Source organism: Metopolophium dirhodum, chromosome 1 (genome assembly GCF_019925205.1).
Source record: "Metopolophium dirhodum isolate CAU chromosome 1, ASM1992520v1, whole genome shotgun sequence".
NCBI lineage: Eukaryota > Metazoa > Arthropoda > Insecta > Hemiptera > Aphididae > Metopolophium > Metopolophium dirhodum.
The window spans coordinates 76630958-76703046 of NC_083560.1; the positions used below are offsets into that span (position 1 = coordinate 76630958).

Below are 72089 nucleotides of genomic sequence, written 5' to 3' on the forward strand. Positions count from 1 at the left end.
CCAATGGGAACAATTAAGAAATAAAAATAAAATTTACAATGTAAACTTCAATGTTCCTGTTTCAGCACCTCTTTAAAATGCCTCTCTAAAAATTAGTCAATGGTTGGCGATAGCGATTACTGCTACTCTCCGGTGCCTCCTTTTAATCACTTTTTAAGATAAGCGGCATTTACTATGGTTCTATTCTAACTACAAACCACACAGGTATATACGAGTATTTTTGACTATTACGTATTCGTAAAGATTGTAAAAACAATACCAGACTTTGTACCTAATATAACGACCATTATTTTTTATTTAAATTATTAAACTACCTGCCTAATAAAGATATTGTAATTTTGGAATAGGTAATTATCAAAAATAGCTTTATTAAATTATACATGATGTTAACACGTGTAACTAAATTACACGGTGTGTATACAATCAATTGGTATCTACATTAATTAAAACTCTGTTGTAATTTTGGGCAAATGTAAGTTCCTGCACGAGAGTACCAGGTAAAAAAAATACATATATTAGTTCCTCTATGATAGATAAAGGTACATATGTAAGTTCCTACACGGCGGAAAATGTTAAATATGTATATACGAATTAAAAATATAAATATTTGACGAATAAACAATATAATAATAAAAATCTTATAGCGTATTGTCACAAATAAATATAATATGATATTATGATAGTTAAAATATATAATAAAAATCACATAATACGAAATTTTATATTTTATGAGGTTTATTTCTATAACTTAAAAACTTAACAAAATTGAATTGATTAATTTTGTTCGTTGTATAATCTGAAATATTTTCATTTATGAAATCTTATTTTCATTCATTTATTTTTTCTATTACCCATAAAATCATTAAACATTGACAATTGTTATCTTATGATTATCGTTTACCCATACAATTTATCAGATCATATCGTGATTATGTTTTAATACTAACCAAGACGAACGTATTTATACGTATATTTTTGCAATAACAATTCAAATATTATTCATTGAATTATTTTCGTGTTTTGTGTTTACTGTTTTTCGTTCGTCGTTCAATTCAGTGCTTAGTCATATTTCTTATTAATTTATATTTTATTTAAATACAAGGCTCCACGTAAATAGGTTATATATAAATTACTTTATTCACAATAATATCATCAAATATACTTGGTAAAATCATAGGCTGACTGACCGTTTTCGCTCAGAATCGTTTTTCTTATACAATGATATTATATCATTGAATTCAAATTTAACACCATCTATTACAGTGACCCACTTGTAACCTACTGTACAGCAGAGCGATATCCACTTATCCACCTTTTTATTTTTATTTTTGTGTCTGTCATCACGTTTTAGGACAGTAAAAGTGCTTGGATTTTCTTCAATAGTAACTTTTCTGATAGGAAAGTAAATCTAGTTGGTACTGTGGGGGGTAAAAAGTAAAAATTTCCCAGTAGTTTTCACAAGCGACGTGAAAAACAAAAGAAAAATTAAGGAAAAACGGGAATTTTTACGCAAAATTTTCGAGAAAATCGATTTTGGTTTTTGGTGTAACTCTAATACAAATGACCGTAGAGACATGAAATTTTGACTGAATTTTTATATTAGCATTTTCTATACACCATAAAATTTACAAAATATTTTGACTCTTTTTGAGCTGTTTACGGCCATTGTCAGTTTTCAATTTTTTTAGTTTTTTTTTTTCTATAAATATCAATAACATTTTATCTGCTGTGTAAAAAAGCGTGAAAATTTAATAGAAGGCTCCTATAGGTTATTGTTTCAAAGGCAGATGAAAAAAATTAAAAATCCTTAGTCACAGTTTTTATTTATAAGCATTTAAAGTTCAAATTTTGACAAAATACGGACAAATCACGAAAAATAGCAAATTATTTTGAGTTGAGAATTCATAAAAATTTTTCTTTTTAAATCTAAGATTTGAAAATGTAATATAAGATTACTCATAAGTTTGTCTACCTTTATCAAAAAAAAAAAATGTCTAGAAGAAACTTAAATTAAATTTTTATGAGCGTCTGAAATTTATATTTTTACAACATTTGATATTTACTCGATTTCTCAAGTAACAATTTTCTTATTTTATTGTAATTAAAAAACGAATGACTGTAGATACTTGAAAATTTCACTGAATGTTTATATTAGCATTTTCTATACACCATAAAATGTTGAAAATATTTTGACTCTTTTTGAGTGGTTTACGGACATATATTTAATCAATGGTTTTACTGTACACCTACTACTACTATTACTATTACTAATAATAATAGCTGGTCAATATAAGTATATTAATTCTAGCGAAACCACAGCCAAGGAGGTGGGGCCTGTGTGTTTCGCTGGGCGCCGCGGGGTTGACGGACCACGTCCACGTCGCCGGCGGATGGATACTGACTTATAAAGTTTGCTAACACCGAGCCAATCGTCCCATTTACGGTCGATTACGTGAATCAACCGGTGACACGAGATCCAATCATGGCGTCTCCGACGAGCGACTCGCTGGAGTGCGTGAGATGAGAATCACAGAAGGCGGACGCTAGCTCCTATATGCTTAAGGCGTCGCGTCGGGTGATTACTTCTCCGAACATCCCTCATGAGTACCTTGACCGATGGATGGTTCGCATTAGCTATGAGCAAAGATGCGTCCCTGGCGGAAGAGATCAAACCGAGCGGATGGGAAAGCGCACTGGCGACACGCTGGAGTGCGTGAGATGAGAACCACAGAAGGCCGACGCTAGCTCCTATATGCTTAAGGCGGCGCGTCGGGTGATTACTTCTCCGAACATCCCTCATGAGTACCTTGACCGATAGATGGTTCGCATTAGCTATGAGCAAAGATGCGTCCCTGGCGGAAGAGATCAAACCGAGTGGATGGGAAAGCGCACCGGCGACTCGGTCGGCGGATGGGCGGTGATCTGGATTCAGTCAATCGTTTACAAATGACCCAGCCCGGGAGGGTGGACTCCGGGGTTGTGCGCCGGAACCAACCTCGACGGCTGGGTGCCACCAGTGGCAAAACCTTGAACGCACCAGCCTTTGGGCTGGCAAACTCAGTTTGTCGTCAAAATAAGCACAATTTGTTACCGTAAGACTGAAATCACCGAAGAGTGGGCGGAGTCAGGATCCACATGCCTGACCTACGGGCAGGTAACATCTTAGTAACGTTATGCGGAAGCGAGGAAGCGGGGGCTAAGGTCCATCGCTGCCGTAAGAACTGCTAAAGAAACTGCGGTGACGACGGCGACGGGGGGCTCGGATCCCCCTCTGCTGAGCGGAAACCGACCGCTACAGACAACTCGAGGCCACCAGAACTCTGAAGGCGGCAGAGCGAGGACGGATCTGGGGGGCTGCTGGTTACACCGGGCCGGTGTTCCCGCGCCTGCAATGGTGAAGCGCCCGCCGGTTCGGGGAGTGGCTGGCGGGCCCCCCGGGGCGGTCTGACCTAGGTTGCTGAAAGGGCATCGAGGTAACCCCGTGAAGACTTACTGGCGCTCACCCGCCTGGCAAGGACGGCCCAACCAGGTCACGACGAGTCAGGCGGATAGAACGACCTGTACAAGTACACACCTGCTACCGACCGCGCCAAGACGAGTCACGTTGAGAAACTGGCTGACTAATCTGGTCCGGGAAAGGGGCAGGCGGGGTACGGTCTTAACGAAGCTAGCCCTAGAGCTTCGGGTTAACTGAACTGTAATCACAAGGGCCCGGGGCAGGTCAGGCTTGGTGCTAGCGAAATGACCAAGGACCTCCGAGTTCCCTGGGCCACCTGTACCTTCCAAGGTGGCAACCTGGTGGTTTAGAATGCGCTAAGCCATAAAAGGTTTGAAATGGGTAGGAAGGCGGGGGGCGCTCGAACAAGGCTACACCCTCGAGCGCCCTCACGAAAAGCTCACTCATGATTGTGCGGAATCGTGAGGAGCAAAAAGAGCCGCGGAATTGAGGCCGCGGCTGACGATGTCCTGCCCGGGTACAGGACTGGGCGGATGACGAACGGCCGGAAGGCGTCTTCGCACCCCCGGGCCACCTGAGGGCCCCGTCCCGATCTCAACGCCAGTGGAGGGCGCATCTCCAAACCGAGCTACCCGGGGTAATAGGAAGCACCTGGAGGTGGTCTCAGAGACTTACCGGTGGCAACGGGGAAGGGTCATCAATGAAGGAAAAGAGGACTGGCTAGGCAGCTTTCAGCAGACCAGCCATTCCGACAGTAACCCCAGAGATGGGCAGCTTGCCAAATGCAGGTCCTCAAGGATCGCAGAGCATCTGCTTACACATACGACTGCCCGACCGTCAGCTACGAAAAAGATCCACGCTCAAGGTGCAAGCGATCGGAGCGGACCGAAACGCTGAGCGCGGACTCACGGGAAAAACCAATAACCGTGTTCCAGGCGTATCAACGCACTGAGGATAGGGAGACCTGATAGGCACGTCAAAAGACCCCGACGTGGGTCCTCGTATAACGATGACCGAGGTGATGGAGGGCACCTTCCTTTTCCGCACGGGAACCATCTACCCAAGTGGGGGAATTATATCTCCTGCGACAAACCAGTGGGTTTGGGCGAGAGGTGCCAGAGCACGACGAGGGAAGCAGACGCGGACCTCCGTCGGCGCGCTGGCGCTTCTAGCACGAACCCGACTGAGAGCACACGGGCCCGACCAACTCGTGTGCGAACACGTGCAAGGTGGAAGTCCGGCTGGGGGACACCCTCCGTCAAGCACTCAAAACCCGAGCATTCGGTACGGACACGGCACCCGGCAAAAGAAAACCGTACCACTCATAAAAGGTCGCGTCGCGACAGCGTAAACAACTGCCCCGACGCCGATGCTAGTGGGAAAAGAGTCGTTGTGAGTACTCTGGATAACGGATCCTTCAATCTCATCTCGCGGGCGACGAGGATAGCCCCACTGGAAACCCGACTTAGCTAACGCCCGAACGGTAACAGTGCCCGTCGAGTTGTGTGGCGCGCGTCCGGCCGACGCGCGCGGGTACCTCGCGTGCTCGCGCTCGCCGGCCGCGTGTCCGCGACATATGTGGATGGCCTCGCGGGGGCTGTCGGGAGTAGCACCTTAGTAGAAGGGGAGGAATTTGACTGGGTCGAATCCAGCGCTCGCCGACGCGGATCAGCGAGACCCAACCATCTACCTCGGACGAGAGTAGCCGGTGGGGGAACGTCAGTCTGGCGCCAGGGCGCCCTGAACTTAACCCGTCGGAGGGATGCGACCGCGTCACAAAGGCGTGAAGTAGCCGCCCTCGAGAAATATGGCTAAAGGTGTAAAAACCCCCGGGAGAATGGTCTTATACTCCCCGTCACACAGTGGTTTACAATAAGTATATTAATATGTACCTACATTATAATATATTTTTTTGGATATTATATACAATTTAAATATAATAAAAGGAGAAATTACCTTCATTAGAAATGTACATATTTATACGACCATTTTTATTACTGGAAATTCCCTATGTAGACATTTTCATACGTTTATGCTATTATTTGAGTGAACAAAATTTAGTCTGTTGACAGTCACCGAAGTATCAAATACGTGTTTTTAATAATATAAAAATTTGAAATGGACATTTTTAAATCCAACAAATATATTATAATGTACATATTAACATGACAAATTAAATTTTAAATTGTCATGCCCGTTAATATAAACGGACGTGACAATTTATTTTGTTCTTATCAAAAATCTGTTAAAAGTTACGTTGTAGCGCTACTGCGCTAGCTAGTTGCTCACATAACATCATGATCAATATTGTATTCTTACGGGAATATAAAATTATAATATTGTAATTCCAATTAACAACCGCGGGGAGCGTTAGTAGCAGTTCACTTTTTCGTATTTTAGATAAGAACTCTCGTACACCGCGGTCTAAGGTCTAGCTCTAAGTGAAACTCTGGGAGAGTTGGACTCGCTGAGAGTGGGTACCAATTTTGGAGACAATGTCGTTGGAATTATAAAAGTCACAAAGGCTGTAGGACGAAGGTTTAGGATTTGTGATAAGGATTAGTGATATGGATTGGAGATAAGGCTTGGCGCTTTGGCGGGAATGTTTAAAAGTTTGAGCGTCTAGCAATCCGTCACGAATGTTGTAAATGAATAGGCTGGATACGATCTCCAGGATCATCTCCCGTTTCTCCGCTGCTTTTGGTTGTTAAAATTGTTAAAAAGTGTAGAGTCGATAGGTTTATTTGATTGTCTAGCTATCAGTCATAAAATCACATAGGTAGGCGATCCGACTGCGTCGGATCGCGGACTATATGCGAAGCGTATATCACCAGGTATGAAATCCACCTGCGGTGGATTGCGGACCCCGTTAGTTGCGTAGATAGGTGAATAATCGAAAAAATAGTTGGACCCCTTGACCGTGTTAGTTGTAAGTGAGTACCGATTTTGGAGACACATTCGAATTATAAATGTCGCACTTATACATTAGAAGGTGATAAGAATTTCTGATATGGCCTGGCTCTTCGGCGGTCTCGTTTCGAAGGTGGGAACGTTTGACAGTCAAGATTCAGTGTCTAGAAATCTCCCATGGCCTATGAAAACTGGCAATTCAATGATAATACTATCCCCCAGCGTATGTCTGGTGCTTTTTTTGTACGTGTAAGAAAATGTTAATTCGAAAATCTGCATGTTAGAGTGTCCAGCAAATCAGTCATTACCCATCTAAGACAAAACAAAAATAAGCAATCCACCTGCGGCGGATATAGAGTGGTATGTGCCGTCGCATGTCCGGTGCTCTTTCTTATGTAAAAAGTGTAAAGTCAAAACCCGAGTTGGATTGTCTAGCAAGTCAGTCATCTCAAGTCAAAATCGATTAACATCCAATTAGCCACCTAGGTAGGCAATCCGAATTCGTCGGATCGCGGACAATGTGCTACAGCATATCAAGTAGGCAATCCACCTGCGGTGGATTCCAGACCCGACGTTGGGCGGCTATAAGTGAAAACCCTATCACACAACTTACGAAATAATTTACGAAAAATACAAACTATAACTATACAATATAAAATACAAACAAATATAATATATTGTACCTATTTATTATAATTCATAAAAAAAATAACATATAGATACATAATATTATATTAAAAGAATTGTTTGAGTGTACAATTTTATAATTTACGAATTAAATTTACACGAAAGTGCAGCACTAGTTGTAGATGAGTGTTTAATATTTTGGAAAAAAAGTTCGTATACCTACCATCTAAAGTTATAAAAAAATTGAAAAATTATATGAAGACCTAAGAACTTTAGAAAAAAGTAAAACAAGGAATAGTAATTTATGCAGAAAAAGAGAGCGAGATTTTGTAGATAAATTAAACAACTTATTCGATATTGCTCATGCTAACGCTCTTAATCTAATGAAAATACAAGAAGATAAAGATTTTTTTACAACTTCAACGAAAATCCGGTCGTCTTGGTTGTATCTCGATGGGTGTTGATATGAAGTTAGCTGGAGTAAAACAAAGGAAACTTATAAGATACGAAATAAATAATTAAAAAGTAGAGCTGTTTCAGAAACAGTATTAACGGGTATTTTATATTAGCTAATTAATTGAAAAAATATATATTCATAATTTATTTTTAACGTAATTTAGAACAATATTCATTTTCTTCGTCTACGTCAAGTTCTGAAGGAATGGAAGAAGAATATGAAGCAGTTCCACAGTTATCTCCAGCTAGAACTTGTAACATCTAGATTATCGGCTACCCTTGATAGATGTAAAATAGGTGGTAGGGGCGCTGTTCATTTGTTAACTGCGTGTGTAGAAGCCTTGTCATTAGATCCGAGTGTTTTTGCTATAATTTCGGAAAATATTAATTCTAAATTTCACGAAAAAACAGAATTATGTCGTGATCCACTGGGATTCAAAAATACTTCCAGCCCAGTCCAGTAAAAATAAGGTTGATCGTTTGCCTATTATTGCAACAGCCAATATGGATGTTGAACAACTTCTTGGAGTCCCTCAAATGCTTTCTGGGACAGTATATGTAATATCTTCAGCTGTTTTTGATACCTTGCAAGCGTGAGCTTTAATAGAAAAAGTTCAAGCCTTCGTGTTTAAAACTACAGCTTCTAACACGGGAAGATTAAACGGGGCATGCATATTGTTAGAACAAAGTCTAGAAAGAGAAATTCTATTTTTGGCATGTCGACATCACATTTTTTAACTTGTCTTACAAGGTGTATTTTTAGAAGTAAAATTATGTCCTATGACTGGACCAGATATATTATTATTTAAAAGATTCCAACATGCTTGGGAAAATATTGATAAAAGTAAATTATCCAAGTGGATTTCTGATTCCTACATTCACGATAATTTTAAAACATGATGCCGATGAAATTATATTATAAGCAAAAAAAAATTACTGAAGAGCTTCTTCGTGATGGTTATCAAGAATTTTCAGACCTCGTTATCATATTTTTAGGTGGATTTCAACCTCGAGGAATTTCTTTTAGACAGTCTGGTCCATATCATTTAGCCAGATGAATGTCTAAGTCCATATATTCTTTGAAACTATTTATCTTTAAAGAACAATTTAAATTAAATATCAAAGAGGCAAATGCATTAAAAGAAATTTGTTGTTTCATAGTAAAATCTTATGTCCAAGCTTGGTTTTCATCTACTAATGAAATCGAAGCCCCGCTCAATGACATACTATTTTAAAAAAAAAATGGAAGCATATAAATCTTATAATAAAAGAATAGCAGAAGTAGCATTAAAAAAAGTAGGTCAGCGCATTTCGGTGGTGCATGTTTGTCCGTCGTCCCTTCGGGCCTCGGAAAGGATAGTGTAATTTTTTCTGTATTCGATTTGAATGCAATGAAACGATTCTTAGCGGCCGAGGGAATCTTTTTTATTTAATTTTATTCGTTTCTATGGTGATAAATAAAGCATTTTAAGAACAGCTTAAGAACGATTTATATAAATAGGTAATTTATATAATTATAATTTATAATTAGGAAATAACCTAAAAATGAAAAAAAATATAAAAGAAAAGAAAAAGCTCATAAGTCGCTCAAATGTTTTGAAAATTTAACCACGTCTAGGTAAGGCTAATATATAAATAAACAACCCAAAATTCAAGTTTTTACGAATGTTATTAACCGAATTACAACAAAAAAACTCTCAAAATTAAAATGTCTATAAATAGCTCAAAAATGGCTAAAATTTTCCGAATTTTAAACTTTAAAGAACAAAATCCAAAATACAACAAAAAATGTTGTCTTGTCATTTTTCATTTGAAGCAATATTTCTGGTAGAAAACGTCAAAAAATTATAAGCCATTTGAGGTATTTAAATCCAGAGTGTATAACATTTTAAATATTTGACAATCATGTAGGTAACCATACAAAACGCAAAATGGCTGAGAAAATTGTTAGCATAAATAATTCTACCATAAACGAAAACGAGGAAGAAATAGAATTGAAAAAAAAAATAACACTTAAATTAGAAGATGTTTCACATTTTATTCAAAAAGATCTCGTAATTGATTTAATAAACTCTAAATCATTTGGAATGTTCAAGAGGTTTAATATTTCTACAAAGTTTTTGACTATTGATCCGGCTCATTGGCATAACCAAGATGACAATAAAATTGGAAAAGAAATTATAAAATCATTAAAAATCGTAAATGACACAGCTGAGAGAGGAGTCAAGCTAATGGAAGAATACAATCACAAATTTACAAAAAACGAAGAACAAAAACAATTCGTATTGCAGGTAAATAATTTAACTATAATTTATTAACTTAAATCAAACCTAAAAATGTCATTATACTTTCTAGACTGTTCAAGACTATCAAAGTAATATCCACAAAGTGATAGAAAAACGCTCAAGAAACCATTTTAGGAGTCAATAATTTCATATTAGTAAAATTAAAAATAAGAAAAAAAAAATGAAAATTATTTCATTAATTTATTGTAATTTCACAAAATTTAGGTAAATAAAACCAAAACCTATAACAGTTGATCTCATGACATTTTTAGTGTTGACCTTTTTTTAGAATCTTAAATTATGTGTTATAATTATAAAAGGTTTATTCATTATATATCCAAACGGACGTAATATATTATGTTTAATTTACCGAAAAAAATCAATTTCAATAAATAAATACAATATTTTGATATTATCAATTTATCTTAAGAAATTATGGACTTATGACAATTTTTGTATTATGCTTTTTTATATTCGATATTAAAATACATAAATTAGGTGTTTAAATTTTTACGCTAAATAATAAGAAAACTACCCTCTTTTGTCATATTCAACCCTGATGCAGCACCAGAATGGGTTGAGTGAAACCTTCCAAACTGCACCCATATTATTTACTCATATAACTAAACAAATTAAGAAGGTACTGTGTTACCATTTCAAAATAAAATATTCCACCTATAATCTATATAAATAAGGACTACCCTAGGAACTACATTAATCATAATTGTGTTGTTATGTTGGGCGAATGTAAGTTCCTACACGAGAGTAGCAGGTACATAAAATACATACATTAGTTTCTATATGATAGAAAAAGGTACATATGTAAGTTCCTACATGGTAAAAACCAGGTGTACGTATGTTAGTTCCTACACGACGGAATAGGTTAAATATGTATATACGAATTTTAAAAAATTAATATATGATGAATAAAAAATATAATAAAAATCTCATATTACGAAATTTTATATTATATGAGGTTTATTTCTATAACTTAAAAATTAAAATAATTATATTGAATGATTTAGTTCGTTCTAGAAATCTGAAATTTTTTCATTTATGAATTCTTCTTTTTCGGTGGACTTTTTACTGATTTTGGTTTTTCGTTACTAATTGTGGTTACGATTGAGTAAATACGATTATGTTAAATTTGTAGGCTATAGAAATAAATCTCATAAAAAAAAAAAATTTTGCATTATGCAATTTTTATTATATTTTTTAATCATCATATTGTACTGTGTAGGAACTAACGTATGTAGTTGTTTACCTGCTACTCTCGTGTAGGAACTTCCTATTCCCCGTGATTTTTTCTACAAATAAATTGTGCCATTTATTTTATTTCACTCGTATAAAATCAGTATACTTACTTTCATCGTCTAAAAAATAACAATTATGATCATTTTAATATTGAAAAAAAAATAATATTTAAGACGTATCTATACAATTAATAATGGAACTATTACACGGTATGTAGTAGATACAATTAAATTCATAAATTGTATTAAAAGATGAAATAATATTATTAACATTGTGTAGTAAAACGTAATTTTCCCAAAATAGAAAAATCGATTATTTTACGTTAAAGTACATTTTAAAGTTCACTTTTAGATTTACACAAAAATATACATTTTATCTTTTAAATTCCGACTAAGTACTTGTATTCAAGTTAAGTAAACTTAGTATTTACATTTTGTTTTTGATACATTTATTTTACATTAAATAGGTCAATAGTAACATTAATAAATGGTTATTTTGTTGACAGTCACGTACCTTGGTGTAAAATTATATTATAATATTGATAATATGTGTCCTACTTAATATCAATTTTATATTTCAATATAAATACAAATATAATATTAATTATTACCTTCTACATTACCAGCTTTACAGCTTATTATAAATATAACAGTTAATGTCATAAAAACTTTATAAATAATCATGGTTTTTATTGTTAAGATCACTACACTAAACGAGCATAAACTTTATTTTGCAAAGAATATGATATGATTGTCTTCTGAATAGGTATTACATAGATGCAGTATGATATAATATGGTGTTTGTAATATTGAAAAACTAAATAAATATTTCAAACAAACAATATAGTCGTTTTAAGATGTATTTTAATTCAATATTTGTTGTTGGATTGTTGCTATTGTTCTGTAGGTACCTATTATGTAGAAAACACGATAACATACAAAATACAAACTGTGTTACACATCTGCAATTTATTTGATTCATATGACGTGTTTAATACAACCATATACTGCAACTTAAAATCATGGTTTTCGATATTTCATTTAACAATATATATTATTTGTAAAATAACAATAAAATGAAATCAATTCAGTGGATTGAAATCTAAACAATTAGGTAGACGTCGTGAGGAAGCGTTACGCAGTAGTTTTTCCGGTGTAAAACGCGTGTATTTCCCAAATATCCTGCTCATTCCTCAGAACGAGTTGAATATGGCCCGTGCGTCGATACCAAAGTTTGCCGGTAAGAAGGAGGAAGACCCAGTGCGGTTTTTGCTCCAGGCCGAGGCAATACTTGAAGAAACTGGTATCCACAAGGCTAGATGGGTGACCGTTTTGGCTTCTCAGCTGAAGGCACAGGCAGGAACATGGCGGGGAACCATGAGAGCGTTGGACTTACCATAGCAAGAGTTCAGGTCCGAACTATTGGAGAAGTTCAACGGGGACGAGTTGCAGTCGAGTCTGCAAACAGAATTGTTGAGCACCGCTCAGACCACGACCGAAACACTGGGGGAGTATGTCCTACAGAAGTACCAGTTGTATCGGAGGTTAAACCTTGGTCTGACAGAAGAGGTGGTGGTAATGACAGTGATTGGACTCACGCGTGATGAATTTAGAATTAATGCACGTATACAGTGACTGAAATCGTTCAGGGAGTTACGAGTGCTTGCCCATGTACTGGATAATAGCAAGGCTGTAATATTGGAAAAGGCGGGAGTGAGCACCAGCGTACCACCAAAGTTAAAATGGTTGGACAAACAAAAAGTTGAGAGTAGTAGTAATTTGGGGAGTCTGAGTTAATTTTTACGGGGAGATGAAAAAAGTTCAAGCGGGAAAGTCTCCCTTGCAGTACATTTGATCACCGTATACCTAAAAATTCTAATATGTATGGTTGGGGAGTCTGAGTTAATTTTTACGGGGAGATGAAAAATGTTCAAGGAGGAAAGTCCCCCTTACAGTACATTTGATCACCGTATACCTAAAAATTCTAATATGTATGGTTGGGGAGTCTGAGTTAATTTTTACGGGGAGATGAAAAATGTTCAAGGAGGAAAGTCCCCCTTACAGTACATTTGATCACCGTATACCTAAAAATTCTAATATGTATGGTTGGGGAGTCTGAGTTAATTTTTACGGGGAGATGAAAAAAGTTTAACCAGGAATGTATGCCTTACAGTGTAACCAATATCCCTATAATTTTCTTGGGAAAATTCAAAACAATTTTTAATATCATTTTCTGAAATAAATAAAAATATTTTTTTTCTAATAATCATTTTGTTTTATTTATTTTTTAATCAGTTAATAGTATTTTACAACAAATATTAAAATGTACAATTTTGATTTATTATTTAGACTAGTTTCCTTACTTCTCTAGTAAAAGGTACATATTCAACAATTCGATCATGAATTAATAAACAATAAGCAGTTACACCTGCAAGCGATTCTGATGCTTCAATTTCCAACTGAACATCTACTGTTGAAGCTGTGGCTGAATCGTTCTGTTTTGATGTGTCAATAACAATAATTGGAGCATTTACTAGAAAAGTAGAAGGACTCAATATAGGGTTCCGATTACTTTTTTCATAGTATGATTCTTGAAATGATGTATACATATCATATAATAAGGTGAAATTGTTTTTTGTAAAATCTAAATTCAAATTATCATATGGATAAGCTATCGAGTTCAACAATACTTTAACGTTTGTTAGATTACAATGATCAAATATACTGCAATCTTTTTCAAACAAATTTTTACGTCCTTTTTGTAAACCAATTATGATAAATCGTGGTTTTTCTAATTTTGAAGCAGTTTTCAAATTCTATACAACTTTTTTAGAGGTCCCGAGTTCGGGATATTCAAAAGTTTCAAAAGATCTAAAAGGAATAAACAAACTTTTTTCTTTTTCAACAAGTTTCAATAATTTTAACCGTTCTTTATCGTCAACAGTAATATGTGGTACCCTCCAGACTATTTTGTTTATAACGACTTTGGCTGTAGAAGCAGTTATACCACTTCTAAAGCTTAAAGCATTTAAATCAGAATGACTTCGAGTTAATATTAATTCTAATCTAGTGTTAACTAGTATTTTTTTAAAGTCTTCAAACAAACCTAGCCAATATTTCAATGGAATGCAAGCACTAAATTCACCTTTATCGTTTTCTGATTGTGTTTTGTTTTTAAAATTCCAGCCAGAATTTTCATAACAATTATAGTTGTCTGGTGTACCAGATAAGTAACCTTTCAACGAGCTAGTAATTCCAAGAACACGTGTGCTATCTACTTCTATCCCATTGATTTCTAATCGTATTTGATCGTAGAGGTAAGAGTAACCATTGTTAGTTAGTTTCACTTTTTCATGTTCTGTAATAGTTCCTTCCAAAAAAATAAAGCTTTCGTGTAGATATGGATAAACATCTGTCTGCTGGATTGATATACGTATTTCATCATTATTATTAAATGATGTTGTATACGGTGTGTAAGAATGATATTCAATTTTAGTAATTTTAGAATCCGTTTCGTAGCGTGAACATAAAATATCACTCTCAGGCATTCTGCTTTAATCTATAACCTAGAGCCTGCAAAATTTTTTTATTTTTCACTGTCAATTGTTTTTTTTTATTTGATGTTGCTGCTAGCACATTAGTCTTATGACTAGTTAAACTGATTCGAAGTAGCGGGTTTATATTGAATTTTAATCCCATCTCAAGACCCGTAACGTTTAATATGTAACACAATTGTCAATGTCTCACCAAAATTATCAATCCGATTATGATCTTGATCAACTAGCTGAACGGTTATCGTATCAATATTTGTTTTATTCAATTTGTAATATATTAAATTTGGTGGTGACTGTACTACTTTCGATCCTGACCTTTCACTCGGAAAAAACTCATAAATCGAATGACTTTGAAGATGGTTGCTGAATGATCCTTGAGCTATATTGCACATTACTTTTATAGAATTAATTGTGTTTAAATTGACAGCTTTTTCTGATCTATGAAATTCATACTCTAGCTTATATTCTCGTTTTTCAAAACCCAATACAGGTGCTATGCTATGTAAAATTTCGAAGTGAAGTATTCCATTACATTTTATATATGATCTGAAATCGTTTGGATCAACCGAAATGTCAAATGTTAACTTGGCTTTGAATTTTTCATTATAAATATTTATTTGATCCATAACCCGTTGCTTAATATCTTTAATTTCATAACATCCCTCTTCCAGTTTAATATAACACCACGCACGATCATTATTATTATGGTCAACTACTTGTATAGCAAATTTATTATTATCTTTGTTGATATTCGGGAATGAATTAAATGTCTGCAAACATAACAAAGCTATTTCTGAGTCTTCGTAAAGGTTTATAGACGGAAAATAATTCGCAGATTATATGGTTGTGTTCCCGGTTAAACTTAAAGTAACTGACTCGTACATTCCGAAATCTGAGATACAAATTTAATAATGAGACTCGTGACGTTTAATATGCAGAACAACTGTCAATGTCTCATTTAAGTTATCGATCGGATTATTATTTTGATCAACTAACTGTACAGTTATTGAATTAATATCTGTTTTGTTTAATTTGTAATATATAAGGTTTAACGGGGATTGAATAACCTTTGTTCCTGTTCTACCGCTTGGGAAAAACTCATATATCGAATGACTTTGTAGCTGGTTGCTGAATGATCCATGTGCTATATTACACATTACTTTTATAGAGTTAATTGTGTTTAAATTAGCAGCTTTTCCCGATCGATGTGCTTCATACATTGGTTTATAGGTTCTCTTTTCAAACCCAAAAACAGATGCTATACTGTTTGGAATATCCAACATTAGTATTCCATTACATTTAATGTATGTTCTAAAATCAACAGGATCAATAGATACGTTGAATGTTAGCTGTGTTCTAAATTCATTATTAAAGTGAAATAACTTTTTTTTAATTTTGTTGTTAATATCTTCAATTTCATAACACCCTTCTTCCAAAATGAAGATAAACGTTTTTAGAATAAATCTATTACTTGTTGAAGGAATTACCTCTATCTCCAGCCGGTTATTAGTAGAATTTATGTTTGGAAATAAATTACGTGTTTGTAAACATAACAAAGCTATTTCTGAATCCTCGTAAACATTTAGGGACGGAAAATAATTCGTTGATAATATAGTTGTATTTCCAGTCAAACTTAATGTAACAGATTCATACATTGTAAAAATTCAAGACATAAATGACCGCAGTTAAATGTATTGAAATCTTGATAGTTAGAATAGTTGTATACTATTTTAAACTCATGAAAATAATGTTGTAATTCAATTGGTGGTGGTAAATCACCAAAGCTATCGAAATAAACAACTTTGTCCTTATTTTTATAAAACGCTACCCAATGACTTCCGTCGCCTGAAGATATATCCAAGTTTAATACACCACATTCAATCGTATGCGTTTTTTTAGGTAAGTTATCACGTGAAAAGACTCCACGGAAATGATTGATTTTCAACTTTCCGACATATTTTATAATATCTTGAGACGAAAGCGGTCTGTTAGGTAGCGTGATCATCAGTTTTTTTTTCTTAACCTATTTTTGTTTGATTTCAAACCACTACCTTTTTTTCTTTTTGAATTTTGAACAGCATTATACACACTAGCACCTCCAGACATCAAACTACCAAGTGCCGACAATCCTGCAAATATAGGTATTAAGGGAATTACACCTCCTGACTGTCTCGGTGCTAAAATCAGCCTTTTACCACCATTCTTTTTCTTTGAGATTCTTTTTTTTTTCGCTGCTAGTATACCATTCATTTTTATAGCACGTTTCCGTTTACAGCCCATACCTATTTTTCTTTTAGCTTTCATTGCGTTTGTTACTGCGTACGCAACTAATTTCTCTTTTCTAGGTGTATCTTTTGATAAAAATCTCTCCCAAGCACGATTTTCTAGCACTTTATCAGCTTTATGTCTATCGTCTAAATTTTTACTCGTTGCATACACAATATCGTGATCACGACAAGCAGCATCCAATGGGTTTATTCCTTTATCACCACGATCTAGTCTCTTTTTTAATTTTGTACCAGGGCCGCAATACTGATAGCCTGAAACATGGGCTTCGAACGGGAGACTATTTATAAGAGAGTTTACTAATCCTTTTCCAGTCTTGTCTGACTTATACTTGCGAGTTGAACACGCCATCTATAACTGGCTATAAATTTAAAAAATCTAGAGTATTTATATGAAAATAATATGAATTTGATTGAGCAGAAAGATAAATTAGATGTTATAAATGTAGATGTTCAGGTAATAAAAAAACCATCAAGACATGGTTCGTTATTACCCGATACTATACGTGCTATACTAGTTGGCCCCAGTGGTTCAGGAAAAACAAATATAATGTATAATCTGATCACACATGCAAACGGGTTAAGATTTGAAAATATTTATATATACTCAAAAACCTCTAATCAGGAAAAATATGTTTTATTGAAAAAAATAATAGATGATATAAAGGGTGCTAATTTTTTCATATTTACAAGCGCTGATAAGGTTATAAAACCAAACTTAACCAAAAAAAATTCCATCATCATTTTTGACGATGTGATATGTGGTCCACAGTCCGTAATTAGAGAATACTTTAGTATGGGTAGACATTCGGGTGCTAGCTCTGTATTTTATTTAGCACAGACATATTCTAAAATAACCAAACAGCTAGTAAGAGATAACGCAAACTTCTTAATAATACTGAAACAAGATGATACAAATTTACGACATATATTCAACGATCATTCATCTACAGATATGGATTTCTCAGAATTTCGCAAAATTTCTCATTTATGTTGGAATCATAGTGATTATGGGTTTATGGTCATCGATAAAACTCGGGAAATGAATGAAGGAAGGTATAGATGTGGTTTTCATACGTTCATTAAAATAAGATAATTTTATATGCTTATACTCATATATAAATATACCGTCACAAAGTAATTATCTGCATAGTGTTATCGGTAGTCACACGATACAGGTATATTACATTTATTATTTACAATGAACAAAGAAAAAGTCTTGTTGGAAAATTTAATAACATCAAAAAAAAATATTAAACGAAAAATAATGGAAATGAAACGCGGTGTTATAGATTCTGAAAACTATTTCCGTGAAGCATTTAAGCTTATATTTACCAGTAAAATGACAGTGATCTCGAACTTTAATTAAATTATTTTTTTTAAAATGTTTTGAACATTTTTCACATCTTTTAATTCTTTGAAAACGTTTTTCTTCTTTTTCAGTTAATTTACCCATTGGTGTAGCAGTTTCGTAAATTGTTTTGATATTATTTCCGATATCAATCATATTTTCCATAAATTTTTTTGCTGCATTTTCACCTCTATAAATAACCACCTTTCTAGGAATCTTCAACTGTTTTACTAACTCTTTTGGTATAATATCATAGTCGACTTTTACATAAAACCCATAACTCATAATTTCATGTAAATGTGTAATATATGTTTTTTTTTTTTACAACTCTGAATGAATTCATCAGGTTTTTTAGGAGTTAAAATACATTCGAAGTCTGCATAAATAACAATTGGTATCCTTTGAGTTTTTTTATAACTTTTAAAATAAATAAAATCATCATCTCCCTCTTCAAACATTATAGGTTTCCCTAATTGGTTCTTTCTACAATTATGTTGATGTTCAATCAATCCTTTCATACCCCAAAGTTTGCTTTTACACGGTTTGTTCCCAAAAGTAGTAAAACATCTTTTACATATAATTAGCTTAGTACAATTTTTAGTTTTCTGACTTCTAACGAATCTTGAAAAATTTTTTATATAACAGTAATGTGATGTTTCATCATTATTGAACAGAAAAAGATCGAAATGTTTTTTTCTTTCAGTATTACAAATATACAAAGGAAAAATATGTTTTTTATCATTTATAAATATATATATAAATATTAATTGATACATCGTTTGTACGTTCAAATTTTTTCATCTGACTGATTGGTGTTGGAAAATCAATACATTTAAAATCTAAACCACTTTTTGTTTCTAACATTTTAAAATATTTCTTATTCAAATAAGTTTTATTCGATCGATTATCAAACTTAGATAGTATTGAATATTTAAAACATTTAGCATCGTTATTTTTTACATTTATAATTGCTCTTTTATCTTTTATATATTCAGGTAGATCTAGATACGTTCCTCCTCTGAGAGGATTCACTGTATTAATTCTCAATTGTAATACATCTATAGTTTTAAGGGACCACCCAGATCCTTTCGCTAAAAACTGGTCTTGTTCAGATAATAATTTATTGAACATTCCATTTAGTAATTTATTGAAATTGGATGAATTACATGCAAGTGTATTAGAAGTTTTGAAAGCTATGTCCCGAACTTCTTGAGTGAGTATTCTTTCGTATACGCTATCCACATGTAAATTAAATTTTATAGATGATTGTAAACATGATTCTTTTAACTTTAAAATTAATTTATCTCTAACATAGTTAAAAAAAAGCGTGTAGTCTATAAAATTTAAAGTATTCTTAATCAAAAATGTTTTTGAACATTTCTTAAATCTCTCGATTTCAAATAAACCTTCGTCAGAAGATGACATCCGCTCGTGTTTTGTAACCGTTTTTCTTTTCATTATGAAACTGAAAAAATAGATTAAATAAAAAAAAACATAGGTAAAAGCAATCATAATATTGTAAATTTATTATAACATCAACTTCTTTTTTTTTAAATCTTATGCAAGCAATTCAGAATATTGTTTTCAAAATATAATAAAAGTATTAATTCTAAATTATTACAAAGAAAAAAAGAATTGGTTAATATAATAAGAAATTACTCAGATTCTAATTCTCTTAACCGATTGTTTAGTTCTGTTAACCGGCACTGAAGATCTGCTTTACATTCACTTGAATATTTTTCGAAACTATTATGTTCATTTATCAATTTATTTTTAAAAACTGTTTTTTTCTTAATACAATCATTAATTTTTGTAAATACTTTTTGAAATGCTTTCCGTTTCTCGATACAATAGCGTTTATTGTCACGCACCTGCTGTTTACTTCTAGAATTCTGCTTTTAACCACGTTTATTTCTGAGTTCATGATTCTGAAAATTACATAGAATTTCAAAACTAACTGTTAATTGATACGTTTTTTTAAATCTAAACCACTTTTCCTAACATTTTTATTGCATTAGTTTTATTTGAACGATTATCAAACTTATCCAGAATTGATGATATAAAACATTTATTATTCTTCAACAGATATTATATACACAGGGATGATATATTTTATAATTTATGACAATATCATTCGATATATTTTTATAATATAAAATAATAAATAACAACAAAATAATTTATTTGTAAAAACAAATTTTATTTTTTGGAAAAACTGAATATTATCAATATTTGTCTAATTGTTCATACAACTCACTAAGACCTTTCTGTATATTTTTTTCACAAAGAAACGCTGTATAATTTGAATTTTTATAATTATCTATCATCGTTTGTTTTTCTTCTTCTAATATTGCTCTTGTCGTTTTCAATCTCGCTTTCAGAATCTTTATATTTATTTCTCTCAAGTTTTTTCTGAAAGTGACTTTGATTTCATCCATGCCGAGGTTGTTTTCGTCACGTTGTTGTAATATGGAGTTGATTTTTTCTAAGATAAGTGACGACTCCATTTTTTTTTTTGTTTTTTTGTTTTTTTTTATTCTAGAAAAATTGAATAGAAATAAAATAATGTACAATAATAATAATAATTTATTATTTTATTTTATATTTAACTCTTTTATATAAGAAAAAATTGTGTTAATCATAATTTACTAACATGTTTAACACTTAAAAGCTATGGTTCTCCTTGGGAAAATAATAATATTTCTGTTTTTACAACATATTTCCAAGTAAGGACTACTCTTTCTGCTAACAGATGCTATACTGTTTGAAATATTTAACTTTAGTCTTCCATTACATTTAATGTATGTTCTAAAATCGACGGGGTCAATAGATACGTGGAATTTTAGCTGTGTTTTAAATTCATTATTAAAATGAAATAACTCTTTCATAATTTTGTTGTTAATATCTTCAATTTCATAACATCCTTCTTTCAAAATAAATATAAACGTTTTTATGATAAATCTATTACTTATTGAAGGAATAACCTCTATCTCTAACCGATTATTAGCTGAATTTATATTTGGAAATAAATTGTATGTTTGCAAACATAACAAAGCTATTTCCGAATCCTCGTAAACGTTTAGAGATGGAAAATAATTTGTAGATAATATAGTTGAATTTCCAGTCAAACTTAATGTAACAGATTCATACATTGTAAAAATTCAAGACATAAATGACCACAGTTAAATGTATTTGGAATCATAGTGATTATGGTTTTATGGTTATCGATAAAACTCGAGAAATGAATGAAGGAAGATATAGATGTGGATTTCATACGTTTATTAAAATAAATTAGTGTTGTATGTGAACAATATAAGAAAATAATTTTTATAATATATATATATATATATATATATACACCATGACACTGATATTATCTACATAATGTTAACAGTAGTCGTACGATACAGTTATATTAAGTTTATTATTTACAATGAATACAGAGAAAGTTTTGTTACAAAATTTAATAGCGACAAAAAAAAATATTAAACGAAAAATAATGGAAATGAAACGTGGTGTTATAGATTCCGACAATTATTTTCGTGAAGCATTTAAACCAATAATTGAACCATTGAGTACACATACAAAACAAAATGCTATATGTAACACACAGTCGACTGAACTAAAAAATAAATCAGAAACCTCATACACTAGTGAAGAAGATGATAACGATGAATTAAATTCACCATACCAAAATTTTTTAAATAACCGTCCTAAATCAACACGTTATGACAAATCTTATGGTATGCATTATGATAAAGGTAGTGATTCATATAAAATAGGAAAGCATACTGTAACTTTTAACCACGGTAAATTACTGTTGCTTAATAAATACTATCAATTTACACCAGGACTATGGTCTTTATTATGTGAGAAGGAACCAAAAAATACAACTATAGAAGATATAGAATCTTATTACAATATTTTGAAAACTTCCGGAGTCCATTTAAAAGCAGACGGGAAGCCTAGAACCTCGAGATACCATAAATGGATGACCGTTGTAAAACCACTGTACGATCGGATGAAAATTGAGGAAAAACAGTTTAATGAAGAAATAGCTAAAATTAATGAGACTGCAACTCCTCGAATTAACTTGACATCATTTAACAATACTTTATCTTCTACCCCTTCTAGCTTATCTAGAGCTAAACGTAGAAAAATAACGAAAGAAAATGAACCATTTGATTTTAATCAAACAGCAAACAGTTCTTCGTCTACGGATCATATGACTGCAAAGATGTTTAATTTTACTTCATCACCTGAGTCTAAGATAGGTAATGGCTTATATAAAGATGTATTGCCACAAACAAAATTAGTTTATTATGATGATCCGAATGAACTAGTAACTAGATTAAATCTTTTGTCATCATCAAAAAGTGTTGGTAATACTGGTGTTAATAATGAAATTATATCTATTTTAGAGGAACTACGTGAGAGAAATATTATAATATAATGACAATTTTAGAAAGTATAGCTAACGAGTTACATCAACCAGCGAGAAAAATATTTCCTAGACGTAGTGTAATAACTCGATTTAAAGATGATCTTTGGCAAGCTGATTTAATTGATATGCAGACACATGCTAGGAAGAATAATGGTTTTAAATTCATTTTAATTGTTATTGATATTTATACAAAATATCTTTGGTTTGAAGCACTGAAAAATAAAACAGCAAAGGAATGTACAAAAGGAATAATAAAAATACTAAAAAAAAATCAACCAAAATTATTACAAACAGATAATGGTACAGAGTTTTATAATAGCGAATTTCAAAGTATTATGAAAAAATATAGTATTAGACATTATTCAACATACAGTAGTATTAAGGCAGGAATAGCCGAACGTGTAATAAAAACTATAAAAAATAAAATGTACAAACATTTTACATCAACAGGTTCATGGAATTGGTACAATTCAATTTCAAAATTAGTATATAATTATAATAACACAAAACATCAACAATAAAATGTACACCACACGAAGCTCGGACCAAGCCGATTACAATAAATAAAAAAAAAATACAAATTAGTACATCAAAAAAATTAAAATTTAAAATTAATGATAAAGTAAGAATATCAAAGTATAAACATAATTTTAGTAAAGGTTATACACCAAATTGGACAACAGAAGTTTTCACTATCTCTAAAGTTTTAAATACAGATCCATTAACGTATCAACTAAAAGACAGTTTAAATAATTTAATATTAGGAAATTTTTATGTACAAGAATTAAAAAAAAACATTTTTTCCCGATACCTTTCTCATTGAACGTGTAATAAAAAAACATAAAAACAAATTATATGTTAAATGGTTAGGTTTTGACAATAGCCATAATTCGTGGGTAAATGTAAACGACACTTTAAAATAGCTAATAAGTGGATTTGTAATTAAACGAAATATATCAATCAATCAATACCTATAGTTCAGATCTTATAAACCATCTCATCATTACAATGTACGGTATTGATCAAATTTTTATGATCGATTAATTTATTTTATTTTTAATAACTGTATACTAAATGCTGTATATACTTCATAATTGTATTAAATCTGATAGACGTTTAACCACCAAGCCTCTAGCAATTTTCCAATCCTTATACAACTTTACGTTACAGTTATCACGTTTTAAAATACAGCAACCTCTATCTAAATCAAAATACAGTTCCCTAAGATTTTCAATATCGATTTCCATCAGATTTGGTATTTTAGGTTTGGATCGAATATTTGGTTTTACATAAAGTATAGGTTTGTGCATTCTGAAAAAAAATATAATGTTATACAGCTTATGTCGTATAGTTAGTTGTTTAAATATGAATTTTGAAATGAGAATAAAAATTAATTAATGTTTTGTTGTATTATTTGTATGTTTTTTTTATTTGATCTATATTTAATTTACTTAGTATTAATTTTTACATTTTTTTTTTACATATTATTCAATTTTATTCGATTAAAAATAAAATACAATATGTACTATTTTTTTAAAAGATAGTGGCCATATGCAATAGTATTAATACCATCATGCATAATAATTCTTTTATCATCATTAGCACTAAGAGCAATTTTCTTTACAGATTTAGAATAAACAAAATGGTTTTTTGACTGTATAAAATTCATAGTTTTACATATTTTTTGATCAGATAAATTATTGGTATAAGCATTTAATATTTCCAAATATTCGTTGAATTTCATGTGTTTATCAATTACATACTTTTTTACACCTTTAGCTTTTTTTACTTCTTCGTTATTTATTTTATATGCATAAAGTTTAGGACGTAAAGCAATGAATTCTAATAATATTTCAGACTTCATTTCATCTTTAAATTTCCCTGGTTGATTTTTTCTAAGATCACTATAACAATAGTGATTTTTAGGATAGTTTGAAGTATCAAAGTAAAAAAACAATTTATGTTTTATGTCATCGAAAAAGTTTAAAGTTCTAATTTCATAAACTAGTGAATCAGTATCTGAATATACAATATCAATTTTATTTCCATACACGTTTTTCATTATATTATAATGAAAATGATACATTATCGTTTTTGAAATATCTAATATTGCAAATCCAACATAAATAGGTTTATCAAACTTAATTTTTTCTTTATTCATATGAATTGCCATTAATTTTTTTGAGTAAATTGTTTTATCTTTAAATGTTACTTTACACATTAAACGATGAGCTTTTTTCTCGTTAGAAACTAGTGTCATTAAGATCCGTTTTCTAACATTTTCCATACATTTTCCAAACACACTGTTAACCAATAACTTCCAAAATTGACGTTCAAACTCATTTCGTGACTTTACCCTCATATTTGTACATAACTCAATATATGGTGCCATCCATTTTGATTGCGAAAAACGAAGAATCCTATGAACTTTTTTTACTTTTAATCCATTGGCAATGGCTTGTTTTAAATTTCTATAATGAACTACATAATTAAATTTTGATTCTAAAGTTGTTAAAAGTTTTTTTACTTTAGAATTTGGTGGACATTTATTTTCTAGTAAAAATGGAAAATCGTTATGATTTTTATGTAATTGTTTAGGGTAAATAACATCTACTTCTAAAATATAACCATATTCAACATCATCTTCAATTTGTGTTATATCTATAGATAAATCGTCAAACCATTAAAAATTTTTATAAGGTAAAGCGGATAGCATAGACTTTCCATATAGATTTACACAGTCCAGGTAAGCTAACCACGTTACAGGCTTATTCGAATCATAATTAATATTTTCGATATTAGGAATGTTTGCTTTTACATGTCTTTTAACCGAATGACAAATGCCACCGCGTAATCCATTCTCCAGAAATAATTGGAAATCGTATTGTTTAAGTCGTTCTAGTCGGACATTAGTATGTTTCAACATGCAATCAAATGCAAATCCTGGGGCGGTCATGTAATGTGAAGCATCTAATTTAAGTGTTTGCAAACAAAGATCTCTAAAATTTTCAAAAACGTCAGCAAGTAAACATACATCAGTGGCTAAATATAAATCACTATATTCTCCTAATGTTTTTAAATTAAATGTTTTCCAAATCTTATGAGCATGGGTATAATCTACGTCACTAATTTCTTCGTCTCTTAACGAATTATAAAAGGATTTTTTTGGTGGCAAACATGTTTCATTTAATTTACTAGGATGATCAATATATTCATAAGGAAAAACACCTTTACGTGTAACTAAATTTAAAGTCGACAGAGAAAATATTTTTAAGGTTTCCCTAAATCTAGTTTTATCATCAGATAAATTATTGGCTAATGAACTAAGAGACTCTGACATAAAACGAAATGTGTCAATAAATTTTATACTAAATTTATCTTGAATTGATTTACTAAACGATATATATTTTTCTGATGAATTAGGTATTACATGAATATCATTTTCATTACAACCAAGTTCACGAACAATGAAATGACTGTCATAGGCTAAGTTATGAAAGTATATCGGTAGAAACGAAACGTTACACAATTCAAAGTTACAATTTAAACAAACAACTGATCTAAAACATCCTGTAAAATGATTATGATCTCTTAATTTAATTAATTTATTTTTTTTAAATGATTTGGAACAGCATTCACATATTTTTGCATTTTGAAATTTAAGCTCTTCGTCATTAGTTAATTTATTCATAGGTATATTTACTTGGTAAAGATTATAAACCTTTGTACCTATATCTATCATGGTCTTTAAGAAATGTTTTGCAGCATTTTGATTTCTGTAAACATGAAGTTTCGTAGGAATTTTATATTTTTTTATTAAATATTTAGGTATAATATTATAATCTATTTTCACGTAATATGCATAACTCATTGGTTTATGTTTATGTGTTATCAGTGTTTTAATTTTACAATTTTGTTTGGTGAATTTAGGTTTTAAATAACATTCAATGTCAGAATAAATTACTATCGGTATTCGTTGCGTTCTTTTAAAATTTTTAAAATAAATAAAATCATCATCATCGTCTTCAAACATTACAGGTCTTCCTAGTTTGTGCTTTCCACAATTTTTTTTATGTTTTTTTAATCCATTAACACCCCACAATTTATATTTACAAGGAGTATTACTAAAAACTGTAAAACATCTTTTACATATAATTAATTTAGATTTATTTTTTGTCTTTTGACTACGAATAAGTCTGTCGAAATTATTAATAAAACAATAATGCGATGTTTCACCACGAATAATCAAAAGCAGATCGAAATGATTTTTACTTTCTACATTATTCATATATAATGGGAAAACAACATTTGTATCATCTAAACTAAAAACATTAACTGACACATAATTTAAACGTTCAAATATTTTAATTTGTTTGACTGGTGTCGGATAATCGATACAGTGAAAATTTAAATCAATTTTCTTTTCAAGCATTTTAAAATATTGTTTGTTAAATTGACTTTTATTTGAATGATTATTAAACTTAGATAAAATTGCATATTTAAAACATTTTTCATCATTGTTTTTTACATTTATAACAGCTTTCTTATTACGTATTGAGTCAGGTAAAATTAAATAACTAGATCCATTTAACGGGTTTACAATATTAATTCTTAACTGTAAGACATCAATTGAGTCTAAACTCCAACCACTCGCTCTAGTGACAAAGTCAGATTCTTCCTTAATAAGTTTATTAAACATTTTTTTTAATAAATTTTCGAAATTTGAATTTGTAAACGCTAACATATTTTCGGTTTTAAATGAAATATCTCGGCGTTCCTGTGTTAACACATGCACGTAAACACAATCAAGATACAAGTTAAATTTAATACTTGATTGCTGCGTCATTTTTTTTAATTTACAAATTATCATATCAAAACCGTAGTCAAAAAATTTGATAAAGTCTATAAAATTATAATCATTTTTTAAGACATAAGTTTTTGAACATTTTTTAAACCGATCTAACTGAATGAGTCCGCTTCCAATTATGTTCATGCGTGTTTTTTTTGTTACTAAATTTCGCTGCATTTTACTGTAATTAAATAAGAAAAAATTACATATAAATATTTAAATTAAATATTAAATAGTATATGATTATCATTACAATAATTAGCATTAACCATTGAAAGATTAAGGTTTTTTATTAATTTTAAATTAATTTTTTCAGCATATTGCATGTTATTACAAGTCATAATCTAATTATAAATTATAATGTGATTTATGATAGTGATATTTATAATATATTCATGTTAAAATATTAAGTTAGGTATAACTCTATAGATAAAGGTTAATTTTCAATTTTAAAGTGCAATGCATACTTTACTTAAAATTTTCTGATAATTATTTTTTGAACATAAGTAATTGAAAATACATTTCGTTAATATTACATCATTAACTGCGTCGTGTATACAAGTAATATCATGGTTAAGATCACAAATTAAATCATGAGTTTCTTTCAATGATAAATATCTGCCATTTTTATTTATATAACCTAATTTATAGCTTAAAATAGTTTCATTACTTTGAAAATTAACTAATTTTAAATAAAATATTTTATTATTATCAGTATCGTATGCAGTCATATTCAACATTATATAGGTATTAAGATCTAATCTCAATAAAATATTTTTATCTGAACTACCATTCCATAATAAAATAATTGAATTTTGATTTTTAAAATTAAGATAGTTTTTTAAATAGTTTTTGGTTAAGTTCGAAGTTTTTGTTTCCATAGCAAAATTTAATTCATTCAGTATAGTTTGAAGTTGATCTGGTTTCTTTTCAAAAATGTTTAGTAACAAATTTCTAGTTTTCAAATAGGTATAATTATTCATTAATGTTATTCTTCCATCAGGCGATATTATCAAAGGTCGACCTCGCATACGTTCAATTTTTGATTTAATATGAGTCTGTGATATTGCTGCAGAAATAAGTATGAAATCAGTACGCCGATAATTTGTGAATTCAAAATCAATAATTATTATTTTATTTTTTGGTTTTTGTCTGAAAATATAAAACATTTATATTCAACATAAGTATTTTATATTTTCATCTATTTAATATACTATATAAAAAAGTAAAAACACAAACATAATATTTATTTTTTTATTTGTATTGATTAAAATACATTATAATAATTTAGTTTAGTTCAATTTATACTCGATTTTTATGAATGGTCTCATACCAGTTACAGTAGTTAACCTATAATATATTATTAAAAAATAAAATAATATGTTTTACAATAATTTTCACATTTTTTAAGTTTATTTTTTTTTATACTAATTTTATTTGAAATTGATCATGATATAGACACTGAATTATTAATATTTTTATTTTATTCAAATTTTATATTATTAAAAAAATTAATATTATGTTATTTTATATTTTATTAATCATTTAACATTTAACTTACATATTATTGTTGATATGATTCATTTGATTATGGTACAAATCTTCAATTGTTAATGTGTGTTCAGTTTGTCGACGTTGATTAGGCTGTAGTAAAAATAATGAATTGACACATACATATATATATATATATTTGAGAATTAGTTATATTTTATATTTCATTATTAATCTGATTTTTTATTTCACTGAAATTTAAAAATGATGCGTTAAACATATTTATTTTTATTTGATTCATAACTTACTTATAATAGTAGGTATTAATCTACTTGTTTGCTGAACAAATCTTGAATTGCACGTTCACGTTGAATAGGTAGTAGTTAAAAAATGAATTGATACATACACAGATTATTTAAGAATTAGTTATATAACTGTAATCATAGACCTAACAAACTCTAGAGTTCAATGAAAAATGAATCTATATTTATATATACTATCATATTTATTGAAAATATACAGAACATCATTGAACCACATTAGCACTAGTTAATAAATTTCTAATATTAGATGACATGCTGATACAGTTATTATACATAGGTCTTGATGTTTTTTTTATAAAAAATTGGAATTAATATGTAGATAAAAAGTTTACAAATATAAAAAATCATTACTAATTATTGAATAAAGTGGGTAATCTAATCAAATGATGACAATGTGCAACACAATTATGCATTGCATTTATTTTATTTATACCTAATTAATCAGACCAGTTTACCTGAAAATAAAATAACCATGCAATATTACACCACATCATAATATTAGACTGATTATAAATTGCAAACAGACATTTTTTCATTATATGTATATTTATGCAAAAGTTGTTTAAAATTATAAACTAACATAGGTAATCTGATAAAAGGACCTTTATGTTCAATTAAATGTGGAAAGCCTAAAAAAAAAAATGAGTACACTGCATTTATTTTATTTATACCTAATTAATCAGACCAGTTTACCTGAAAATAAAATAACCATGCAATATTAAACCACATCATAATATTAGACTGATTATAAATTGCAAACAGACATTTTTTCATTATATGTATATTTATGCAAAAGTTGTTTAAAATTATAAACTAACATAGGTAATCTGATAAAAGGACCTTTATGTTCAATTAAATGTGGAAAGCCTAAAAAAAAAATGAGTAGGTACACTACATTTATTTTATTTATACCTATAATTATCTGACAATAATACATAAACCGATGATAACTTTTACACACTCATACAACCTTATTAGATTGTATATAAGCAGTCGGCATGCATTGATTATAGACAGTGTTAAATCTCAACATCATTTACTAGACTTGATGCGTCGTCGCTTCACAACATTACAAAACCGCTACAAGACTACATAACAAGTAATATATTTTGATCTGGTACAAGTTTTAAAAACTAGTATATTAAAAATCTTAACTCGTAAATTTTTATTAAAGGTAAAAATACAATGTCTTCATATACCAATGTTACTGACGAAAGCTCATCAAATGAAGATGTAAGTATTCCCATTTGATTGTGTTTGTGTGTGTGTGTGTGTACATTTATTATAATAGATACAAAACATAATTTTATATTTATATTATTGATATTTTATTAAATAATAGCAGGAAAGTTCATATTCAGTAAAACCTGTTAAACCAAAAATCAGTAAAAGAAAAAATGTTGGCGAGTCAAAAACTGGTAGTAAAAAGACCAAGATCGGAAAGGTAATAATTAAAATTATTTCTAAAATATTACACACACACACACACACACACACACACACACACACACACACACACACACACACACACACATACACACACACACACACACACACACACACACACACACACACACACACACACACATACACACACACACACACATACACATTTTTAATATCAATTGAAATGTTACTTTATTTCATATATCAGCAATCGGAATCATACAAGGATATTTTTATGGATTTGATATCAAAAGGGAATGTTGAAAATGATGTATTGAACACATTAACAATGAAGGAAGGAAATAATTCATACACTTTTAAATGTCCTGTTGCACCACACTGTGAAGACTACGCTATGTTATTCAGCATTACAAAATTAGTACAATTCAAGATATTCCGTCAGATGAAAGGTTAGTAAAAAACTATGGACTATAACATGTTTAAAATAAAAAATATAAAAAGTGAATTTTTATACTAGATGGAAACATGCGGAAGCTAGTATTAAAATTCATACATCTACTAGAGATACAAAAGATTCGAACATTTCAAACAAAATCAATGACGTTGTTCGTGAAATATTGGACCGGTTTTCAGCAGATCCTAAGAAAAAAATTATTAAAAATACTAAAAAATAAATTAACAACAATTTAAATGTATATACTATATTATCAATATTGCGAATTATAAACATTTATAATTTAATGATTGTGTTATGTGCTGCCCCTTCAGGGATTCTCTATGTAGATGATTTGGAAATAATGGTAGCCAAATTAGATTTATAATACAATGTTTTATTAGAACAGATATAAAATGTCGTGGTAATAGTAGTAGTAGTCGTCGTCGTGTATATGGCTAGTGGCGTGAAGTCGCTTCTGCGTTGCTGGTCCAGGTACATATGTCTTTACTGTGTTTCCAGCCCTCCTATATATGATGTCGATTCCTTTGATGGATCCTGCGCATGGACGGGGCGGTGTATGTAGCTGGTTGTAGCTAAGTTGTTATTCTCGCAACCGCCGCTCGTGACTTGTTGTTGGCCGCTCCGCTTGATTAGTTTGCCAAAATAGGATATAGTTTCTAACTATGAGGTTACGTCTAGGAGACCATAACAACTCAAGGAGAACTGCCTCTCCGAGTATAATAATACTTATATACTAATACATGAATTGAGTGCGTAAAGCTATTCCTTTACACCTCCCTGCCAAAAAAAAGATTATTAGCCTGTAAGGTTAAGAATCTTTAACAATACTATTTAAGTTCAATAGTCAACAGTAGTTGATTTTGCAATTTGGTATACATTGATATTTACAATTTGTTATAATTTTTACATTTCATTACAATCTTGTTTATAACAAGTTACAATAATTGATAGATATATATATGTTTTACATTTACAATTTTGTTATAATAGGTTACAATTTGTTATACATATTTTATGACATTTTACATTTATAATGTAATTTACAATATTATTTAATTACATTGTGTTCTTCTTTTTTTTTTTTATATGATAAAATTTGAATACATAATAATATAAATTCTGATTACCTGAAATTATAATATTAGAAGTGTTAAAATGTTTAGTTTATTATATAATATAAGTTTATATTTCCCCTTTTGAATACAATATTTGTTAGTTATATTAAATCTTCCACCAATTGATAAGTTATGTGAATAATATAATAAATTGTTACACATATATGTCAACATAATTTCATTTACTTAGGATATTCGAGTATATAGCTTGGATCTCTTGTTTTCTCTATTAATTTAAGTAATTCCTTACATTCTCCGTTACAATGGTCATTCATAAAGAGTTCAATATTTCTGGTTATCTTATTTAATTTTTTGAAATCATAACGTTCGTTTAATCTTTTGTTTGCTTTTAATATGTGCCAGTTAAAGCATACCGGTTCCATCTTATTTTCCTTAAGTTTATAAATATGTACTTCGGTGCTTAATATTTTTTTTTAATTCTTCGATAAATCTAAAATAATATAACTGTGTTAAGAGGCCGTCCTGGTAAAAGTGAAAAACATACAACGCTCAAGAGATGGCGTTGTGCGCCGTATCGCCGCCGTCGCGGCAGTCTGTAACCACGCCCATAGTCTACGCGACGCGGTCCGCGCGTAGTGACGCGGGAGAGGTACATTATTATTACACAGACCGTCGTTCAGGTTGTTTGGAGTCGTAGCATAAATTGTCACCCGTGCATTTCTTATATGTATACTGGCACGTGAAACGTGGCTGCTAAATCACGAGCCGCGCCCTATTTATTAATTAAAGCTCCTGTTTACTTAGAAATTTTAACCAATAAATTAAGCATACAAATTATTATACACCATAACTCGATTTATATTTCTAACCCAATTACTTTTTTAAAATACATGTAAAATATTAATTTGTCATTACGATTAAATAGATTTTTTAGTAAAAGTGTTGCGTATTTTACGTTGTAACTTATAAGTGACATGAAGCAATTTTTGTACGATAATTTAATCTCCTAAATAAATATTAGCATTTAGCAACATTTTAAATAGTTTTGATTAGTAAATATTGATGTTATTTACTTATTTTAATTTTAAACATAATACCTACATAAAATATAAAGTTGATTGTTGCACATAATATTTAGTAAATAAATACCTTTAATTATAACTATAATTATTTATATTATTGCAATTTGCAGTACATATGTAAAAAAATAATCTGTATAAACTAAACATGTTCATTGTTCATATAATGTATATAAATTAAAATTAAATTATGTATGTATCTTCAAATGTACAGAACACATGTACTGATATATAACAAATAATTTAAACACAACATTTGGATTAATGACAATTTATTATAATTGACCACTTAAATTAATGCTAGTGTTCATAGATAATGGATAACTGACGAACTATAATATTATAATTCACCTATGCTTTTATTTTATGAAATGTCATAATATTTACATGATATTATCTATGTAAAAAGGGCATAGTTATATATATATATATATATAATAATAAAATAAAATATAATACAAAATTGCATAATACAAATTATGCAATTAACATTTTACGTATTTATTTTACGTTGTAATAAAAAAAAACATCCGTAACAATATTTACACTCATAAAAATTAATTTGTATACAAAATAAATAATTTAATATATTATTAAATACATATGATACAAATATTTTCATAACTTATTTTTTAAATAAAAATGGGTACAAATATTTTTTAATTTTTTAATTTTAGTGGTTTTAAACCATTTCAAACGGAATATTTGGGTAAATATTGGTTTTATTAGTATAACGCTGAACATTTTTTCTTTCCAAAGAGTCTTCATCAAACTCTTGGTTTTTCATGAAGTTATGCTTACTGAGACCGGAGTATTAAATTATGGGTAATGCTAGAAAATAATCCTGCCAGAAGTTTTGTACTCCACCCAAAGGTTTGATATAAAAAAGTAATATTAATACCTGTGTCAACAATTGTTAATATTAATTTTACAACAAAGAATATTCCCATTAGCCCAGACACAAAAGTTCCAACTGTCGTAAACCAACCCCACAATTTAAATAACTTATCTTCTACCATTTTCCCGATCGTGTTTTCGTCTATCAAATATTTGAATTGCAGACCTTGGTTAGTCGTATCATATCCCATAGATTGTCTGATTATATTATTCGTAGCAGCTTTCACTTCTTGCGGGAACAATATATGCTGTTGAAAAGCTTTCATTGTGTCCTGTGTATATATACCGGCATTCATTAGGAAATCCGGATTTTTGTACGACCATGTCCAGGACGTAGCTGGCTTAAGCTTTTGTGGTTTCTTAATTTCCTGTATATTTGGTAGAATGGCAAACCAATCACCGCCCAATTCGAATGCAGGTGGTAGAAGTACATTGCAGTCTACCTGTGTTCCAAATTGTTGTAAAATATGTGTTTTGGGAGCCATAAATAATGTTTTGTTATTGTATAACACCGGCAGTTCATTAAAACAATTATTTTTTTGTGATATTTCTACGTTAACTTTTTTGCATTTTATCAAGTAAATAATTTCACTGACTTTTATTGCCGTAAACCCTGGTCCACCGCCCATTAAATACGCAAACTCCGAAAGACTAGAAGACGCTAATGTGAGTCGTTGCTCTAGTAATTTTCTTTCTAGCTCACATTGTTTTAGTATTATATCGTTATACAACGATGTAATTGTTGATTTAAAGAAATTTTCGACATAAACAAATTTTGTATTTATGTAGGCTAACAAATCAGTATTTTGAGTAGTTATAGTTGTTCGTGTAAAATAATTTAAAAATGTAGGTTCTGTTAAAATTAATAACTGCATATGTTCAGTCTGAATAACTGGAATTCCTGTGCAGGCAAACGTTTTTTTGACTTTTTTTAAAGCAAAGACTATTTTGTCAGTCTCCACGATATAAGTGTATGTCTTTGAAATTTCATCAATAGTATTTGACGTAACTAATGACGCTGGTCCATCATATAGGACACTGAAATCGTGTTCTTCGCAGTTCATGTTATTGTTTGACCAGATGGTTTCACCTTTAAAAGCATCAATGCCGTAATTATCTGATAATTTAAGTTTTGTACCTGTTGGAAGTATAAGAATGTTATCTTTGGTGTTCGCTGTTGCCATACCTTCAGATAACAATATTTTAAATTTTGCTTGGACAACGACGTTTTCCCATTCCCCTTTATTTGATTTAAAATTTTCGCCTTTACAATTGCCATACTTATCTAGTGACCCTACCATTGTATTTGAAACATATGTTGTTTCGTTGATTTTTAAGTCTGTAACTACACTTCTTAGTGGAAAAGTATAGGATTGTTTCTGATGAACCTCTGAACATCGAGCACTTCCTAGTTCGATAATGTCAGAAAAGTATCCGCCCTCCACCACTTGCGCATCTTCAAACGCCGAGCATCTCGTTATAAAATAATCCACAGATATTAAACACGATTTAAAAATAACTGGATATGTTTCAATTTTTTGTAATAATTGTATTCGTTGTATCTGTTGCGTTTCTGTTGGTATTGGAATATCACATTTTTCTACTTCCAGGCTGTCAAATGAAGTGATATTTAGATTCGACCCTCCACAATCGTACGCAATAAATCCGAGAGTGAAATTTATGATGTTTGCAATGACTACAAATAGTACTTGGTTAAAATACATATTGACTGATTACCTAAATAATAATAACAGAATATGATTATTATACACAATTTTAAGTAATAAATATTCAAAGTATAAAAAAAATGTTATAACCAGGGCTGTGAATTTATTTTATTGAAAAACATAACAAATATTAATTTCAAATTTCATAAAATTCAGAATGAGCTTCACGAGCGTCTGAAGTTAGAATTTTTATCAAAATTCTAATTATTATATATTATCGAGAATAATCGAGTTAAAACAAATAAAAATATTTTGAAAATTTTATCATGTATAGAAAATGCTATTACAATGTACTCTCGGTAACTTAAAGCTCACGGGAAAAAAAAATAATTTGACTTACTACAAATTTCGAGTTATGAAAATTGTAATGTGTTTTTTGTTATTTGAAGGGGAATTACAAATTCTAATTAAAAAAAAGCGGGTAAGTAAGTGGATGTCGCTCTGCTGTACAGTATGTTACAAATGGGTTACTGTAATGGATGGTATTAAATTTGAATTCAATAATATAATATCATTGTATACCAAAAACGATTCTGATCGGAGACAAGTTGACAGTCTAGGATATTTTATACAATATTAATTGTATTGTTATTATTTTTAAAAAAAATAGGTACCTATAAAATAAATTCCAAATTAATCAAATTAGATTAATAATTAATCATAATTATTATGTTACGTGGAACCTTGTTTCAAATTTTCAACGCTTAGCTATAAAAGTTAAATACTTCATAAATTTTTAACAACTAAAGAATTTGTAAATTTTCAATTAAATAAATTTTGTCAAAATTTGAACTTTAAATGGTTATAAAAAAAAACATGCCTGTTATAACATAAAAATAAGAATATCGGTACAACAGAAATTGAGTGAATATCTAATATTGTAATTCAAATGCTCATAAAAATTTAATTTGACTTTCCAGTAGACATTTTTTATTTGATAAAAGTACAAAGACAAACTCATGAAGAATCTTGTTTAGAATTTTCAAACCTTAGATTTAAAAAGAAAATATTTCATGAATTTCTAACTCAAAATAAATTGCAAATTTACGTGATTTTTACGTATTTTGTCAAAATTCGAACTTTCAATGCTTATTAAAAAAAAAATTGTGACTATGTATTTTTAATATTTTTTAACTACTGTTGTGACAATATATTAGAAGCCATGTATTAAATTTTGATGCTTTTTTACCAACGAATAAAAATGTATTGTCATTTATAGAAAAAAAAACTAAAAAGATTGAAAATTTTAAATGTCTATAAATAACTTTAAAAGTTTTGAAAATTGTATCATTTATAAAAGATGCTACTATAAACATTTTGTGAAAATTTCATGTTTTTACGATAATTTGTTTTAGAGTTACAATATCTAAAATCGATTTTTAAAAAATTGATTTTGCGTAAAAATTCCCGTTTTTCCTTAATTTTTTTTTTGGTTTTTCCTGGTGCTTTTGAATTTCAAAAAATCCCCAATGCATCAAATAGATTCACTTTCCAACCAGAAAAGCTACTGAGTTTGAAAATAGAAGCATTATTTCGACAACTTATCGTGTACACACACACAAAAAAAAAAACACAACATTGTAAAATCAATACATTTATCGCTCCGATCAGAATCTAAAATGTGCACTACAGAAAATCAGAAAAAATAGCCACTGCATTATAATACAAGTATAAAATATCTTACCTTATTTTTAGTGTTTCTGTTTGTTTTTATTATAAAACGACGTGGATTCAATGTTGAGCTCAAATTTTGAAAGAACACTAACGACACTAAGAACTGCTGCAGTGATATTTATATATCATCATGTATAATTAAATATTTATTGAAATGATAATTTATAGTATCAAACGATATTTAACACTAATACGTTACATCATTTTATATTATAATATTATTGAAAATGATTCAATGTAGTCTAACGACGTCGTATTAATATTTTTTATGATAATTGCTTGAATCACTGAAATTATGAATTTAATTTGGGCATATTACCTGATTGCTGTAATAACCTAATGTTTTACAGATAACTAAACTTATGGGTTCATAATGTTCATTTTTAAAAAAATAATCTGTACAAACTAAACATATTCGTATAATCATTGTAAATAAAAATTAAATGCTGTTCGTTGGCAATCGCATCATAAATAAATGTCAATAATATAATATGTCATGTTTCCAGCATGATGAAAGAACAGAGTACACATTTAATTTATGTATAATAATTAGTTGCTGTTATCGCAAGTCTAAATTATTAAATGATTAGTATGTCATGTAAAGAATGATGTTTGTCGTTTTATTACAAACATTTCTTTAGTTTGGTATTAATCTTAGCATGTGCTTGTAACCGAAAAGTATAAGCCACTGCATGCGTTATAATATTATTATTTCGTCGTATTTTAAACTTAATTTTTTTCACTAAACTTTTGTTTTATTACGTACTCGTATTTTTTTAACGTAAAATGGATCCATCAGAAAATAAAAAAATTTATAAATCAAGGAAGCCATCAAATAAAAAAAATCTGAGTTCACGAATGAGGTGCCTATTTGGAATACGCAACCAAAACAAGTATTTGAATAAAACATAAATAATTTTATTAAAAGTGAAATAATCATATAATTTAACACAATTTATTTTTATTTTTAAGGCACAATCCCGAAGTAATTGAACCTGTTGGAGAACCCTTTTTCTTAGGTGCTGATAATCGACCACCATGTTCATCAAGGGAAACAATCAGGTATAGTTTAAAATGTATGTAATTTTTAAACTTATTTCTTACAGACTAACAATATAAACTAATTATGAGAAACCTTGTTTTAAATTTTCATTTCTTATAGCTAATTGAGTATTTTATAAGTTTAATATAGGAAATTAATCTGTCAAAATTTGAACTCCAGAAACTCATAAAATATTATTAAGAATTTACGCTCAACTTTTTTTTTTAATTACACATCTCCAATAATTTAAAAACAAAATAATACGAATTAAATTTTCTTATACCTATGAGTAGCTTCAAAAGTGTCAAGATAATATGAAAATGTCATAGTGTATAGAAAATGCTAATAGATTAATAAATATACCATGGATTTACCATGGTGTAAAAAGTCCAATTTTTATTAAATTTTTTTCTGTTTTTCACGAAACTTTTGAAAACTATCAAGAATTTTCGTATTTGAAAATCAAAGCATTATTACGATTATTTATTATGTGGATAGACACAATAAATTTTATTAAAAAAAAACACACTTCGTTATAAATCAATACATTTATCGCTCCAAATGTTTTAATTATAATATTTAATTTCAGTTATCATTCTGTCGTCTCAGTGAAAACGGTAAAATGGAATTAAAAGTGGATCATAGTTACTATTATCAAGTTCAGGGACAAATGCGAATTTCAAAACGAAATTTTTGTTATTTCGTCGTTTATTCGGCAAGTTGGATAGAAATACAAATAATTACTTTCGATGATGCTTTCTGGCAAGACAAAATGATTGAAAAGTTAAAAATGTAATTGAACTTTAATTTTTAAATTATAGTAATTTAATTTTATGTAATTATATAATCATATGCAATTATATTTTCAGATTTTATACAGAATGCTTACTTCCAGAAATAGTCAATCCCCAGTACGGAAAGAGGCTGTTGATAGACGACATTTTAGATCCTCAGCATATTTTGGAAAATATAAAAGCAAAACAGCAAAAACAGCATAAGCAAAATTACATCAATGAAAAAAAAAATTGAAACTTTTTCTAAATGTCGACTACAATAATTAGTATACAATGATATACCATCATACTTTATATAATATGTAATTGTGACAAATTCCGACTATCAAATTATGATAATAGTCTGAAAAACTACTCTAATAACTGTAATTATGTGATAATGTAATTTGTTTTATCATATTTTGAATTACGTTCAATCCGTTTATATATTAATTTACTATCAATAAATAAATAAATAAAATATAATCATCTGTTATATTATATGTACTGTTTACTAATTATAAATAATTACAGTATTTGACTGCTTTATAAAAATAATTCATATGATTAGGGTCTAGGGATTAAAATGACGAATTGCTATAATTTATATAAGTTATCGAATTACGTCGTACATTATTAATTACTCTGGTAATTTTATTCAACAGCTTTTTATTTAATTGCATGTATGTAAGGTTTTTTTGTTATACAGATTTAAATTTCATATTTGTTTGGTCAACGTTAAAAAAAATAAGTTTATCTTCAAATTGTCTACAAAATGAAAAAAATAATTATTTAAATCGTAATTTTTTTAAACGATTTATAACAATTTTATGACGAAAGATTTTTAATTAGTGTAAAATACGGTGAGCAGAATACTATTATACGAAATATAAACTTCGATATGGGTATAATGAAAATAATAAAACAAAAATTCTGTAATCAACATTATTGTGTTCGAACCGACTATTTATAAACGACGAGTCGGTCGCGATATGAAAACTAGTTGACCTATGGTGCGGTATGGATACAGCCGCTCGGGGGCGGTGGTATGAACACTATTCCTGAACGCTGCCGCTATAGTCAGCAGAGCGCACCACATGCCGGCCGTAAATTTATAATTTTTCCGCCGAAAACATGCTTTCGTACTTCAAGTTTTTCTCAGCTTTGGGTAGTCGTAGAAACATAATTTTTGCACCAATATAAACGTGAGAAGTTCTTATAGATTTTGTCGTTCCAGATTTTTGATATCTTTTTTTGTGAATTTTAAAAGATTTTTTAAAAATTTAAAAATTTTGTTAAATTTCAAATGCAAATATAATCGGTTTAAATTAAAAATTCGAAAATCTGGAACGACAAAATCTAGAAGAACTTCTCACGTTTATTTTGGTGCAAAAATTATGTTTCTACGACTAATGAAAGCTGAGGAAAACTTGAAGTACGAAAGCATGTTTTTACGGCCGAATTTTGCTACCAGGACGGCCTCTTAAGTCTACGTAATTACCTTCACCATGAAATTATCCTAAAAATCTCTATATATATTTATTTTTTTCTATATTTTCTACCTAGTCTATACAAATATATCGGCCTTATTTTCGTGACTACATAGTCAAAACGCATTTGGTTAAAATTACATCAGCAATTGGATCGTGACAATGCGTGATATGATGATTCGTATTGCACACCAATTCATGTGCTTCTAATAAGTTTAACATCCTGCCGTTTTTATTAAGTTTTCCTATGTAACCTGAATATAAGGTTTCTCTTGTTTCTATGTTAGTTAGTTTTAAATTAAATTCATTATTATTCCTATCACTGTACGCCGTTATATTTAAAAACGCTAAAATACCCCTTAACCTTAATCTTTTTACAATTGTTAGATCTGTCGTTCCGTTCCAAAAAACTATTATTGGCTCCCTGTTATCGATGTGCAAATATTTCTGTAGGTATACCGTTGACAAAGTCGACTCCCCCTGATGGGTTATACTTTTGTATAATTGGTCCAACAATGGTGTGGTCAAGTTTGGTTTACTCCAGAATACCCTTTTGATTGTTTGCACAACTTTTCCCAAGTCACGGCGCCGGAACCTCCTTAACTTATCGTCTTGTGTAAGTACAAGAGGATTCCCCTCCAGTTTCATCGGTTTATATTTTTCTAAACTGTTGGAGATGGCGCCGGATACCAATAATATTTCGGTCCTATTGATCATAGTGAATTCGAAATCCATTATGAAAAAACGGATTTGAGAGCTAGAATATATATATAAAATATTAAATTTATGCATATTATTATTACTATAGTTACATATTACTACTATATTTAATTTTCCTGTGTTGTTGTTATTATGTTTTACTCTTCGAATATATGGTCCGTGGATAATATACGTCGTGAGATTAGTTGCTCTAAAAGCATTCCGACTTCTACACAGATTGAACTATCCGCCCTAGGGTTAACAATTACTGCGTGTATAAATGCAGTTACCGGTACCATAGCTTGATTTAAAATACGTTGTGTAAACGGCATAGTCATTCTCCTATTAGCCTCTATGACATGTCGTTTAAAACATCCTATACAAATCATATCCCCCCGGACGAACTGATTGTGCTGCCCGTTTAATAATTCGTTTTTCAGCTCTCTGAAAAATTCTATTGCTTGTAGTGTCAATGGTAGTTCTGCCGACAATGGTATGTTTTCGTTCATGTTTGTCTCTGTTAAAATCTTTATATATTAAACTTTTACGTGTATTTATATTTCGTTTCTTCTTATACTCTGAAATAGTTAAAATTTCATTATTTATTACGATAGTTACGTTAATATTACTACTATTCTAATTTCTGTTAATATTACTTATGAAATATTATTTTTACGTATTATTTTTTTCTATTTGTACGTATTTATAATTTATGTTATTATTTATTTAATATTATTATTATTTATTTATTTGATTTATTCTTATTTATTTATTTATTTATTATTATTATTTTTTTTTTTTTTATTTATTTTTTTTTTTACAAGGATTTATTTATAAAAAGAAATCGGTGGTAATGATACGTCTATTAATTAATTGATCTAATACTGCACCTATAGTTAAACAAATTGATCTATTCGGACGTGTAAGGTTACAAAATGGATGAAGATAAGTGGTCAAAGGAATCATCACTAAATCTAATTCTTCTTCTGATAATGGTACGGGCATTCTATTGTTTGCTTCTAGTACATGGTGTTCAAAACAGCTTACGTATACTATGTTTCTTTGTATTAATTGAATATGCGCACTAGTTAATAATACTTCCTTTAATTCTTTAATAAAATCGATTGCATGTAATGTAAATGAATAATCTAAAGATATTTGTGCATTTTCGCCCATGTTTATAATTTTAATTTAATGGTTAACGTATATTTTATTTTGACGTTCTCTTGTTTATTTTCTGAAACATAATTATATTATTTGATTGCATTACTATTATAATTATTATTAATATTAACTAATTAACTTATTATTTATTATTATATATATTTTTTTTTATTTATTTATTTTTTCTATAAAAATTTTATCTTGGTGACGGTGGTGGAGTGAATGGTGTCTTTTCAAACCCCCTTATGTAGTCACTTCTGTTTGATGGTCTATATTTAACTATCCTTCTGGGTATATCTATTACTTGTTCATCACTAATATATTTGCATTTAATTAATATATATATTGCTATTATGAGTACGAGAGATAGTGCTGCTAATACTATTGTTACATATAGTAAGTTACTGTGTATAAACTGATGCTTTTGGCTTTGTTCTCTTAAAACTTCTTGGTCTATCATTTGTTGTACTTCATCCAAGGACTTGGATACGCCGTGTAGATCCGTTAATTGTATATTTGGATTGTCTCCCCATTCTTTATTTACTTCGAATCTATGTATGTGTTCAGGTATCTTCTCTAAAATGCTTTTTATGTTAGTTGTAGGTATGAAATCCTTATAATTCGTGTTGGTAATTTCTTCTGTGGCGGTTAGTACTGCATCTTGTGTAAATACTTGACAATTATTGTTCACGATAGTTATTTCTCCAATTTTATTAGTATCTAGCGTAAATGGCTCGACCATATCTGTACAACTTACGGTCAGTGCTTCACTTCCCACATGTAACCAGGTGTTTTTGTTTCGTAATTTATGGTATATGTTTCTTTGTAGATTCAATTTTTCGATTGCACAGTTCCGTTGATTAGAAGTAGTATCAGGTCCTTTGAATAGTTGTAATTCGCATGGTTGACGTTCGCTGTTTTCTTGAATTGGCTGTGGTGTTCTACATATTCTATATATTGTAGTCTCTGTACAGTCGTCCAATTGTTTGTCTGTATATGTAGTAAATCGTTTTCTATCTTTAGTTATCGCAATATTGTTATAAGTAACTGTTGGAAGATACCACACTTCAGTATTATTTTGAACATGGATTATTGGTATAGGTATTAAATGGTATAATGTAAGTTCAATGTCAATAACTAACGGTATTTTTGTAATGAATACTAAATTATCGTTTTCATAGTAAATACTCATTTTAGTAATTTTTTGAAATTCATTTAATTCCGAAGCTTTTGTTCCCATAGGAATGCTATATTGTTTCTTAATTGTTAGTTCTATTGCTTTTAAAGTTGATGCTAATTCTTGCGGTGTCATAAGACTTGGGTGTATTATTCCTTCTCTAGCGGCTGTTACTATTTGTCCTAACGTTTGAGTTTCGTAGGCGTATTGATTTGTGATTATTGTGTATAAATTATGTACTTCTCCTGCCATTAATAAGTCTAAAACATCGTCAGTTCTAGTTTGTATTTGTAACATTCTTACGTATAATTGTTGTTCCTTAGTAGAAATGTTTCTATATAATTGTTCGGTTTGTTCTAACGTATTTCCTATATTTTTTACTATTGTTTTTACTACTGTTGTTTGAGCCTTCATTATGTGTAGTATATTAGCCCCCGATTCTTCTGTTTGCTTTATAGCTTCCCGTGTCTTCTTAGTGCATTTATCATCGCATACGCCAAATAACGTGTACATAGCGTTACCTATTATGTTTACTAACCCCCTTCTTTTCCGTTGCTTATTATCGAATTGTTCCATACCACTTCCTAATGACAAATACATACGTTCTTTTTGTTTACTTATTTCGCTGTATAAATCCGTTATTACTATCTGGTATTTCCCGCATAAATCGATATGTTTTTGATCGGTACATATTTTTGTGATATTTTTCATTTTTTCCCCCAATAAATTATATTTTGTATTGTACTCCTTTAGCGAAAAATATGTTACAAGTTTATATTCAGCCCCTATAATCCTAGTAGGTCCTAAATTTTCGTAATGTAATCCCTTGCCATTTCCATAAGGCGTATATTTAAAGTGTTCTGATGTATTTATTTCGTCAGATTTGACTAGACAACCAATCATCATCACCAATCTAAAAGTATAAAATTATATTTATATTAAACTAACTACCTTATTTTATTATCTTATGTGTATATATTTTTCTTAAAACCACCTATCATAATCTAGTATATCCCTTGGATCGTATAAAAGTTTCATATAATTTGTTAGTCGTTTACATAATGTATCTACTGACGTTACTGAATTTGGTGACAAATCATACATAATATTAGTAATAATTTCTATTATTTTAGTTATTTCGAGAGTTGTGAAAGGTTCTTCAACGTTATTATTTGCAGTATTGATATGACCTATAAAACACCTCGGTGTGTTCTCCGGCCCTATAGTATATGTTTCGTGTAATTCTTGTTGGAGTGCGATTTCTAGTTCCAAAATGAATTCCCTTTGTCTGTCCCTAAAATTAAAATTTATCTATAATTTATATTTTTTTTTTTTTGCTTAAGGAATTTAAAAGAAATGTTTATTCCTACATTGCTTGTATTACGCTTCTTATTTAGTTTTTTTTTTTTTAATCAAATTAATAATTTACACGTTAATTAAGTATAATTAACTATATATATAATATATATTTTAATCGGATTGTGCATCACTATAATATTTTTTAACATTGTTTCTATGAACAGTGATGCTACGCCGCCCACGCTGTATAACTACATTTTCATTTCCTACTATTGCTATGACTTCGTATGGCCCTAACCATAATGGATCGAGTTTAGTTCTATGATTATTATCTTTTAAGAGTACTAAATCCTTAACATGTATTTCTTGTGGATTTTCTTTCCTATCGTATCTTTCTTTACTTTTTATTTTGTTTTTAACTAATTGTTCTCTAGCTATCTTATGTGAAACTTGCATGTTTTCTTTTAAATCAAATAAGTAATCGTCGTAATTGTATCGTGGTTCTGGCTCGGTTTTTAATTTAATTGGTACCTCCAATGTGCGTCCATAAACTAGTGCGTATGGCTGGAAGTTAGTAGATGAATGTACTGTCGAATTATATACAAAAAATGCAAAAGGTAATAAATGATCCCAATTATTTAAATTCTTGTCTACATAATGTCGTAAGTACTCAGCTAAGGTCCTATGAGCACGTTCAACAGGATTGCCCTGTGGCCTAAAAGGACTAGTGTTAACTTTTTCTATCTTTAATAACTTGCAAACTTCAGCAAACGTTTTACTAAGGAAATTGGTGCCCTGATCAGTTAATATCGTTCCTGGTATGCCATGTACACAAACGAAGTGTATAACAAAGGCTTCCGCGACCGTGTTCGCTTTTTGGTCAGGAATTGGAACTCCCAAAGTGTAACGCGTTAGATCATCTTCCATAGTTAAAATATAAATATTATTAGATAATGTTGTCGGCAAAGGCCCTACTATATCCATAAATATCTTTTCAAATGGTTTTGAACTTGTAGACGTAATAGCCATTGGTTGTTTGATATGCCGATTTGATACCTTATTCACCTGACACGATGTACAATTCTTTATATATTTCTTAACGTCCCCCTTCATATTTCTCCATATAAACTGTTTTTGAATACGTTTAATAGTTTTGTAAACGCCTATATGACCCCCGAGTTTTGAATCATGAAACTGTTTTAAAATAATCGCTTTTTCTTCCTTAGTATATTCTATACCTGCACATATAATGATTTCTATACCTGTTTTACGAAATATGTATCGTATCATTGACCTTATTTTTTCCCATTCTAAGTCGTCATGTTCGCCTAATTTGGACATAGCTAGTTTTTTTAATTTGTTTTCTTCACAAAGTAGTTTCAAATTTACTAATGATGTATACATGTTTTCGTAAGTTGTTTTCTGCCGATCTCTATTTTTTGTTACTAGGAATATTATGAATCTATTTTCCTGTTTGTAATAAGGCGTGTCCCCTATTACTTTACTGAGCGGTAACAATGCACCGTTTCCAAATTGTTTTTTTAATTGGTAATTTGTTCCTGTTCTAAAGTTATATTGCCTTGCAATTTCTGACACTATATTATATTCTTTTGGTGATTCTATTAGTGTACCTATAGTTTCTTTAACGTTATTATTCGTAACGAGTTGTGTTTCTATTTTTTCGAGAAATTGTTCATATGTTTCATTTTTTATTTCCTGAATTGAATACATTCGCGTAAGTGCGTCTACATTAGAATTAAGTACTCCGGCTTTGTAGCGTATTTCATATTCGTACTCTTCTAACTGTATTCTCCATCGAGCTAGTTTTGATAGTGGATTTTTTAAATTAAAGAGCCATGTTAGTGGACGATGATCACTAAGTATTATAAACTTCCTACCATATAGGTATGGTCTAAATTGCTTAACTCCAAAAATTATTGCAAGACATTCTAATTAGGTTGTTGAATAGTTGCTCTCACTTTTATTTAATGTGCGTGATGCATAACAAACTGGCAAATCTTTACCTATTTCACCTTGAGATAATATGGCTCCGAGCGCCTTGTTGCTCGCGTCCGTAGTTAATAAGAAGGTTTTTGTAAAATCAGGATATTTAAGAACTGGTTCGGAGCATAACGCTGTTTTCAAGTTATCGAATGATTTTTGACACTCGTTACTCCATACGAATTTAGTGTCCTTTTTTAAAAGATTAGTTAATGGTTTTGCTATTGCGCTATATGAATTTATGAACTTCCTGTAATAACCGCTTAATCCTAAAAACGACTTTATGTTTTTTACTGTTGTTGGTTCTGGGAATTCTACTACTGCTTTTAATTTACGCTCATCTGGTATTATCCCGTCCTTCGTAATGACATGTCCTAAGTATATACATTCTCTTTTTAAGAAATTACACTTGTCTGGTTGTAATTTCAAATTGTTAATTTTTAGTCGCTCGAAAACGTCTATTAGCTTTTCGTTATGATCATACAAATTTTTCCCGTATACAATTATGTCGTCTAAATATACTAAGCATTTAATTCCTATTAAACCTGCTAAGGCTGAATTCATAATTCTTTGGAAAGTTCCGGGACTCGTCTTCATTCCCTGAATCATTCGTTTAAAATGCCAGTGACCTTGGTTAGTCGAAAAGGCCGTTAGCTCCCGTGAGCCTTTGTCCATCATCACTTGATAAAACCCCGAAGACAAGTCGAGACTACTGAATAACTGGCTGTTTCCTAGCTGATCTAGTATTTCTGTAATATTTGGCAAAGGGTGAAATTCATTTATGGTCACCTCATTAAGTGCCCTAAAATCTACCACTAATCTGAATTTTTGTTTGCCTGAATTATCCATTTTCTTTTGTACTAACAGCAAGGGGGAATTCCAGGGACTCCTAGAATTCTCAATAATTCCATTTTCTTCCATTTTTTTAATTTGCGAGTTTATTTCGTCTTGTTGTGCGTGAGGTAATCTATAAGGTCTACGATATATGGGTGGTTGGTCCTGCTTTAATTTAATAGAGTGTGTACCCGCGGTTGTAAAAGTTAAAATATCCCCTTCCATATGAAATATGTCATTGTATCGTTCACATATCTCATAAATAGATTGTTTTTCAGTTTCGTCCATGTGTTCAGTTATTATCATTTGTTTTAATTTTGCTATACGTTCGTTGTGATTGTTTTTTGTTTCTACTGAATATATTTCGTACTCAGTATCGTAAAGTATTTTGTTTAAATCAGTTTTGGTTAAAGTCTTTATTTCTTCTGATATGTTCAACATGCTAACTATTGCCCTACCGTTGCTAACGATGGACACTGTATTACTACAAAACACATCCTTTACTAATTGTTGTTTGTGTATTAAAATATTCTTGTTTTCAACTAATGGGTCGGCTATCAAAATTCCTATAATAGTTTCGGTTCGTGGTTTTAATTTGATAGGACTGGTTTCCTCTACGATTTCATTAGTCATTTTTGGTGAATGGGAGGTCGTTTGGATAATCAACTTGTTTTTTGCTACATCTACTATTACATTATTAGCTGAGAGTAACTCGTTTCCTAGAATACCGTCCTTGGGAATTGGAAATCGTGTTCCTACTATATGAAATTCTGTACTGATATTTTTTTCGTTTAATTCTATTGGTATTATTAATTTCCCTATGGTTTGAATGAGGTCCTCGTTTATCCCACGTAAATTTATTCTTTGAGTTTCGTCTACTTCCAAATCTTCGCGCAAGCAATTTATTTTGAGTATGTTTACCTGACTACCTGTATCTATCATTAAATGTAATTTTTTTGTTTTAGCAGCGGACGAGGTAAATGTTATATGGTTATTTTCTATAGTTGTAACGATGTGGTAGCATCGTGCATTGGTTGTTCTGCGATAATCTGGTTTATCGAACGAGTACCGCACCCTTCGTTCGATACGTTGGCGTTTCCCGAGTTATTGTCGTGTCTACTTTCATCGTTTCGTTTTTTGTAACATGCATTAATATTATGCCCGTTTCGATTGCAATATGTACATGTTGCTACTTGTATATTATAGTTCGTTGGTGGTTGCGTAAAATTGTTTCTATTAGGTGGACGGTTGTTGCTACTGTTATTTGAATAGTTAGTTCTTGGATTGTTTCTACACTGTGATGCATAATGATTTCCATTACAATTATAGCATTTTATTACTGGCCTGTTAGTATTATTTGGTTGCGAAAAGTTATCTGTTCGTTGGTAATTATTTGTTCGCGTAAAATTATTCGGTTTCGTAAAGTTATTTGATCGAAAATTTCCGTTGTTTCTGTTATTGTAATTTGTATTAGTCGTTCTCTGATAGTTATTATTATTGTTACGTGAAAAACTACCTCTGTTGTTTGAATTTTCATTTCTACGCCTATAATTATCCCTTTCCGTATTATATTCGACCTCTTCAGCTTTTGATAACTGTTTAGCCATTTCAAGGGTTTTCGGATTACGTGATTTCACTATTGTTCTAATCGGTTCTACTAATCCTTTAATAAAGTTTGCTAACGTTTGTTCTTTAAGTGTTTCATGTATAATTTTTGCTTCTGTATCTATTTTACCTAGTGTACTGGCGGTACATAGTTGGTAATATAACTTTTCTACTCTATGGCAGTAATCATTTACATCTTCGTTATTGGGCATCCTAATAGAATTTAATTGTATTTGTAAGGTTGAAGCCGTAGCGGTGACCTCGAATGCGTCTGTTAAATAACTTTTTATATATGTCCACTTCGACACGTTTTTATATTTAATCATTTCTAATGCTCTACCTGTTAACCTTGTAGTAATATATTTGACTAACGTTGGTGCATTTGCCTCTTCTACTAAGCTTACTGCCATGTCGCATGCATTTATAAATTGATAAATATCGTCTATTCCTGTACATAGTGGTATTAATTTAAAAGCGTCTTCTAATCTTATAACCACCATTTTCTTTGCGCGCTTTTTAGTTGTATAATCTAATGATTGAAATTCAAAACTCTCTGTAACTGTGCTACGCGTAGTGGGCTTAAGTGCTGGGCTTGGGTTTCTACTTGGGTTATCTTTTAACTGGGCTTCTAACTGGGTTTTCAACTGGGCTGGGCTTCTAATCGGGCTTAATAATTCAATTTGTCTATTCGTTTCGTTTAATTCGTCTTCTACACTAGTGTCATACAATGAATTAGCTACGTTCAAGGGAGATGTACCTTCTTTGTCCATAAATCACTTCACCACTTATTTAATACGTTTCTCATAATATAATAATTCAATAATTGCCCTTTAATATAATAATAATTCAATAATACCCTTTAATTCAATAATACTTCAATAATAACTCAATAATAATTCAATAATACCCTTTAATTCAATAAAACTTCAATAATAATTCAATAATACCCTTTAATTCAATAAAACTTCAATAATAATTCAATAATACTCTTTAATTCAATAAAACTTCAATAATAATTCAATAATACCCTTTAATTCAATAAAACTTCAATAATAATTCAATAATACCCTTTAATTCAATAAAACTTCAATAATAATTCAATAATACCCTTTAATTCAATAAACTTCAATAATAATTCAATAATACCCTTTAATTCAATAAAACTTCAATAATAATTCAATAATACGCCCTCAATAAATTCAAAAAAATATTACGTTTTACGCCAATATACCTATGCTCGACTACTTAACAATACTTTTGTTTTAATTATGTTGCATACGTCTATGTAACAAATTTAAAATAGTTATTCATTCACAATAAAGCGGTGTTCCTTGATGCTGATGACATGCTGATGAATTTGACGGTGCTGCAACGTGACTTATTTGTTTTGTGTATAGGTTCTTCTTCAGAGTTGTCGCCTTGGAAGAGTGATCAATTCCTCCTTGTTGACTGTAGCCTTTGACGGTTGCCTCCTTTGAATGAATATCCTACTGACTGCGCCAGTGTTATGTGCTGCCCCTTCAGGGATTCTCTATGTAGATGATTTGGAAATAATGGTAGCCAAATTAGATTTATAATACAATGTTTTATTAGAACAGATATAAAATGTCGTGGTAATAGTAGTAGTAGTCGTCGTCGTGTATATGGCTAGTGGCGTGAAGTCGCTTCTGCGTTGCTGGTCCAGGTACATCTGTCTTTACTGTGTTTCCAGCCCTCATATATATGATGTCGGTTCCTTTGATGGATCCTGCGCATGGACGGGGCGGTGTATGTAGCTGGTTGTAGCTAAGTTGTTATTCTCGCAACCGCCGCTCGTGACTTGTTGTTGGCCGCTCCGCTTGATTAGTTTGCCAAAATAGGATATAGTTTCTAACTATGAGGTTACGTCTAGGAGACCATAACAACTCAAGGAGAACTGCCTCTCCGAGTATAATAATATTTATATACTAATACATGAATTGAGTGCGTAAAGCTATTCCTTTACAATTGTATAATAAAAATAGTAACATTATAATAAAATAATTAATCTTGTTTCTATTTTTACAATAATATTGGTGATTTTTATTTAGTATTAATGTAATATTATTAATAGTATAAAGTTTAAAGAGTAAAAAAAAAATAATGTTAGAAAAGTATAATGTTATGATTATGTGCAATACTTACAGAAATAAATCATAGCACTCGAAACACAACGGTTGTCAATATAAAAATTAATAATAGTCATATAATATAATATTGTTATAATATAACAATAGTCAGCAGCTGTATGATCGCAACTCGTAAACAACCTGCTGCTGCAGCTGATGATAAAGCAGTCGTAGATCGCAACGTTATATTTTAATATCATTTAATATTATATCTGATAGTGAATTATTGTGGAATTGAAGTATTTCATACATAAAACTAAAATCCTCGTTCTGTACAAAATAATTGCTAAAATCAAAATTTTGTATATACTGGTTTGTAAAATCATTTCGCTGACAAGATAATGGTAGAATATGCTTGATTTAATTAATGAATACACTGTATCAAAAGTTGACTTATATGAAACCAACTTTTTCTGCTTTTCAACAATATACGAATTTATACATTCTTGTAATTCTTTTATTCGATGGAGATCATTATATGATAACGTGATAAATTGGTTATTAACATACAATTTGATAGTAAGCTGATTTAAATTAACTGAATAATACATGATATCTGTTATTTTTATACGTTTACAATTATTAGTATGTAGATTATTAGTTATTGAGCTATAAATTGAATCTGAAATTAGTGTATACCACTGTATTAAATCGACCATTATCATTTTTTTTGTGAAATTACATTGGAGTAATATAATAACATTAAACATATTTTTATCAACCAAAAATCCAACAGTTGCACTTTTCTTGCTAAGAGGTCGTATATCGATTACTGACTTTGAAACAACAATTGGAATCATATTGTACTGCCACGTGTTCTTTCTGATATAGTCGATTTTTTGATAATTTTTTTAAAAAAACGCATAAATGTAAAAAATATTTTAATTTTAAATAACGTGGAATAAAATAACGGATGATCCTTACAACACACATATTTGAAAACTGAGTATATTACTTGAATCCTGTATTATTATATACAAAACTTATTTGGTTGAAATTGATATAAAAACTAAAGTGACCATGAAACCAAATCAAATAACGCGTAGAGAGGGGATACTTACCTGGATCTTTGAACCTGTAACTTTATTGAATTTTAAACCTACTATATTTAATTGTGACTTGACGCGTTATCCTACTCGGCTACAGGTCCACGACATATAAAATCAATTATTAACACATTTAAGTTGATTAATACAATATTTATTTTTTAAATGATTACAATTTATTGAAGTGTAATTAATTTCTTCAAGTAAAATAACATACTATGAATAAGACTGATTACAATCACAAACATGTGTAGATTTTAAATATTCGTTTTTTACATTTTCTATAAATTCATAACCCTTACAAAGTAAAACAAATATACATTTAGGATTCCATTTTGTGTGTTCAACAAACGGAATGTCATCTTTGGTCCATTTTTGTAAGACCAGTCCACAACAAAAACATTCGACAATGTCAGCAGTTCCTGAATACTTAAATCCGGCCTCAGATAGCGAATATTTATTTTGACACAAAGTAGGTGGAAATGAATTATACGATTTTAATCTCGGTAAAAATGTAGTAAAATCTGAATGTACTGGATACGAATTATGTCTTATTACATAAACCAACGAAGGAAAATCGTTAGAAAACTTCTGTAAATTCATGGTTTTTAATAAAACTAAAAATAATTGGTTGAAAAAAAAATCGAATGAATAAGATAATTTACTAAAAAAAAATAACACAACTTGATTGTACAACGGTTCGATAATAACTGGCTAAATGTTTTCAATAATATCTTGTCTGCCAAATAAAAAATCGTTTTGATTTTTTCCCAAGAAAATTATAGGGATATTGGTTACACTGTAAGGCATACATTCCTGGTTAAACTTTTTTCATCTCCCCGTAAAAATTAACTCAGACTCCCCAACCATACATATTAGAATTTTTAGGTATACGGTGATCAAATGTACTGCAAGGGAGACTTTCCCCCTTGAACTTTTTTCATCTCCCCGTAAAAATTAACTCAGACTCCCCAAATTACTACTACTGTTGAGAGTGCTGAGAAATCCCAAGTGCCGAATCCAAAGCAACGACAATCATCGGGAGCAGGATGCAGAGTTTGTGGTAGTCATGACCACTGACAAGCTTCATGTCCAAAAAGAAAGTCGTAGTCGGGAAACGCCAAAACGACCGGCGGGACCGTCGAAAAAATCACGAGTCGTCCAAAGAGAGGTAAGCAACGGAGTTTAACGCGGGCAGTGAGTAACGTTCCGGTACAGGAACCACAAGTTACAAGAACTGACCCGAAGAAACAGACCTTCGGAGCGTTACGGACCGGAGACTCGGGAAACGGCTCGAAGAAATCGGGCCAAAAGAGTTCTGAACCGGTGAAATCCAGTAAGAACGGAATTCCTCCGGAGAAAAACTTTGGTCACCCGAAGATAACCTCTGGAGTGAGGAGTTGTTCGGTAAAAACCATCGAGCCTCCGGAAAAACACCGGAGAAATCGCCGAAATCGACCGAGAAAATCCATTGAAAACGTCGGAGAAATCTATAAGGGTCGAAAATGTTCCGGAAAAATGTGAAAATCTCACGGAAGTGAGTTATCTTTCCAATAACAATGTCGCGGACAACATTTCAGGTGATGCGGAACAAGATGAGTTAACACAGGAGTTGTTAATTTGTCCGGTCACATCCGAAGATTTTTCCAAGGAGTTTATTCCTTATCCACGGGAAAAGTGCAAGAGGAGAGACTCAGATACGGACTTAAAGTTTGAGTTGAGAGAACGCTTTTCGGATCTGCGGACCGGAGTGTTTGAGTCTCCAGCCGTTGCAACGGTGTCAACGGGGAAAACTAAAGTAACGGATGTTCCGTTACCGGCCATAGAACTAGAGTTTGCACTCGGGGCAGTAGTAGCGCTACTGGACTTCCAAGCGGCGAGGACATACGTCAAACCGTGGGTGGCAAAGAAGTTTGGCCGGAGTTTTACCGAAGAACCGGAGTTTGTCCGGATGGCGGACGGTTGGACCCGAGAAATTACGGAGTTTTCCGAATTTTGGGCCCGAATGGTGGATCTGGAGGTAAGCTTCAGGGCGGCAGTGTTAGACGATCTCATTGGAGATGTCTTTCTGGGTCATGATTTCCTCGTGGAGCAACAAGTAGCTTGGGACTACAGTGGTTGCATAATCCACCTGGGGAAAGAAAGACGTGTTTCTGTGAGTTGGAGAAATCCAGTAACTCCGGTCACCGTAGGAGTGGACTTAACAACCGCAGGTTTACCCGAAGGAGAGTACGGTATACGGGTCAAAGAAGTCCTATGCCAATATCTGGAGGTTTTCTCCAGAGAAGTAGGCAGAACTCGGGTTAGAGAGCACCAGATCGGTCTCAAGGACCCAAATCCGGTGGCTCTAACCGCTTACGGGTACTCCCGAGAGAAAAACGAGGTGATTGCCGAAATGGTGTGAGACATGGAGGAACAGAGTTTTGTTGAACCCAGCATATCTCCATGGGCGCACCGGTGGTACTCGTGAAGAAAAAGGATGGTTCACGTAGATTTTGCGTTGACCATCGCCGTCTGAACATGCAAACGGAGTCGGATGCTCACCCGATGCCGGATCTCCATGACATGGTACGAGGAATGGGTGGAGCGAAGATTTACAGCACTATGGATTTGAAATCAGGATACTAGCAGGTGGGTCTCTCACCAGAGACACGTCCACTCACGGCATTTAGGACCCAAAGAGGATTATTCCAGTTCAGAGTAATGACTTTTGGACTTAAAAACGCCCCCGCCACATTCTGTCGCTTGGTAAGCGAAGTCTTCCGTGGGTTAGTTGGTAAATTTGTGTTGGTTTATTTGGATGATATTGTGATATACTCTGAGAGTCCCGATCAACATCTAAATCACTTGCAGAGAGTCTTGGAGCGACTTCAGTCTTACGGTCTGACGTGCCAGCCAAAAAAAAAACATTCGGGGGTGACACAAATCAAATTCCTAGGTCACGTCGTGGACGGTGAAGGAATAGACCGGGAGCCGCAAAAACTGACAGTGATTCAAGAATTACCGGTTCCAAAGAAGACTAAGGACGTGTTACAGGTGTTAGGCGTTTGTGGTTGGTACAGTCAGTTCGTGCCACACTACGCCGAAATCACAGCACCACTCACGAGTCTGTTGGCCAAAGGGACCAAATGGCGTTGGTCAGAAATTCAGCAAGAGGCGTTCCAGAAGTTGAAGGAGTCTTTGGTGTCCGCACCACGGCTCTGCCCTCCTCTTCTGGGTAAGCCATTCAATCTACAGACCGGCGCAAGCGAAGTCGGAGTTAGTGCCGTGCTCTTCCAGCGGGGGGAGAGTGGTGACAGGAAAATCATTTCCTACGCCAGCAAAAAACTCAATCCAGCACAGGGAAGATACTCGGCAGTTGAACGTGAATGTCTAGCCATAGTTTGGGCGGTTGACAGGTTCAGGCCGTATCTTGAGTCTGGTAAGTTTATGTTATTTACAGATAACGCGGCACTCCGATGGTTACAGCAAGCTCGCTGTACCAACAGCAAACTAACGCGATGGCCACTACAATTCGGGGCTTTCGATTTTGAAATCCGGCACGTGCCCGGAGTAGAAAATGAAGCAGCCGACGCGCTATCCCGTTGTCCGGTGAGACTGAATACAGTGGACGAAGAATCGTTGGAGAACAACATCCACGATCCCCCAGTGATTCGGCCCGAAGTGTCCGGAGAAACTTCCGGAGTCTTCGGTGATCTGTCCGGCATGTTCGGAGGATCCAGTGTGGGTGTCACCCAGTGTGGAGCGATCCAGCCGAAGAGGGATGACGGAAACGTCACATTGCAAGTTGTCCGAGAGTGGCAACAAAACGACCTGAACATACGGGAGATAGTTGCTAAACTTTCCGGAGTCGGTGTATGGTTTGGTCGGCTTCGGAAGTTGTACGTCGTCCGGGACAAGGTGTTGCACCGCCACCCTCGATCCATCACGCATGGTGAAGAGGGGTGGTCGTTCCGGTAGACAAGGCCCAGATTCTGCTACAAAGGTTTCACGACCACAATACAGCGAATCACCCAGGGTGGAAAGAAACGTACCGAAGCATAAAGAGTCGTTTCTTTTGGGCCGGTATGCGAGAAGCAGTGCGTAATTACGTGCGGGCGTGCGACGTCTGTGCACGTGTAAAACCACTGAATCGCAAACCAGAAGATCGGATATGCACCCGAGTCCCACAGCAACCTCGGAAGGTCCGCAGTTCGTGTCCAGGGCAATGGGAGACACACTAAAGAGGTGGGGAGTGGAAGGATGGACGACTCCAATATACCACCCACGTGCCAACCCGGTAGAAAGGCAAAATCAAGAGTTGAAGAAAGGATTCCGAACCTTACTTATTAATAAGCCTCATCATCTGTGGGATATCTAACTGCCTTACGTGTTGTTCTCCGTAAGAAACAGAGAAAACCGAAACACCGGACAGTCACCGGCCAAAATGATGTTTGGCCGGGAGATCAAGGCCCCCGGAGATGGGCAGCTCGAGCTGGCCAAAGGATCTCCGGACGCAAGCAAAAATGATCCAGAGTTGTCCGGAGCAGTGCGGATACCTCCGGTAGAAATCGAAGATTCTCCGGTAGAACCGGACGATATTGCTGTGGGAGAGGGGGGTTACCCGGTGGTTTCCAGCCCCAAAACCCCAGTACCCATATACCCCCAGAATCCCCGTGAAGAAGCAATCTGTCAGTAGGGGATTGGGTAAACTACAAAGCGCATCCGCAGTCAAGTGCGGAGAAGCGTTTTCATGCGGGGTTCGCCCCAAAATGTTTAGGTCCGATTAAGTTGGGTAAACCATTAGGAACCGGAGAGTTCTTGACGGAGGGTAAAAACCCTACTAAGTTACATGTCTCAGCGATGAAGCGAGCTGTAGGACCGTCAGAGAACACTAACTAATCATACTTGTTTCAGATGGCAGAACGACCAAATCATCCGCCACCAAACCGCAACCACCGCCCATCCAGCGGCATAATTGCCACGCATGTGGAAAAGCTCTGGGCGATGGCCGCACAGTTGTTGCGGGAAGCCAGGAGCCTCTCTGGGGATGGACCGGAGGACACGGTGAGCGGTTGGTCGGCTGAACGCGCGGCCACCGCGTCGTTCGGCCGGACACGAGCAAGCCCGACTGCATGGGCCTTGTTCGAGCGAAGGTTCACCGAGGGACGCCGGTCCACTCGAGCGAACACCACACAGCCCGACGCCTACAGGCCTAGGGCAGGACCATCCGGGTGAGTGCCACCTCGCCGAGCAGCGCCGACGTACCAGCGCCACGACGTCCGGGATGGGCGTGGCCGGTTCAGGCGGCCAGCGGTGCAGCCGCAAGCCGACCAGACCGACGAGCAGTCCATGGTGCAGCCGCCAGCCACACAGCCAGCAGAGCAGCAGCTGGCCCAGCAGCCAGGCACCCAGGAGCAGCAGCTGGTCGCGGTGGAGCGGTGGATCCAGGCCATGAAGGTGACGCCCGGGGACCCGGTCATCCTCCCCGTAGACTAGGTTGCTCGGGCGCGTCTCATAGACTCGGGGGGGAGTATGTCGCGGTCGTTATCGCAACGACCGCGGCGTCTCTATCGACGTCCACGAGATTGCGACCGACAACCAGTCTGGCAACCGCCTGCGGCAAAGCCGCCGGCCCGGCCAGCGGCGGTGGCGACGAGAGCAGCTTTTGCCGGACCGTGGTCATCGTTGCACGTACTACACTATTTGTCTGTGATAACCATATTATAGTATATGCGTAAACGTGTCGCCGTTGAATAAACGTGTTGTATAGATTAAAAGTGTCTATTCATTTCAAAACCGTTCCTACACCTACAAGTTGTATACAACAAAATTATATTATACGTTTGAAAGCATTTTTAAGAAAACTATAAAATGTATAGCTTACATATTCACATATTGTGAAGATGTTTCAGTCATATTTTGTTTTCTGATTATGATTCACTTCCTGCAGAATTCTCCACATAATTCTTTTAGTTTTTCTTTGATCATTAATTCAAATCTTAAAACAATCTTTGTGTATCATTCTTCAGCACACCGCTTTTATCAAGATCTTCTTTTCGAAAACTCTCATGATTCATATCATCCGGTTTTGTGATTAATGGGTGATTAAATGGTAAAAGTTCCACGTGGCTATTTAGAACTTTGTAAAAAATTGTTTTTAACATAGGTACTTTTTTATTTTTGAACTTACACTATTGTTAATTACAGGAGTGGGTGGGTGTAGCACAGTTTCTGCGGATAGGTTTGTTTGCGGGGCTAATGTAGTGTATGAGTAAGGGGTAATTATGTGGGTGACCTAGAATTGGCTTTTTCATATTTGTAATAGTACATGTAATCTTTCGTATCATCCACTGTCAATAGTATATATCAAATATATGATAAGTTTGTATATTTTATCGATTTAGCATTTAATAGTTATGGGTAACTTAAAAAATGGTTCTGCAAGGATAGATGTGAGCTTGGATTTATAAGCACTGATCAATAATCATGCATGTATGAAAAAGTAGGTTTTAAAAATACCAATATGGCTCCTTTTGCTTCTAAGTCCAAGTAGTTGTAATTTGGTGTAATACAACGATGATTCATATTATTTTAGTTCGTAGAATCGGGATCCAAAGTATACGCACATTCCCACCCATATACATCAAAAACCACTATTGTATAGAAATGGAATCGTTATATTTATCGTCAATAGTCCTATATATATATTTAATTATTTATCTATGACCCTATTATAAACGTTTATGATAGTCCCTATACCAAAATTATAATTATAATAATTCTGCACCAGGATCAGAGTGATTCGTCAATTTCCCCTTCCATATAAAATCCGTACGAAAACCGAATCGGCACCCCCACACCGACCATCCACGTCGTTCTACTCCATATTATCTTAGTTCATGGTTACCGTAAAATGTCTATAATATAATAATATGATAATAATATTATATTTTATAAGAAGTTTATATTTCATGAATTTGTTGTCAATCATCACTTGGATGGATGGTTATCATGAAAAATTTACTATACCAGAAGATATAAATGAATATAGGAAAAGTTTGGAAAGAAATAAAATTGCATTTGTGGGTGAGTATTTGCCATTATTATACTAAATTACCACCGTATTATAGTTTCCGATTTTAATAAACACACTTTTCTGATAAAGGAAACAAACATGTATGATGCTACTGCAACCGTTGCAATTTTCTTTTAATCAACTTTTGTTTTTGCGTCCAACGCACTGTTTATTATTTACAGGTTATTCAACGACCCTATGTATATAGATAACAAAGGCGGTGTGCGAACATTTTGATTTAAAACAGCAGATAAACGATAGGAGAAAAGCTTCTAATGCTCCAACCTCAAAGCGTGGTAAACAAAGTGGCCGCTGATGCGCGCGTTTCTGGTGGTGAATTGTTGTGATGGTTTCGCAAAATAAAGCGTTTGTACTTTGAAATGTATTAGATATAGATACAATTATCTTATACAAATGTATTAGAATGATATTGTATACGAGTCTTAGAACACCTGTTTTTGAAAAAAACAAAAGGTTGCTAGATATACTATCATATTGCTAGCGGCCACTTCCGACTATATCATGCAAATGCGCTAACTTTAATTCTTACTATGACAAAATCGTTAGTATTTCGTTGAACAAAAAATAAACTACGTATCAAAACCTTTTAAACAACCTCTATACGATGTTTTTTTAATATACAACGGTCGTAATCAAAGTAATCTACAGTATTGCCGAAAAAATTAAAACAACTTCTCCATGAAATATATAGCTTCACTTATCTGAATTATATTAGGTAGGTACCCATATAACATTTTGTGCAACCAAAAATAACATATAGTACAACATAATATAATATGTATCAACATTTCATTAATATTTTATTGGAACATGTAACATTTAATGTGAGTTGCATGCCGCAAGCGTGTACAAATAGTATTACTGCAACACCTGCCATGTTATTTCTAATAACAAAGTAACACCATTTTATTAAGCACATATTTTGAAACATAGATCTGTTGTCACATGTCCCAATGCAAATGTGTTCAAGTAATGGGTATAGAACATCCAAAATCACATATACATAATGCCATGTTGATACATTCTTTTACTATTCCTATAAATATTCTAAATATTATATGTGCTTAAATACTGCTACCCATCATTATATTGTTGCATCATAACAATATGGCATTATATAATTTATTGTTATAATATTTTATTTATTAGACATTGTATTTTAACATTTAAACAATATTTTTTGTAGTTATATATATTTTAAATTCTGAGCGAGAGTACATCAATTTAAATATATAGTTCCGTATCTTTTGGAAAATTGGACCAAGATGGTACTTTAGAAAGGTCGTTTTTCAATTTTCTTGATAATTATTTAATACCACAGGAAAAACCACTAAAAATGATATTTTAATTTCTAACACTACATTATCACCACAGAAAATAAAAATATGCAAAAATATGCATTTAAATTTTTATGAGATAAACACAAAAATATAGTTACAAAAAAAATTTTTATTTGTTGAAATACATCAGAAATACATCGGCTGTTTGTCTTAAGGGTCACGTTGCCAGTTTTTCAAATTTTTCACAATTCTTTAAAATTTGAAAATTAAATTTTATATTTTAGATGCCACTTCAATTATAAGACTTTTGCTCTAATCTACTACCCGATACCTATTTAGAGGGGTTGATATAGTATATTATATCGAAAAAAATGACTTTACGGGAAGAACTCTCAAGCTTTGTAGAATCGTCAGGTTATATATTAATATATGTGCACTTAACACAAACTGTCACTACAATATTTTTGTAATTGGAATTTATTTCCGTAAATAAATTATTATTATTATTATTATTATTATTATTATTCGTTGAAATAAATTCTCGCAAAGTAAATAAATTATTGAGATAGAATACATTTATTTTTAATTTAATTTACTTAGCACTTATTCGTGATATCAAATCTTTATAATGCTTAAGTCTTATAAATGACTGGTTTTTTATTTATAACATATTTTTATGTACCAGCATGTAATATGATTTGCCGGTTATTATGTTTGTATTTATTTATTGTATTGTATATGTTTGTTTATTTAATATGATATTCAATTTTTTTTTCCATTTCGATAATATTATATGCATCTTTACCCCCTCGTGGCCATAGTTCCAAATTTATCGAAGTGTTATTGCATCTGAGCCATTTTTTTTTTATGTAAAATTATACTAGTATAATGGGCTTCAATCATAGATGGACCATGATGACAAATGACGGATTTTAAATCATAAGATTTACTATCAACTTTAATGGTTGTAATGGGTAATGCATTAATGGTTAGATTTGATATGTTTGTATTGACATATACATATTGATATTATATTATATAATATTACAACTAGGCGGTGAAAACACACATGAACATATACACTGAATACGATAAGCGAAGGCGTATACGTGTACAACCGTGACGAAAACGTATATGGCATAGAGGGAGTAATACGGTCACTGGCGCTGCTGTGTGAAACGTTATAACTAAAACGAAGTACAATATATTTTTGCAACAAAAATACTTCACATGTTTGTTAATATATTCGGCATTATTTCACTATTTTTTTTCAAAAATGACAAAGGTATAATCTGCACTTCATGACCGATCTATTGATACCACAAACGGACCAATCCGTCCATTCGTTAGGTCTGTAGCCCTGGCTAAAGAAAATGGGCAAATTTACACACATTCAATGGGCAAACTCTGGCTCGTGTAATGCAGGTAGTACGGCAGTGACCGTTCCGCTTTTTTTTTGTACTTAGCTTCACGCCACTACCATCGCCGCTGGATATGTTTATGTCTTATTCTACAGAGGCGCAACTTGATAATAAAGGGCCCATGTGAATATTTCTATACCGAGGCCTTTTCCTGTTAGCAAGAATAAAATACAGTCTACTTAGAGAAATAACTCTAAAAAATATAATAGTTAATAATTATTAGTTATAATATAACATATCTAATTTTACACAGGTTTCTCGAATGGGTGGTAATTCGAATTCTCCAATCTTAAAAGAATAATAACATTATTATTTAGTATTATTATATTAAAAAAATAATATAATAGGTATGATATTATATTATATTACTTGTATTATATTATAGGTAGTAGCTGTCCTGCCCGACGTTGTCCAGGCCAAAGAGATTTGTATTTTTAATAAATATATTTGTACAAAATGTATGTACCATATTTCATCTAATTATAGTATTAATATAATATGTAACAAGTTGCAACCATATAGATTAACAAAAAAAATGTCTTTTCTCAGTAACTTTGGGGGAAGTAGATACCGTTTTGGGGGAAGCAGAATATCGACTCAACCTTAATATCCTAGACCAAACCATTGAAGAAAATCTTTTAGATCATAATATACCCTCCCCTCCTTTTAACTCTAGTGACCAAACCATGAATCCAGGTACTCAGGAAACAGCTCAAACACAGGGTGGTAACGGTAATAACCAGCAAGGCGTCATGGTAAATTCTGAAGGACCATCAAATGCAGACACTCAAACGATAAAAAATCCTAAAGTAATCGAAGAAAATCCAGATCAATCCGGTGTACGATATTCATTCGGATCAAGAGGAGAGACGATAGGACTGGAGGCCGCTCTAAAACTCTTGCCAGGCTCGTTCAGTGGAGACAAGCAGGAGGTATTGGAGATATTATTGGAAATATGCGAGTTTGCGTTAGCATGCACACATGACCATGTACAGGCTCGACTTCTCCAAGGTATCCAAGTTAGACTGACAGGGAAAGCCCGTCGGGCAGTCAAATTTAAGGAAATAAGACATTGGACTGAACTAAAGGAAGCGTTGAAATCTGCATTGGAACTGCAGAGGATGGCCACTTATCTATTAGAATTGTATTCAACCAGACAGAAAATTGGAGAAGATGTAACCAACAACGCAAATAGGATTGAGCAACTCCAAACACTTATCATAGAGCAAGAGATGAGTGGGCACAGTTGGGAGGTAGCTCAAGCGCTAGGAGCAAGTATCAAGAGACAAAGCATTCAAATATTCGTAGAGGGACTAGGACCTCTAAAAGACTTCATCAAGGCCAGGAATCCGTTAACTTTATACAAGGCCATACAAGCAGCAAGGGAAGAAGAATGGGTCAGAAACTCACAAGAAGCGACCAAGAAGCTATATGTAGTGTCAAACCAACCCACGAAGAAACCCACATGTTTCCACTGCAGTAAAGTTGGTCATATGGCAAAGGATTGCAGAAGCAAACCGACAACGACAAACACAAGATCTTCTTACACAACGGCACAAATAAGAAGCATTGAATGCAACTATTGTAAAAAGCCAGGACACCTGTTGAAAGATTGTCGTAAAAGGAATTATATAAACTCCAAAAAGGAAGGCAACCAGCAGGAAAACCAGCAGCAAGCGGTGGGCGCCCGGTGAGCGAGTTAAAAAACACCGACAACGCAAAATCCTCTACTTCAAAGCAGAATTAGATCGAGATCATCTAACCGGAAATATCGAACAGACCATCAGCAAAAAGCTACTTTTAGACTCTGGGAGTGAGCTTAATCTAATAAAAATATCTTCTCTCGCGGATCAGACAATCGTGTATGAAGACGTTATGTATTACCTGAAGGGCATTAATGACCAGATAGAACACACACTGGGACAAACATAACTGGAACTATATATCGAGGATAAAATTATAGTTGAAATGTTCCAAGTAATCCATTCTGCATTCCCGATCCCCAATGATGGTATACTTGGACGGCCATTTATGGTGGAAAACAAAATCATTCTGAATTATCAGACTAATGAAGTTATCATTATTAACGGGGCTGAAATAGTGCTACAACCCCGCACTGAAACCCTTGTAGGAATAGAAACAGGGAATCGCGCAGAAGACGAAATCATCATAATCGAATGTCAAGAAATCACGAAATCAGTCATTTGCAGCAACGCTGTAACCAAAGTACAAAACAAAAGGGTGTTAGCCACATTCATCAACTCTACTGAAGAAGCGATTAGGCTAAAGACGCCAAATTTAAAGGAACTGGGCCACGAGCAGTTCAGGGAAGCTTTGATCCATTCGGTACAAGTCACGGATCGACAGGAAGAACCATATGCAAGCAGTAGTCGACTGAAACAACTGGAAGGAGCACTTAGAACCGATCATCTGAATTCTGAAGAAAAGGAATCATTAGTGGCCATCTGTCAAGACTACTCGGACATATTATTTTTAGAAGAAGATCGAGTATCAGCAACTACAACGGTACAGGATCAAAACCTCAGAAGCGGTTTCACCAATTCACGTGAAGCCCTACTGGTTACCACAAAGGCATAGACAGGAAATTACGGACCAGATGGAGGCTCTCGAACGGGAAGGTGTGATTACAGCTAGTGATTCACCTTGGAACGCTCCACTCATAGTTGTCCCAAAGAAACCCGACGTCAATGGCCAGGTTAAATACCGTGTCTGTGTGGATTTTCGCCGACTGAATGAGGCCACGATAGGAGATGCTTTCCCACGTCCAAATATTGTGGATATTTTGGACCAACTAGGCAGGTCAAAATATTACAGTACCTTGGATTTGGCCCACGGGTACCACCAAATTTTGATGGATCCCTCCGACCGTAACAAAACGGCGTTCTCCACATTCCGGGGACATTGCGAATTTGAACGAATGCCATTTGGTTTGAAGGGAGCTCCAGGGACCTTCCACAGGCTTATGAATAAAGTTTTGATCGGTATAAATGAAATCAAAGCATTCGTATATCTAGATGATATCATCATCTATGCAAAAGATATAAATGATCATTCACAGAAAATCACCGAGATTTTTCAGAGACTCCGCCAATATAATCTCAAACTTCAACCACTGAAGTGCGAATTTCTCCGAAAAGAAGTTAATTATCTCGGACATCAAATCACTGACGAAGGAGTCAAGCCAGATCCTCAGCAAATAAGTTGTGTGAAACAATTTCCAATTCCGAGAAATGTGAAAGAGGTCAAGTCTTTTCTAGGACTATCAGGTTACTACAGGAGATTCATCAGAAACTACGGGCAGATCGCTAAGCCACTGACCTCATTGTTAAAAAAGGACGTTCCTTATAGATGGAGCGATTTATGTCAGGCATCATTTGAAACATTGAAGAACCTCCTCACTCAAGCTCCGATTCTACAATACCCAGATTTCCAGAAGCCATTTAATCTAACGTGTGATGCAAGCAACTACGCTATAGGCTGTATTCTGTCTCAAGGACCTATTGGAAAGGATTTACCAATAGCCTTCGCATCAAGGACACCAAACAAGGCTGAAATCAACTACAACACTACGGAAAAAGAACTAACTAGTATTGTATGGGGAATAAAAGTATTTAGGCCGTACCTTTTTGGACAGCATTTTAACGTAATAACGGACCATCGTGCATTGGTTTGGTTACTCAATATTACAGACCCGGGATCACGTTTAACTCGATGGCGTTTGAAGCTTGAAGAGTACCAGTATACTATTCATTACAAGCCAGAAGTGAATAATACCAATGCAGACGCACTGAGTCGTATTCAAATAGTAACTACGAGAGCTCAAACCTCGTTGGGACATCATAACCAGTCAGAACCTCCAGAAACTCAAGGAACCTCTTTACAATTAGTAGATAACGAACACCTTTACTTAGAATCGAAGGGCGAAGGTGATGTTGGTTATCAAGCATTTCTGAAAACAGATGAAACTAAGCTGGGTCCTACGAAGAACATTGCCGAGCGAACAGGAGATCTGTTTTCCGTAGATGTTGGAATCTCATTAGCTCATTGTGTATCGGCAGATTTTAAATCGAGAAAAGGAATTGCATTCGAATTCCGAAACCGATTTGGAAAAGTTAATGAATTTCGTCGACAAAAATGCCAAACAACAGAGATTGCAACAATCATTGTGAACAATCATCAGGTGTTTTATATAATCACAAAAGAATTTTTTGGCAAAAAACAAGTTATGAAATTCTCTTTCAAAGTCTGCAGAACATCAAGATTGACATCTGTGTCAAGTATAAAGTTACACAGCTCGCTTGTCCACGTCTAGGTTGCCACCTAGATGGACCTGAAGTGGGAAGTCGTACGAAATATATTAAGGTATATCTTCCGTGACTCTCCTGTGTATATTCAAATATACACCCGCGATGAGTTGACGGCAGATAGCAAACTGCAGATCATCCAGGAATTTCATGAAAATCCTCTTAGTGGACATCAAGGTGTAACGCGCACATACAACAAAATTGCACAAAAATACCAATGGCAGGGCATGAGAGCACAAATCCGGAAATACATAAAGAAATGTCCTGTATGTCAGATCAACAGAACTCCAAACCAGACCATCAAGGAACCTATGGTGATAACAACTACTGCTTCGAAACCACTCGAAAAAGTATTCATGGACATCGTAGGGCCTCTCAACAAGTTTTACCACGGGAATTCGTATATATTAACTCTGATCGATGATTTTTCAAAGTTCACTTGGGCGTGTGCCATGAAGGATCATGAAGCAAACACCGTCGCACAGCATTTTGTTACTCAATTTGTATGTCTGCATGGACAACCAGAATCTCTAGTGCCGGACTGTGGAACCGAATTCCTTAGTAAGGTTTTTAAAGAAGTATGCAAACTCTTGAAGATCTCTCAAACATCAACTACTCCGTATCATCCTCAGAGTAATGGTAGTTTAGAGAGAAGTCATAGAACCCTTGGTGAATATTTGCGGAACTACTCTGGCAAAAATCCGAAAAACTGGGATGTATATGTTCCTTATGCCATGTACTGTCATAATTCTTCAGTACACACCTCCACAGGGTTTCAACCACATGAAGTCGTATATGGATATCCGTTATCAATACCAAATTCTCTAAATCGTAAGCCAGAATCTCAGTATAACTATCAAGACTACCAATATGAAATGAAACGTCTTATGCAAGAAACGCATCAGATGGTAACAGAGAAACAAATTAAATCAAAACACAAACCGCAGGAGCGATATGATCGTACAGCAGTACCATTGAAAATCAATGTAGGTGATAAAGTCATAGTGCAAGAAAAAGCAAGTAAAGGAAAATTAGCACCTAAATGGTTAGGACCATTCACAGTGGTGGAAACTAATACAGACTCTCCGAATGTGACCATATTAAAAAAAAAAAATAAACATGTAAAATTGCACAAAAATCTATTGAAGAAATTTCATGAATGAAATCTAAATTGTGTTTCAGAATCTCACTGTTATGTTGTGGACTTTCAAACTCTCAGAGTGGACGTTTTCAAGTTACTTCATTCCAGAACTCATCAGGCTTATACCTTGAAGCAATGGGACCTCTTCGCATATCTTCATACAATCCATGTTTCCGTTCATGCAAGATATTGAATCAAATTTCAATTCTGTCATACGAATCCTTACAGAACTTCTAAACATCCAAATCTACAACCCCGCGGGTTGATAAATGCAGTAGGGAGGCTAGCAAACATTCTTTTTGGAGTTTGCTCTGATCAAGATGCAGAATTATTTTACAAAAACATTGAAGATCTAGCACATTCCGAGGATAAACGTGTTCATCTATCACAGGAACAAATACGCATAGTCTCTTCGGTCATGAATAATGTTAATTCTACCATGCATGAAGTACTAGCAGATGATCAAAAATTGCAGCAAAATATAAACAAAATAGAAGAACAATCCAGGCGTTCTGTGGCAACAATCAATGTATTGGAAATACTAAACACCTTCCTGTAGCACACTGCAATATAGACAGTTTTTCTAAACCAATTCGCTTGGGAAACTCAAAACCTGCAATCCATTGTCAACTCAGCATTAAATGGATTGATGCATACAAATGTCTGCCCCCATCTGAATTGATTCACGAACTTAAACAAATACAACTGACATTACCGTCTACACTAGAGCTACCTATAACTGAATCTCATTTATCAATTCCTGAATTATTCAGAACATCCAAGTTAAGCGTAGTGTACATCCAACAGAATCTCGTATTTGTGACCCGTATACCCTTATTGTCAAACCTTCGGTTTAACCTGTTTCATAATATTCCACTTCCGATACCTACAAAAAAAGGTAATATAGTAATCATTGAACCACAAGCTCAGTACTTGGCAATAAGCGATACTAATGAATATCATTTTAGTCTAACCGAAAATCAGTATGAAAAATGTGAAACATTGATCTCTTTTAAGTTATGTGTAAATTCTGAGGCAATCAGTAAATTTATACACCAGGACAATTGTGAGGTATCTTTGTACAATTCCCCGTATCAAACGATAGGAGCGTGTAATTTCAAATATCTAAGCCTAAATACTACAATCTGGCATGAGCTTTATCTGCAAAACAGTTAAATATAAATAAAATAATAAATTATCACCATTAATATACATTATTTTATAACTTACAAATTCTATTCAATTTTTCTAGAATTTTTTAAAAAAAAAAACAAAAAAAAAAAATGGAATCACAAAAGCATTTAATATGGGAAGAAATTAATGGTAAATTAGAACAGCTTAAAAAGAACAACTGGGACATGGACAATGACGAAACCATTTTCAAAAGCAGAATGAGGCCAATCAATGTGGAAATTCAGAACGCGTCTCTGAAGACCACTCGAAAAAAATTAAAAGAAGAAAAACAGATACTAATTAATGATTATCAAAATGTATTATACATTACATACTTATGTGAAAAAAATATACAGAAAGGCTTAAATGTTTTATATGATAAATTAGATAATATATAATCTGTTATTTTTCTTTGTAATAATTTAGAATTAATATTATTCTTATATTTCGAATAAAAGAAGTTGATGTTATAATAAATTATTACAATTTTATCATTTAGTTTATTTTTTTTTCAGTTTTACAATGAAAAGAAAAACAGTTACAAAACGTCAGCGAATGATATCTTCTGATGAAGGTTTATTTGAAATTGAAAGATTTAAGAAATGTTCGAAAACATTTTTGATTAAGAATACTTTAGATTTTATAGACTACACGCTTTTTTTTAACTATGTTAGAGATAAATTAATTTTAAAGTTAGAACAACCATTTTTACAATCATCTATACAATTTAATTTACATGTGGATAGTGTATACGAACGAATAATTACTCAAAAAGTTCAGGACATAGCATTCAAAACTTCTAATACACTTGCATGTAATTCATCTGATTTCAATAAATTATTAAATAAAATGTTCAATAAATTATTATTCGAGGAAGACCAGTTTTTAGCGAAAGGATCTGGTTGGTCCCTTAAGACTAATAGATGTATTACAATTGAGAATTAATATCGTGAATCCTCTCAGGGGAGGAACGTATATAGATCTACCTGAATATATAAAAGATAAAAGAGCAAATATAAATGTAAAAAATAACGATGATAAATGTTTTAAATATTCAATACTATCTAAGTTTGATAATCGTTCGAATAAAAATTATTTAAATAAAAAATATTTTAAAATGTTAGAAAAAAAAGTAGTTTTGATTTTAAATGTATTCATTTTCCAACACCAATCAGTCAGATAAAAAATTTGATCGTGTAAACGATGTATCAATTAATATTTATAGTTTAAATGATAAAGAACACATTTTTCCTCTGTATATATGTGATACTGAAAGAAAAAAACATTTCGATCTATTTTTGTTTAATAATGAGATGAAACATCACATTACTGTTCTATAAAAAAATTTTCAAGATTCGTTAGAAGTCAGAAAACTAAAAACTGTTCAAAGCTAATTATCTGTAAAAGATGTTTTACTACTTTCGGGAATAATCCGCGTAAGAGCAAACTTTGGGGTATGAAAGGATTGTGTTAAGAACCCCTGGCTATATTAGTTAGTATATATATATAATAGTGTATAATATAATATTGTACGACGGCGACTGTCTGGAATTGCTGCGACAGCAATTCCAGGCAATCGCTGGGTACAGGCACGGCTCGTATAGCAAGCCGTGCCAGTGGCATTTCAGAGCAGTAGACGGAACATTGTGATTCGCACCAGAACATTATATTTGTCGGACCATTTTTTATAAAACATTAAATAATTCATTAAGTGTATTGTAAGTTTTTCTTTTCAAGTTAAATATAGAGAGTAGTAATTAGTTCGAAAGTGTTCGTTGTTTTTATTTGTGCACGGACCTCCAGAGAGATCCGTAACAGTATAGTGATAACGTCAAAACCAGAGAAGACCGTCAAACAAATATATAAATCATTTTTTACAAAAAAATTGTGTCCATGATAAGATTTTGTTTTATTAAATATTTACCAATTTAAAGGTAAGATTATTATCAAGGTCATAAATCATAATTTTTATTAATAATTACATTTTATTTTTAAACCGAACTCTTTTCTTTCTGATTATAAAGTAATAACATTAATTCCTGGAATGTTTAATAATATTGTCAACTATTATCGGAATCGAAAATAAATATAATTGATTTTTAATTTTTCTAGAATAACCTATCGGCTTGTTTTTGTAATACATTCAAAACTATTATTTTAAGAACGTGGAAAATAACGCGTTAATGTGTTACTTCGTAGAAATTACGTCATTTAAAAAGTAATTATGCTGCAATTGCATTATTTTCAGTAAAACGTCATAAAGTTACTGCTGTGTTACTGAAAAACTAATTGCGTTACAGTAATTTGTAATTTGAGTTTTGTTACTATACCCAATACTGCCTACAGTCTGTACAGCAGAGTTACGCCTACTTGCCTACCTTTTCTAATATTATTATAATTACATTATTATGTCTACATTTATGTATTTATTGATATTTTAATTACATGTAAAAACATGTAGTAGACCACATAATATAGCGTATTGGATTCAGTTTTATAGGACTCAGCCTAGACTTGCATTAAAATTAAAATAATGCTGGTACATTAGTTTGAGACGCATGGCGGATTAAAAGGCTTTAATGTTAGTACTTTTTCATACTAAACAATTTATAAATGGTATTTAATTAATTTTTATACTAACTAATACACCAAATTATTATTATAATTTGTTTAGTTAAACTATACAAGTTGCTCTATGCTTTAGAACTCCAAACATAAAAAATATTGTTCAAAGAGTTGAATATTTGAACTCAAACCCTAAAATTGCTCTCCTGGACTATTTCATAAAAACG

The 72089-nt window shown here is 32.3% G+C and overlaps 3 protein-coding genes and 3 pseudogenes across 3 annotated transcripts; 3 read left to right on the plus strand and 3 right to left on the minus strand.

Moving 5' to 3' along the window:
* Positions 1–9381: 9381 nt before the first annotated feature.
* LOC132934427 (uncharacterized) lies at positions 9382–9870 on the plus strand. Its single transcript, XM_061000725.1, is given in 3 exon segments — positions 9382–9741; positions 9806–9818; positions 9821–9870. Coding segments are annotated over 3 exon segments (423 nt in total).
* An 8296-nt stretch (positions 9871–18166) lies between these two features.
* On the minus strand, positions 18167–19636 carry LOC132941644 (uncharacterized; annotated as a pseudogene).
* Positions 19637–30254: 10618 nt separating this feature from the next.
* On the plus strand, positions 30255–31396 carry LOC132937220 (uncharacterized; annotated as a pseudogene).
* Positions 31397–33223: 1827 nt separating this feature from the next.
* LOC132941652 (uncharacterized) lies at positions 33224–37665 on the minus strand. Its single transcript, XM_061009799.1, has 4 exons — positions 37613–37665; positions 34798–35938; positions 34206–34644; positions 33224–33231 (listed from the first exon to the last, which is right to left on the minus strand). Exons 2-4 carry the CDS (start codon positions 35923–35925, stop codon positions 33224–33226), a joined length of 1575 nt encoding a protein of 524 aa, XP_060865782.1. The 5' UTR covers positions 35926–35938; positions 37613–37665.
* A 741-nt stretch (positions 37666–38406) lies between these two features.
* On the plus strand, positions 38407–39903 carry LOC132937526 (uncharacterized). Its single transcript, XM_061004345.1, has 4 exons — positions 38407–38495; positions 38575–38664; positions 39234–39436; positions 39514–39903. Exons 2-4 carry the CDS (start codon positions 38641–38643, stop codon positions 39671–39673), a joined length of 387 nt encoding a protein of 128 aa, XP_060860328.1. The 5' UTR covers positions 38407–38495; positions 38575–38640; the 3' UTR covers positions 39674–39903.
* An 88-nt stretch (positions 39904–39991) lies between these two features.
* On the minus strand, positions 39992–41656 carry LOC132941663 (uncharacterized; annotated as a pseudogene).
* Between the last annotated feature and the right edge of the window lie 30433 nt (positions 41657–72089).

Coding starts and splice junctions, on each gene's coding strand:
- LOC132941652 (XM_061009799.1), bottom strand. CDS start 35,925: ATGTATTTTAACCAAGTACTATTTGTAGTCATTGCAAACATCATAAAT. Junction 34,645..34,797: donor CAGGGTTTACGGCAATAAAA/GTCAGTGAAATT, acceptor TTTGGAACACAG/GTAGACTGCAATGTACTTCT.
- LOC132937526 (XM_061004345.1), top strand. CDS start 38,641: ATGTTCATCAAGGGAAACAATCAG. Junction 38,665..39,233: donor TCATCAAGGGAAACAATCAG/GTATAGTTTAAA, acceptor ATTTAATTTCAG/TTATCATTCTGTCGTCTCAG. Junction 39,437..39,513: donor ATGATTGAAAAGTTAAAAAT/GTAATTGAACTT, acceptor TTATATTTTCAG/ATTTTATACAGAATGCTTAC.